Here is a 72,089-nt window from a genome sequence, read left to right on the forward strand (position 1 = left end):
AGGCAGAAAATGTGCGGGCAGTTCTAGACTTATATGGGTCAGCCACAGGGCAAGCTCTAAATTACACAAAGTGCTCCTTGTTTTTTGGAGACTCTTGTCCTCCGGCAATACAGGAACAAGTTCGTGATGCCTTAAATGTAACCAGTTTGGTCTTCGAGGAAAAATATTTGGGACTTCCTACTCCGGAAGGGCGAATGTCGAAAGGGGAATTCCAGAATCTCCACGCATGGCTCACTAAGTGGCTTATTCAGTGGGATGACGGATTCTTGGCTCAGCCTGGCAGAGAGGTCCTAATTAAGTCGGTGGCCCAAGCGCTACCAACTTATATTATGGGAGTTTTCAAACTCCCTTTCTCTGTTTGTGACGATCACACGAGGATGGTGAGGAATTTCTATTGGGGATCCTCGAAGGGGAAAAGAAAGGTGCACTGGAGGGGGTGGAATCATCTTTTGCAACCTAAAGATAGAGGTGGTGCAGGGTTTAGGGACTACCGGTTATTTAATCAAGCCCTGCTTGCCCGACAAGCTTGGAGACTAATTACTAGACCTGATAGTCTATGTGCTTAGGTGTTGAAGGCGAGATACTACCTTGTTGGCAAGCTAGAAGATACCGTTTTCACGGGCAATGCATCCTCCTCATGGCAAGCTATCAGCTATGGCCTAGAACTACTCAAGAAAGGATTAGTCTGGCGGATTGGCAATGGAAAAAGTGTAAGGATGTGGCGTGATAACTGGATTCCCAGACCGTTCTCATATAAACCTATTTCTCAGCAAGGGAGATGTCGTATTCGTTTTGTATCTGATTTGCTGAATCCGAATGGTTCATGGAATGTGAACTTTCTCACACAATATTTTGTTCCATCAGATGTGGATGAGATTTTGAAAATCCGGGCTTCACCAAGATTGGGGGAAGATGTTATAGCATGGGGTCCTGGGAAGTTGGGCGTTTTTTCTGTAAAGAGTGCTTATCAATTAGCCTTTGATGAGCTGAATCGGGATAGTTCAGTAGCTTCGAGCTCATCGCCAACAGGGAGCAGATCTTCCTGGAAGTTCATTTGGAACTGTGTTGCAACGCCTACTATTAAGAACTTCGGTTGGCGAATGGCCACAGATGCTCTCCCAACTTGGAAAAATAAGCACCGATTTGGTATGGAAGTAACTAGCTTTTGCCCAGTGTGCGGTGTTGAAGAGGAGGATAACTATCACCCATTCACCCGATGCCAACTAGGGCGTGATTTATATATATTTATGGCCAGTAAATGGTGTTTGCCGAAAATTGAGTCACTCAGACCTGTCGGGAAAGAGTGGCCGCTGGAATTCCTTGCTCCATTAACCGAGATCAAACGGTGTACGATACTAATGATCTTTTGGAGGGCAGGTTTGTGCGTAATGAACTTGTCCATTTTAAACCAGCACCACCAATGGAATCCTCCATCAGATTTCTTGAGAGTTACCTGCAGTCTTTGGTAACCATCAAGTTGAATACTCATATTGATCCTGTTAAAGGGAAGTCTGTCATTGAGTTTATTCCAGCCCCTACATCTACACGAGCTTCAGCTGCAGAAATGAGATGGACCAAACCAAGACAAGGCTGGGTGAAGCTTAATACTGACGGCTCTTTTGCCGCATCTGAAGCGGCTGGAGCGGGCATGATATTGAGGAACTCTGCCGGCGACATCATATTTTCTGCATGCATGGCTTTATACTCCTGCATAGATGCGTTGGAAGCGGAGCTTTATGCGGTTATGGAGGGCTTGTCTGCATCTATCCAGCGTACAGATTCTCCTATCTTGGTGGAGATGGATTCAGTCGAAGCGATCTCCATGATTACTGGAAGTGAAACGGGCCGTTCAGTTTATGCTTCTCTTGTCAATGAGATCAAATACCTCATGAGTCTTAGACTCACTTGTATTACTCGCATTTTGCGTTCCCAGAACAAGGCTAGTGATCCTTTAGCTACCTTTGGAAGGCTTCAGAGTAGGACCATGACTTGGATTGCTTTGGCTCCTACGGAGGTTTTGAACATTGTTCGAGATGATTGTAATATTCCGATGAATAAGTAATACAAGCATTTTTTCCCGCAAAAAAAATGTTCAATGCGTTGGTCTGGAGAAATCCTTTACAATTGGAGTAACCCGGCGCGAAGGAAAGGGTCCTGGCTGGACAATAGGCTCGGGACCCAGGAACTATGCGGCGGGAGAGGAGGGCAAGCGGCGAGGTGAGAGGGGTGGGGATAGGGTGGCGGCCAAAACATTTCTGCCTCTTTTTTCAAGAGAAAGAAGAAGCAAAGCTTAGAAATGTGTCGCTGTAAAAAGAGGAATTTCTAAGCGTGTGACAGTAATACCGATGGGCCGGGTAGCTACCTCAGGTGTACTACTACAAGCTCAAACCCGCTCTCCTTTTTAATCTGGGGTACGGTACGGCGGATCAACCGCATGCATTGTGTGTGTGCACGAACGTTTACGACGGCACGAAGGAAGGAGCCAAGATGCCAAAAAGAAAAAAAATCATACAGCGCACCTTCCGCACATGGACGACACAAAGAAAGGGACGCCGTGAGCAAGCCGACCCATCCGGTCTCAGGTGTTGGATTGGATTCGAACCCATCCTGTTCCCATCCTATCCTCGGAAAGATTTGTGATGAACGGCGCGTGTGAAGCGGCGGGAGAAGACAGACACGACGGAGGGGAGGGAGGATACCGGACCGGATACGGGCGGGGGTGGCGCGGTCGCGGCATCGGACGACTGTCCCCCGTTCCCATCGCCGCGGCAGCCGGCCGGGCCTCCATTAAACTAATCCCACTAGCTAATCATCATCGTCCGTTGGCTGATGGTCTCGGCGTCGCCCGGCATCTCCACCGCGACGGCGAGTAAACTAATCCGGTGTCACGCCTGTAGATGACGATCTGCAGCGGACTGCAAGTGCAGTTCAGTAACTACTGTTAACTGAACCGCAACTGGTGTGTGTGTTGTGTTTGGGCCGGAGGCCATGTGGTGTGTTGGGTCCAGCCCACTGTGGGTGTGTGTGTGAGCCCGCGAGGACAGCTACTTAATGTACCGTGACGGAATGCGTGGGCAGCGAGTAATGAATATTGAATCTCCTTTCCCCTTCGCCAAGCTCCCTCCTCATCCCTGCTTTCTCCTCTCCGATCAGATCTCATCCCCTTCTCCCCTCCTCCCCCTTGGGTCATGACAATCTGGTAATCAGAGCCTCCGAAATTTTTTTCCGCCACCACCGTCGCTGTCGCTGTGTCCTCGATCGGCGGTAACACCCACCGAGCTAGGTGCGAGCCGCCCCGGCGCGCTCGCTCGAAATCCTACTCGGGGTTCGCTTTGATCTGGATCGCGACCACGGCACCGTCCAAGCCCTCCGTGCAGACCCGTCGCGTGCTGGATGCGATGACGGAAACCACCGACAAGATGCAAGGCCTCCTCGAGACCATCCTGCGCCGCCTCGACGACCACCAGAAGACCGCCGACGAGCGCCACCACGCACAAGTCACCTACAACGACCAAGTCTCCAACGAGCTCAAGCACTTGGCGAAGCAGATCGATCTGACGCAGGCGGATGTGGATGAGGCCCGCAAATCCCCTCCGCCTGTCGATCCCGCCGCGACAAGCCATCTCGGGGCATCTGGGTCCGGAGCGTCGACGATCTCAGGCCCCTTCCACCCCGCACCACCACCTCCGCCTACGATGACCCGTCCACCCCCGCCACCACCACTCTACACGGAGGGCGCAGCGCAGCTGCCGTTCGCCCGGCTCGTCAACCACGGGCCGCCCCTGCTGCTGCAAAACTCTCCCACGGCGTACGAGCGGGGCGCCGAGCAATACACCAAGCCGCCCAAGCATGACTTCCCCCGTTTCGACGGCGACGCGCCGCGCATCTGGCTGGAGCGGTGTCTCTCTTACTTCGAGCTCTACCGGGTGCCGCAGCACAGTTGGGTCGCCATCGCCGGCCTGTATATGGATGGGCTTGCAGCCATGTGGCTTCAGGCGTACAAACAGACGCACCCTGCTCTGTCGTGGCCCGCCTTCAGGACAGCAGTGGAAGCAGAGTTTGGACCTGAAGAATTCGAAGCGCAGATGCATCAGCTTGTGCAATTGCGTCAGACTGGGAGCGTGCAAGAGTATCGCCAGCAGTTCGAGACATCGATGTATCACTTGCTGTCTCTGGATCCGCACTTGAGCCCGCAGTTTTTCATCTCACAGTTCCTGCTGGGCCTCAAGGATGAACTCCGGCTGGGCGTCCGCCTTCAGGCCCCCTCCAGTATCACTCGAGCAGCAGTGTTTGCAAGGATTCAGGAAGAGGAGTTGGAGCGACAACGCACACAACGCCATCGGATCGTGCCAGTGGGTCGCCCACCTCCTCACGCATCTACAGCAGCCATCATTCCAGTCCGGCCAGCACCAGCGCAACCGCGGCCAGCGAACGATGATTTTGCTCGGGAACGACAACTACGAGAATTCCGAAGAGCTAATGGCTTGTGCTTCCGTTGTGGGGATAAGTACTCCCGCGAGCATCAGTGCAAACGCACGGGGCAGATTCTGATGATTGAAGTGGGGGAATTCGGAGAAATTCTGTCCGACGACACGGTGCACGCCCTTCAGTTGTTGGAAAGAAAAGAGGGTGCTGACTGGTTGGACGCTGTCAAGCCCGGCGCGTATGCCACCGACGCGTGTGGGTGTGGCGGTCGCCGAGCTCTCTCCTCTCCACACCACGCAGCGCTGGTCCGGTTGGGAGGCAGGTTCTGGGTGGTCCCGGTCCGCTTCTGCTGTTTAAATTTTAAAGATGAGAAAGTAGCCACCTGCATTTTATATTTAAAAAATATATAATGTGTGTGTGTGTGTGTGTGTGTGTGTTTTACTTTGTTTCAAACCACATCCCTACAAACTTTAGCACCTTCTTCGTCGTCCTGACATTCTATAAACGGTGTTCAAATAATGATGTGTGACATTCTAATAGAGCGGTTACTTCAATATATTCAATCATTGATTAACGTGAACTCTTGATCATACCAACTGAAGATGTATCTCGATGCTACCGACATTTTTATGAAACTATGGACAATCAAAATGAACTCTCTTCAATTCTGTTCAAATATCCATTCCTTTCAACCTTGAAATTTCAACAAAGATAATAATACATTGCTTCCATAGTGTATATTCTTCAACAACGTATATTAGTACATAGTATGGTGAAAACTGAAACCAGATGTTCATGCAAAATGAGTTCCTAGGGCATTCTCTTATATTGCACTTCCTTTGTCTCGCGAATCCCCTCGCCTCCTCCAACGCCTTCCTCCCTCGAGCAGCGAAGCTTGCGGACTCGTCTGCTCCCTCCTGCCAGCAGTGACGCATTCTTTGTTAAAATCGACTGCACGCGAGGAGCTTCATACCCACGATCTCCTTCCTCCCTGTAATATATCTGATCTGATTTGGTTGCTTCGTCAAACTTCCCTGCCCTTCCCCATGACGCCCAAATGGCACCCATTGGGCACTATCGCGAAACATCTCCCTATTGTGAGAGGGGATCCCATGAGCACAGGAAAAATCTCTCCTGCTGGTATGCCACCCTGGGTTTTCCTTCCTCATCAACCAAATGAGCCCTAAAGGCATCTTGAACATCCCCCTCCCTCTGTCCAGCGGTGGCTCATGCACCTCCCTGATGGTGCAATGGTCTCATTTTCATCCTTACATGTTCCGGTGCTGAGGAGAAAAGGGAGCTGACGAGGCGGACGAGAAGCTATAGTGGCGGGCATGTGAGGCGGGGTTGGGAGGGAGGCGTCTATGAGCCGCAGAGTCCATGGGAGAGGCGGGGGTTCCAATTGAATGCTCTTATATTTCTTTACAGATAGAGTAGTTGGCTCCATGACCCCATGATTAATATTGCCGAAGACTCTAAGAACTTTCCATCCTCAACTGAAATATAGCAGCAGCTACGCTTCTACTGTTCCCTTCGGGTAGAGCTCCATCTACATTTCTCTTCACATCTCCCACGGGGGAGGAATCCACGCAACTCTTCGAGTCGGCGGCTGACATGCTCTAGTACATGTCGAACATCGTCCGAAAAAAGCTACAGGTCTTGTTCCACTTGTATAACAACTTTTTTTAGGCAATTTGTAGTATAACAACTAAATGGATTGGTAGTATACCTGACCATGGGATACCCGGCCTGACCAAAAAAAGCCCGACTTGACCCGACCCGGTCTTGCCCACGGGCCAGGCCTGGGCCTAAGTTTTGAGCCTGAAGCACACGTCGGGTCGGGCCTGGGCTTGACTTTTTTGCGTTTTAGGCCCGAGGCTCGGTGGGCCTTTTCACTGACGGGACGAGCTCGGGCCTAAAAACTAGGCCCGACAGCCGGACCTGAGCCTAGGTTTTCCGCCTTGGGCTTTGTTAGGCCCGGCCCGACGGATGGCCAAGTATAATTGGTAGTGAGGCTTTTTAGTTCTAGGGCTCCATGGAAGTATTTCATAATTTAAAATTCATTTTTTTATTCTAAAAAGCAGAAAAATACATACATAAGTACTTATAGATGTATGTAAATTTTTATTATGAAATACATTTGTGTGAGCTCGCAAAAAAAACCCATGGCCAAACAAAATCATGTCCATGGAGTATATCTTAATAGTGAATAGTACATGTGCTAGAAACATTATGATTTTGTTATTTTGGTGTAGCTCACGTAAAAAATGTATTTCACCGTGAAACTTTACACGCAAGTAGTGTACATTCATAGATAGGTATGTGTGTGTGTATTTTTTTCAGAAATTTTTGGAAAATAAAAAAATTTCAGGCTTCATTAGCTAGAAACATTATGATTTTGTTATTTTAGTGTAGCTCACGTCGCCGTGAAACTTTACACGCAAGTAGTATACATTCATAGGTATGTGTGTAATTTTTTCAGAAATTTTCGGAGCATAAAAAAATTCAGGCTTCATTAGCAATTTTCGCTAAATGGGGCACCTTCCAGAAAAGCTCAACAGAATTGCGCGACCGATACGCAGCAGTAGTCCCAGTTGCACTCTGCCGCTAACACTTGAATTATACAAGTATACAATCAATTGCTAGTGTCCACAAACACAATATACAAAGTCACACGCCACCGGCGAAGTCGAGACTATCCAGTGCCAGTAGGGCTTCTTATTTCAGGGGCAGCGACAAGTAGGTTCAGATCTTAGTTCCTCGGGGTGTCCATTTTGATTTCAACACGCCAGCTGCAATACAGAGCAATGAACCCTTCAACATCGCACCTGCGGGCGCACTCAGTTCTTGTGCTGCATCCTGCCGCTCTCCGCCCCTGCATATGGGTCAATGGTGACATTGATCACCGCCGGTTTCCTGGCGCGGAACGACTCCGAGAGGGCAGATCTTAGCTCGTCCGGTGTCTCGACGAGATAACCCTTTCCTCCGAACGCTTCCATCATCTGGTGGTAACCTGCCCCAGGAACGAAGGAGGTTGGCGCGGGGTCATCTTTGTAGGGGCCTGTTAACTCATCTGGGCCTCTTCTGTCCCCACCGTAGACACCGTTGTTGTTGAACACAATGACGACAACGGGCAGCTGGTACCTCACCAAGGTCTGCAAAGTAAAAACAGAAGATTGTAGATAGTTAGGAGATCTGTATTTGGTCCAACGTAGTGGAAAAAAATGTTTGATGTGTCATACAACTATTTTATTTACAAGGAAAAACCATTTTCTTCAAGGTCAGACTAGTTATCAGGCACAAACACACACAACAAACAAAATAAGCAAGGCCCACATGAAGGATACCTAAACAAGGCTGTTAGAAACAACAAAGGCCATCTGAATGAAGCTGGCAAACAAAGAAAAAACATATAACCGATAAGAGTAACAGCCAAAAGTTTGATGATGTATAAGTCACTAGAATGATTCTCCAACTGGTACCATGGAATGAATTGGTAGCACAGGTCCAATTATCTGATGGGCCTGATTGCCACACATGGGGTCAGAAAGGACAATTTACTGTCCATTCAATGTACTATTGTCTCACTCTCACCTGTGGAATTGGGTCGAGTGGTAATTCTCACCAAAGATAATTTGCTCAAAAGAAACCGGCAAGGAAGGAAGTCGTGTTGCTCGGACATGATGAGGCTATCCAGCACCTCCTTTGATTGTCATGTTGCTCGCTTCATGTGGGGGTTAGTGCGCATAGATTTCAATTTAAATCCTTCAACTAGCAACACACATTGTTTGGGCAATGGTTAGATGGTCTAGGATGGAATCTTCACTCTACTACCATGTGTGGACCTGTGGCAGTTTGTTGGGTTATTTTGTTGTGCCACAATGACGTTATATTTTATAAAAAAGCTTTTCGTCATCCAAACCAGGCTATTCTCGTGTGCAAGATTGCTACGATTATGGGCAGTTGGGCACTATCGCGAAACATCTGGAGACCCCTGGAATGGAGTTCTGTTCTACTGATATTTGGTGAATCTAGAGGTGGCTGGGCAATGGTGGCGTTGCTTAGTGCTTTTTAGGCATGTTCGATGCTTTTTTTTCCCGCCACTAAATAGCCTAAGGACTTTTTTCATCCTCACCCAACAGCACATTTGTGTTTACAATGCTGGTGATATCTGTAAGTTGCCAAAACAGGTTTTCTACATTCAAGACATGTATTTACAAATGCACCAGCATGAACAATCCTCAGGCACCTATTTTTTTTTTGTCAAAACTACCAAACCACAGCTTTAAGAATCAATTTCAAGGACCATACTTGTTGGAAAAACAGCATAGACTACGGAAATGATAAAAGTGTAGTTTGTGCAACATTTTGCAAGGGGCATATCAAACTGTGAAATTAATGTGTGAAATATACTATTTAAATGGCAATTCATCTTTGTGTACCAATTGAGCCTTTTTGCCATGAAGTCATAGATAAGAGTGTGTTCGAGAAATCATAGTTACCAATAATACTTGTGAGAGTTGATGTACTTGGATGATGTGTCTAGTATTGTCTGAATTATTGACAATGGTCATTTCTACTGTCCTGGAAAGGCAGCTCAGCGGTTCATATCGTGTCCCCATATAATGGCTATAATTGCTTGGTACCTTCTGGTACTACATGCCAAGACGCTGTGAAGGTGGAGGTACCAAGTCACAAGGGTAGAATAGCAATGTTTCATGGCATTTTCTGATCGCAGAGACTACCGGGTACAACCCTATCCCTCACTGGCTACTTGCAAAAACTTCACACACGTGCAAACCCTCCCCTACTGTTTATGAGTAAGAAAAAGAAGCCCGTCTATGCCTCTAACAACTCTAACGGGCAACCATAATGTCAACCCCCACACGCCTCCTCCATGAGTTCCCCTAGCTGGACAACCTCTCAACCCTGCTTTGCTTCCATCTCCAAGTCCGGCCTAGGTGTAGCAGGCCGCCGGCAGTAACTGCAGCATCGGCTGCGCAAGCGTCACAGGTTCATCGCCATCAGTATCAACCTCAAACACATATCCGACATTACAGGGTACCACCAGCCGGAACTTGTCTCCGCACTGACCTCGAGGTACTCCTTTTCAGATCCAACCGCTTGGGTGCATCCTCCCATCCATGCTCATCCACCCCTGCCACTGCTCCCACTACTCAATTTTACCTATGGCTGTTTGTAAAGTATAGAATGCTGGTGTATAGTGTCTGTGTTTCTGTGTTAATGAGTTAAAGATGTCTTCTGAAGATTAATTTATGTTGCTGTGTGAGATGTGTGGTTGATCCTCTCTTTTGGCATCTGTAACCCAGTAAGAAATTGTACCTACTTTTCATTGTTCAGTTCTGCTTAGGAAGTACCAGTACCTTGTGGTACCTTCTAAGCACGGTAGAAATGCTCATTGACAATAGCATGAAGTGCCCAATCTACTACCCTTGTTTGGCTCAACCAAAAATGTCAATTTCAGCTCACAACAGCATGATATAATAGCAAAAGAAAATAACAACATGAAACAAACAAGGTAGCAATAATACTTTTGCGCAAATTAAACCAAGTAGCGGATGCCATTACACGTACCTCAACCTCCATTGCACTGAAACCAAATCCAGAGTCGCCCTCCACAGCAACTACGAGCCGTTCTGGCTCAGCCACTGCTGCTGCAACACAGTACCCCAACCCAACACCCATCGTTCCCCATGTCCCTGCATCCAGTCTTGTCCTTGGCTCATTCTGCACAAGCACAGCCCTGCCAACATCCATGGTATTGGCCCCTTCCGAGACCACTATTGGAGCAGGGCTCCCCTCGGCAAGGATCGCATCACGAATGATCCGCATGGGTGTCATGAAATTGAACGGCACAACATCCTTCACAAGCTGTGCCTCCATCTTAAGCACATTATCCTTGCTCTTCTTGGTGATTGCATCAACCCACGGGTGCGATCGCGCCAAGCAGAATGGCTGATCCTTGATCTCCCTGTTGAGGAGCTCAACGACTCTCTTTGCATCCCCAACCAGACCGACCTGGGGCTTCCGAAGCTCAATTTCATCTTCAGAAACGTCCACAAGTATGAACTTGACATCCTTGGACCACTTGGGAGGCTCACCGAAGTGAAGCAACCAGTTGAGCCTCGCGCCGACGACGAGCGCCACATCGCACTGCCCAATGGCGAGGGAACGCGCGGCGGTGGAGGAGAGTGGGTGCACATCCGGCACGACCCCCTTCCCCATGGGAGTGGGAAGGAAGGGGATGCCGGTGGTGTCCACCAGCTTCTGGATCGCCTCCTCGGCGCGGGCGTACGCCGCGCCCTTCCCGACCACAACCAGCGGCCGCTCCGCGCGCCGGAGCAGCTCGGCCGCCTCCACGATGCCCTGGTCCAGGGACTTGTGTTTCGGCGGGGACGGATCGGCGGAACCGGCCGCGGCCACGGCCTCCGCTATGAGGGAGGCCGCCTCAGATTCGGCGAGGGTTTGGTGGAGGACGTCGGAGGGGATGTCGAGGTAGCAGCCGCCGGGGCGGCCGGCGACGGTGGCGGCGAGGGCCTGGAAGACGAGGCGGGGGATGTCGGCGATGGCGGCGGCCTTGACGGCGAGCTTGGCGAAGGGCTTGGTGGCGGCGATCTGGTCGAGCTCCTGGAAGTCGCCCCGGCCGGCGTCTCGCTGGTCGCAGGAGCCGGAGACCATGAGGAGCGGCCAGGCGTTGGCGGTGGCGTGGGAGAGGCCGGCGAGGCCGTGGACGCAGCCGGGCCCGGAGACGGTGAGGAGCAGGCCGGGGCGGCCCGTGAGGAAGCCGTAGGCCGCGGCGGCGTACCCCGCGGACTGCTCGTTGCGGAAGGCGAGGAAGCGGCAGCCCGCGGCGGCGGCGCGGGAGGCCAGCGAGGTCACCGGGATGCCCACCACCCCGAACATGTGCCGCGCCCCGGCGGCCGCCAGCGCCCGCCCCGCCAGCGCGCTGCCGTCGACCGTCGCGGCGGAGTCGGACGCCATCTGTGGTGGTGGTGTGGGGATGGGTTCTCTGATCCGGCTCGGGTTGGGTGGGTGGTTCACGGAAGTTTATAAGGGGGTCAGTAGTCACAGGCGGCGGCGTGCCGGCGGGCGCGGCGGAGCAGATGCGCCTCCCCGGAGCCTGCGGTGTATCTGGTTCCGGTGGCTTCCGGCGGCCGCGGCCGGTGGGGAAATCTGCTGGATGTAGAGGAAGAGTGTTCCTTTTGCTCTGCTCCTGTCGTCCACCAAACCTGTTCTGTTCTTTTGCCCATAGTCGGCATAGACTCATCATGTTCAAAAGCACTTTCCCCTCTACTGAAATGATCAGGCCAACATACATAGGCAACTCAATATATTTAGTAATAAAAAAGCTCAAGAGTAGTAGTGATTCCTGGGTGGATGATAATGATAATCTTAAGTCTCTAATTAGGGACTACTTCCACGGCCTCTTCACATTCGATATGGGTGTGGTGGATCAAGGATTGATGAACTCTGTAAAACCCGTGGTGATCGTCGATATGAATAATATGCTTTTGGCTGAGTACACGAGGGAGGATGTTCGCCAAGCTTTATTTCAAATAGGAGATTTGAAGGCTCCTGGCCCGGACGGACTTCATGCTATCTTTTTTAAAAGATTTTGGCACATTGTAGGCGACGAGTTGACTGATGAAGTGCTCAATGCTATAAAATAAAAGAAAGATCCCTTCAGGATGGAATTCAACAAATGTAGTGCTAATTCCCAAGGTCAATAGTCCAGAGGTAATTACGCAATACAGGCCAATCAGTCTTTGCAATGTGGTTTATAAAATAATTTCAAAAATGTTTGCAAACAGACTAAAACGAATCCTTTCTGAAATTATATATCCAACACAAAGTGCTTTCGTCCCAGGCAGACTTATTACTGATAATGTGTTGGTAGCTTATGAGTGTTTTCATGCAATCAAGAAAAAAACACATGGATCAAATGGATTTTGTGCCGTGAAGCTGGACATGAACAAAGCCTACGACCGTGTTGATGGGGCTTTTTGGAAAAAAAATAATGTTGCGGATGGGATTTCATGCACATTTGGTGGAGCTTATCATGGAGTGTGTATCTTCAGTAAGCTATAGGGTCCGGTTCAATAATACAGAAATTGAATAATTCGCTCCCACAAGAGGGCTCAGACAGGGCGACCCATTATCACCTTATTTATTTCTCTTGTGCTCTAAGGGTCTTTCAAGCTTATTAGCTCATGAACAGGAAATTGGAGGTCTGGAAGGGGTCCGTGTTTGTAGAAATGCTCCCCATATCTCACATTTATTGTTTGCAGATGACTCCTTGGTCCTAATGAAGGCGGACTCACATAATGCAAGTACACTCAAAAAGATTCTTGACACATATTGTGCTAGTTCTGGGCAACTAGTTAGTAATGCTAAATCGAGTATATTTTTTAGTCCTAATACTAATGTCAATACCAGGGAGAATGTGTGTACAGAATTAAATATTGAGACAGAAGCTCTATCTGACACATACTTGGGTCTCCCTACAATGGTGGGAGTCGACAGAACTGACTGTTTCCAGCACTTATCGATAGAGTTTGCCATAGGTTGAAGGGGTGGAAGGAGAAAACACTCTCGATGCAAGGTAAAGAGGTACTGGTAAAGTCGGTAGCCCAAGCAATACCTTCTTATGCAATGTCAGTTTTTAAATTGCCTAAAGGAATCTGTAAGTCTATCACTGATGAAATTGCTGGGTTCTGGTGGGGTGACAATGAGGGAAAAAAGAAAATGCATTGGTTTGCGTGGTGGAGGTTGTGTATTCCGAAGAAGGAAGGGGGATTGGGTTTTAGAGACTTGCACAGTTTTAATCTTGCTATGTTAGCAAAACAGTGTTGGCGACTAATCCAAAACCCGAATTCTTTGTGTGCACAAGTTCCGAGGGAAAATATTACCCAGATGGTGACATATTAAAAGCTGGACCAAAAAAAGGCTCTTCTTATACTTGGCAGAGTATTGTCGCGGGTATTCAGACTTTTAAGCGGGGTTGCATTTGGCGTGTTGGAAGTGGAGCTCAAATTGATATCTGGCATGATCCATGGATTCCATCAAGTGTCACAAGGAAAGTAATCACGAATAGGGGGCAACAATGCTTTCAAAGGTTGATGAGTTAATAAATCCGTACACAGGCCAGTGGGATGAGGATCTAATTCATGATGTGTTCTCTCCTCTTGATGTTCATAGAATATTACAAATCCCCTTGAATTATCACTTGACGGAAGACTTTGTGGCTTGGAACTATACACGATCAGGCACGTTTTCCGTGCGATCGGCTTATCATAAGGAGTTTGGACATCAACATGGGGCACAGTGGGTGCGAGCTGATGGGCAAGGTACAGAAAATATAAACTCAGTTTGGAAGGATATGTGGAAGCTGAAAATACCAGGGAAGATAAAACATTTTGCATGGAAAGTTTTGCATGGCGCCCTCCCATGCTTTGGTGTATTAGCAAGCCGACACATCCCATGCTCAGCTCAATGTCCAGTTTGTTTAGTCGGAGCAGAAGACATTCAACACTGCTTATTTAGGTGCCGACGAGCGACGGATGTTTGGGAGCGGCTGGGCTTGCTACAAGTCATACGGAAAGCTGTCGCCGAGGACAGATCAGGATCTATTATGCTGGAAATTTTATCAAAGCTTTAGGGCAATGATGCGGAGGTACCAATGGCGGAGCTTGCTGTTGTAGCAGCATGGTATATATGGTGGCAGCGCCGACAGATAGTAAAGGGAGTCAAAGTCCAAACGCCGGAAAAAACTGCACTAGCCATCAAGGTTTTGGCGACAAATTTCCTCAGGTCAACTATACCCAAAGGACCAATATGTAAGAACGACCACATGTGGAGGAAACCAGGATATGGGATCGTGAAGATAAATGTTGATGCTTCCTTTCAGTATGAAACACTTTCAGGTGCTTGTGGTGTTGTGGCTCGGGACTACCGGGTGATTTTATTGCTGCAGCAAGTTGGTTTGTTCCAAACATCAGTGGAGTTGACTCAACTGAGCTAACTACCATCAGAAACGGGATATACTTGGCAATTCACATTGGATGCAATAACATAGAAATTGAATCAGATTGTTCGTTCGCAGTGGACTCGCTGAACCAAGTTGATGATTATTTAGGCCCGGAGGTAGCTATCATCACAGAGTGTAAACAACTTATGATGGACTTTGCGTCCATATCCTTCAGACATTGCTATAGAGAGGCCAATCAGGTGGCAGATGAATTAGCAAAGAACTCTTTTACTACTAGATCTTCTAGTTCTTGGGATGATGAGATCCCTGATTTTATTTCTCATCTGCTTGTAAATGACATGTCTATTATTTGAGAAATAAAGTCTATTTGCAGTAAAAAAAACTCAATATAGTTCCAGCTAAAATGGTTATCAATCAATATGCTGTGTTAAAAGAAAATCAAATCAATGAATATGCTCGCGCAACAGTTTTATGAGGCTGGCCCTTCTGGCAAGGCAAGGGTGGAGGCTGCTTACTAAAACAGAGAGTCTATGCGCAAGAGTACTAAAGTCTAAATACTACCCCAATGGAAAAGTCATCGACACGGTTTTCTCATCAGATGCCTCTCCTGCATGAGGGGGATTGAGTTTGGACTCGAACTGTTGAAAAATGGTCTGATTTGGCGTATAGAAAATGAAAGAAGCATACAAATAACAAAAGATCAATGGATCACGAGGAAAGAAGAACTAAAAGTTGCTGCTTTCATATGGAGGTCAAGACTCTGATGGGTCAATCAACTGATTGACCCGGTAACAAAGGAGTGGAAGATGGAACTAGTGAAACAAATTTTCCATGAGTTCGATGCGGATGAGATTTGCAAGTTAAGAATTCCAAGAGAGGATGTGGAGGATTGTGTAGCATGGCATTACGAAAAATCTGGGACTTTTACAGTCAAGAGCGCCTATAAACTTGCAGACACGATCCAAAGAAATAAAACAGAGAGGGCGACAAGTTCTTCAAGCGAGCCGGGTGACCGCATCATTCGGGGTGTTATTTGGAAGGCAGATATTCCGGAAAAGGTCAAGATTTTTCGGTTGGAGAGTGGCCACTAATTCCCTGCCCACAAAGCATAACACATTCAGACGAACCATAGTGGATGACAATGTGTGTGAAATCTGTGGGATGGAGAAAAAAGACGAATTCCATGCCATTATCACCTGCACAAGAAGCCGGGCGCTAAGGCATGCAATGAGAAACTATTGGGGATTGCCTAGGGAGTCTGATCTCAGATATACTGGAGTGGATTGACTTCAGATGCTATTGATGTCTCAAACAAAGAATGTCAGAAATAACATTCTGTTGGTCCTTTGGCGGGCGTGGAATCTGAGGAACAACCTGGTGCATGGCGATAAGAAAGACACCGTCTTTGGTTCAGTGCAGTATCTGCTTAGGCTAAAAGAAGATCTCATGGTGGCCGCATGTGACATTACCGATGTGGGGCCGAAGAATAAACAGTCCTTATTCCCAGAAAGAGTTTGCATACCGGTAATCCCAGTGCCCAGTAAGGCTTTGTTCGGTTAATCCTCTCCCCAAGAGGATTGGAGGGGATTGGCAGGGATTGGTTCATATTTTGACTTGGAAAAGGTTTAAATCCCCCTCAAACCCCTTCAATCCACTCGGATTCACCCGCAACCGAACAAGGCCTAAGTGGTCTGCTCCGGACCCGGGCAAAGAGGAAACAGGAGAAACGTGGGGAGGTGTTGTGGCTAGGAACCACAAGGGGCATGCCCTTATCTCGGTCGGGCGTAGACTTGGCTGTTGCAACTCGGCAGAAGCAGAAGGCGCAACAACTATGATGGGTCTCACAGAATTAGCAATTCATTTCGATGGCCAACTGGTTCTTGAAACGGACAACGCCGGATTTGGACGAGGACTGCAATCTAGTCAGATATGCAGATCAGCCTGTCATGCTGTGCAATCTGACATGAAAAAGGATCCTTTCTACCTTCCCTAGCTCGGAAATCAACATCGTCACCAGGGACAAAAACAAGTTGGCCCACAAACTGGCAGCCATAGCAAGGAGAACAGGCGATTTCTCTATGGTCACTAACGTCCCTTTAGATGCTAGAATTGTAATGAGAGACGAGTAGGTTTCATCCTTGGTTTAAGTTTTGCCATGGTCCTAAAAAGAAAAACTTATTTTAGACAAGTTGATTTTCTAAATTATTAGATTAGGACCCACCGGCTTTCTTTTCTTCCCCTTCAACTTTGTTTCTTCTTCGTTCACGAAATAGATTTACCCAAATTATAAATTCAGCCAACTTTTATTTTGTACGTAGTACCATCATAGATGCTCATGTACACTCATCTCTATAAGGTACAAACTCACTCACCGTATCCCATAAGGAGGGGCAAAGCTTAGGCCTCCTTTGGTTTGGAAGAATTTCATAGGAATTTTAGAGGATAGGATTTTTATAGGATTTTTTTTCTTTAGAGACCTTTGGTTCATAGAAATAGATTCCTATTTCTACATAGGATTGGTTCCTATCCTTCACATTTCATAGGAAAATAAAAATGAGCCTAGACTCAATGGAAAAATTCCTTTGATGTCAACCAAATGACATCTCGTTTCCTATTCCTACTCATAGAATTTGAGATACATGACGTTTTATTTCCTACAAAATTCCTATTCCTATGATAATCCTATCCTATGAACTAAAAGAGGCCTTAATTGGGGTTGAACTGGGTTGTGGCTCGTCCAGGTTTTTGCATTTTCTTTTACCAATGCTTCGCAGCCCAGTCCACCACATGCAGGCTGGAGGCTGCAGACCCTCATCCCCTTTACACGACGTGAGAGTTATGTCTCGCATTAGGCGAGACGCTAACTGCTCTTGCTTAAGGATTTTTCATATCCTGTAGCAGCTCGGCCGGCCCATTTTTTTTCGATTGCTGCCACGCCAAGTTCGCTCGTGAGCGGTCGATCGGTTCGCTAGTTCGACTCTGCTTCATTTGTTTGTTTTCCTTCATTTTTTTGTTTCTTCTCTGGTTTTCTTATTTTTTCAGTTTTCTCAGTTTTTTCTTTTTCATTTTCTTTTGTATCTTTCCCTTCTTCTTCTTCGATTTATTGTTTCTTCATTCTTTTTGCATAAGTTTCTTCTGTTTAACATTTAATTTGGTTTATTTTTATTTATTTTTTGATTTATTCTACATTTTTTGAATATATTAACAACATTTTTATAAATACATATTTAATTTTTTAAATACATTGTCAACTTTTGTATACGGATTTTTTACAATTTCTAAATGCTTGACCAACATTTCTAAAATTCAAGACAAGCATTTTTTGAATACATCATCAATATTTTTTATACATTTTCTTAAAATGCTTGATTAACAGTGTTCGTATATAAGGATTAACAATTTTTTAATACATGATCGACATTTTTTGTATACACATTTTTAATATTTTTCAAATGCTAGATTGACATACAAGAGTAGCATTTTTTCTATACATTTCCTTAAATGCTTAATTAACAAAATTTTCATATAAAAAGATTAACAAAATTTTCATACATAGTGAACAAGAAATTCTATACACATTTAACATTTTCCAAATGATTGATTAACATTTTTCAAAAACTTTTTCATTTTTTTCAAATGCTTGATTAACATTTTTATACACATGATTATTATTTTTCATCATTTTTACATCGTTAAAAAAATTCTATACACATTTATCATTTTCCAAATACCTGATTAACTTTATCAAATACTTGTTCAACATTTTTTCAAATGCTTGATTAACATTTTTATATAGATCATAAAAAATTCATCATTTTTTAATAGATGGTCCACATTTTTCATTTCCCAAATGCTTGATATTTTTTTTTCAAATACTTGTTCAACATCTTTCTAAATGCTTCATTAACATTTTTATATACATGATAAAAACACTTCATCATTTTTTTAATACATGATCAACAATTTTTCTATACACGTCCAACATTTTTCTGAATGCTTGATTATCATTTTTCAAATAATTGTTCAATATTTTTAAAGGTTTTTAGAGTGTTTTTTATAACACATATATTTAGAATATTTTAAAGCATAAAGAAAAGTGCAAAAATAAAGTAAAAGACGGAAACATGAAACATAAAAAACAGAAGAAAGAGGTTGTGGCCTCCCGCGCGCGTGGGACTGCCCATCTTGCTCCCCCCTTCAGCAAGTCGAAAACCAGACTCGCCGAATGCGTGATATAGGGGCACCCTTTACACGACCGGTTCAATCCTGAAGGATCCGTCCGAAATCACTAATTAAGGAGTATTCGTTGCAAAGAACACGCCACTTTCCCATGTCGCGACAAGTGGCGCATATGCAGCGCGCCACTTGTCGCAACCGGGGAGTTTTCCCTTTTTTCGTAGATTCGTTTATTTAAAACGCTTTATCTTTTAAACCGTGCGTCCAAATCTCGAACCGTTTTCACCATTGGATTCCTTGCGTCGAGATCTTTAAAACTAGATCCCATGTTGATAGGTTTCGACGAACTTTTTTTCATGAAAAAAACCGGACGAAAAAAATCAGGCGAAAAAACCGAACCGGGAGTATGGTTTTTTCCCTTTCCGAAAGAGGCACACCCGTGCCTCTCGCGAAATCACACCCGTACCTCTCGTGAAAGCAAAACCGTGACTCTCGTGGAAGGAAAAAGAAATAAAAAATGCGTCTTTTTTTCCGTTTCCGAGAGGCACGGCCGTGACTCTCGTGAAAGCACAACCGTGCCTGTCGCGGAAACAAAACCGTGACTCTCACCAAAAAAAACAAAAAACGCGTCTTTTTTTCCTTTTCCAAGAGGCACGGCCGTGACTCTCACGAAAGCACAACCGTGCCTCTCGCGGAAGCAAAATCGTGACTCTCGCGAAATAAAAAAAACAGAAAATGTGTTTTATTTTTAACTTTCTGAGAGGCACAGCCGTGACTCTCGCGAAAGCACAACTGTGCCTCTCGCGGAAGCAAAACCATGACTCGCACAAAAGAAAAAAAAATAGAAAACACGTTTTTTTCCCGTTTCCGAAAGGCACGGCCGTGACTCTCGCTAAAGCACAAGCGTGCCTCTCGCGGAAAAAAACCGTGACTTTCGCAAAAGAAAAAAAACACGTTTTTTACGCCTTAAAATTTTTTTTCCAATTTTTTTTGATCAAAAAGCCAAGGAAGACCGGGGGAAAACCAAAACATCACAAAAACCAAAAAAAACCCGTCTAAAAAGCCGAAAACGCGTGCGGAAAAATAAAAAAACAAAGTCTAGAGAAAGCGTCCAGAGCATGACACGTGGCAAATGACCGAGAGCGCGCCAAGTGGCGTTGATCGTTGCGAGGCTTCCGAAGGAGCGCTTGTTAACTAGTTGCTCCCGGATCCGTCCTTGCACGAGCAGGCCGCTAGGTTTAGCATTGGTAGTTTCCCTAATAAAAGGTTTAGCATGGGTAGTTGGTAGGGCAGTTGCACATGACAGGGAGCAGCCAATGCACGTCGACATCTCGCACGCACCCTCCTCCTCGTCCCATGTTGACTCGCCGTAAGTGCCTGCTTGTCCTACGGGCACCGACCATGAGGTCCGGCCATCCATCAGAGCTGACGACGCGCGAGTGGAGACACAGACAACGAGCTCTACTCTCTGCTACGCAGACACGTACGCACATGCTTTTTTTTTCCTTTCCCCCAAAATATACCAATTTTCCTATAGGTTGCCGGCGTAGCATTTTAAATTGTCTAAAATCAATCATTTAACGAACAAAAACTACTATGCACTGACTATACCACCCAAAATTACAGTATAGTTGAAATTTTGACAATGTGTATCAGTTTTGGCAACATCTATACTAGTTTCTGAATTTAGCTCGTGATAGGGTGAAGGAAATACAGGTTTCAGAGTAGCATACAAACAAAAGCGTAGTTCATGCAATTGATCCTGGGGATTTACAATTTCGCAAACACCTAGATGATTTCAAAGTGTAATTTGCTACCAGTGTCTTTCCAATGTAGTTAATTTGTTCCATGGATTCTTCATGCTAAACTAGTTGGTTGTGGAATTTAACCTTGTTTGACAAAAGACAGGCCACCGCCATGGGCTCGAGTTCTTCTTCTTCTTCTGCGCCGATAGGCTCAAGTTGTCGCGTACATCCGATCCCGACCAGCCGGCGAATTATTCCAACCTTGGGAGGGAGGGATAGAGATGGCCTGCTCCTTTCAAGCCGCCTTTAATTTTCTTTTCTGGCAGCTATCTCCCTCGCCGTCTCCGCATACACTCTGTACTTCGTTTTCCTCGATAAATTGACTTGGGTTAATTATGTTGGCACATACATACGTCGTTTTAGTAGGCTGATGTTGATGTGCACTCCTATTTCTTCTTTGCGTTGAAGTTGCCATGTGTCCTATTGAACTTTCTCGTGCGAGCCGTTTTCAATGCGATAGTTGCTCGCTGCGCCTCCAAGTGACAGTGACTGGGTAACATTTTTGTGTGTGTCAGCCTCCAAGAGGCCAGCGAGGTGGCGACTAAATTCAGTACTCTAAAAGATTTCTCAGTTTATTCTGTGAAGGACCATCAAGTCTTTTGTTGGAGTTTCGTATGCTAACATTGTGTGCTTGTGGAATCATGCACCTTTTGATCTCAACAGAAAAAGTGCATGCACTTTTGGGTGTGTGATGGGGTAACCAGAGGGATGTATATTATCCGACTAGGATTTTCAAAGGGCCACGATTTGACGGAGAAACATGACATCTTGCTTGTGCCTTCTAAGTCATGAACGAAGACCAAAATAAACACCACAGTACAATCTATTACTCCTCTGTATCTAAACATAAGACCTATATTTAGATACAGAGGGAGTGGGCACCCAAAGATTTATAGCCTAATTTTGATGTCAACATTTGCCAAAATCAAAATTACCAAAAGTTGGCAACTTTTTGGTGAGATTGGCAAAAACAATTGGTAACCAATCAATCATTAGTCAACATTTGGTATTTGCCAACATTGGCATCAAACCAATTATGTTGTTATACTACTTCTGTTCCAAAATATATGACGTTTTGGTACAACCATGGTATCATATATTTTAAAACGGAGGTAGTACAAATAATGAAGAATTTTGCTACCCCGCAAAGAAAAAAATGATGAACTTTGCTTCTCTCTGTTACAACCATGGTATTGAAAAACCCTTTGAGAAAGGGTCAAAAAGCATACACCAAAAAGAGTCACCATGTCCTCGGCTTGGGCAAAAGCTTCCTAAATTGTTCGTCTGAAGAAAATAGTAGCACGAACCACCTACCTAGAGAATTGAACCAGAAGAAGAGGATTGTCATTTCATCCATCCATGCATCACAATTCACAAGGAGCGGTTGATGAGGCCACGCACGACGACCAAGCCCAGGGCGAGCAGGTGATCCACCTCCGGCGCCACCGTAAGCGTCAGCACGTCCTCCCCCAGCACCACCCCGGCCGACGTCTGCTTCCGCGCCACCTCCGCCATGACCGAGCCATCCACGCCGCGGACTCTGTACTCGGGCTTGCGCGCGCCGGAGCACCCGTCGATCCTGTAGCACGTCCTCGCGCCGCCGTGCATCGCCACGGCGGCCCCGCCCTTCTCGGCCCGCCGCACGCTGAACCACGGCGTCGCTTCCTCGTCCTGGTGGCCGTTGTGGGCGCACCGGCGGACCTCCCACCTCTTGAACATGCCGAAGCCCTTGCGCCTGATCGTGATGAGGGCGTTGCCGGCGCGGTCCATGAGGAGGACCTCGCGGCCGCCCCTGCAGCCGTAGTTGTCGACGCGGAAGGTGACTGCGCCGTCGGGGCCGTACACCGCGCAGCCGTTGCCGTTGAACACCAGCGACTTCATCCACACCGTGTACGCCTGCTGGCCCTGCCGCTGATCATCGGAGGACGACGGCGAGGTGGCCGCAGGGAGGGCTGGATCTTGGCCATTGAAGAGAGAACGAAGAAGAAGAAGATTGCTCTGCTCGGCTCGGCTCTGCTCTGCTGCTGCTGTTTGGCCTATTTATTCAGGATGTGCTCTGAAGTAGACTGCTTCGTTCGTTATTCCGTGTCTGGTAGTTAATGGCAGTGTTGTGAGCGGCACCAAAGTTGTTTATGCTCCATCTACTCATGTTTAGTGATTCACCCAGGAGTTGAAACATGGATATATAATTAAACCACAATGCAATGCAATGCTGAACATGTGTGTGTGTGTGTGAGATCAAGTTTAAAAATGGATGATCGAAACGTACTATTTGGATGATCGAAACGTACTATATGTCAGAAAATAGATTGTTGTGTTTGGCGAGCAGAAAGAAAGCAGGCATGTAGCCATGTACATTTTTTTTTTGAGCATATGTAGCCATGTACATTTGATCAAGGAAGGATAAGTACTTGCACCTAATCAATTAATTAAGCGGTCGGGCCAGTTCGGTTTTCTCTCGTTTTCCATCAAGTGTTCATGACCGTGGGGCGACAGTCTTGAGTCGCTGTGTCCCTCCCTTGTCTCATGTCAGGCCCTCAACTTTGTTTTGTTTACAACAACATCACTCTATGTATGCACACTGCAGAACTGCATAAGATTTTGTTAATTTTTTTCACGGAAAGCATAACTGCATAAGAATAAGAAGCTGTGATTTTGATTTTACTCATGCTCTTGCTGGATTAGTGAAATCGGGCTCGAGCTCTGACCGCAAATGGATATGCAAGCCTCCGACTCCGAGCATACAACTGAGAGATCAGCTACTCCCTTCGATTCATACCACTTGTTTTAGATTTGTCTATATACGGATGTAGTATCACTATTCAATTAGTTTCGAACTCACAAGGACAATGCTGCTGTGTTAAACAAAGCAAGGCCTACCATAAAACTGAGAGGGGTTGAGAGGGAAGTTTGTGCAGACCAGCAACTACAACTCTGGGACTGCTAATAACGGGTATTGGACATATTTTCCAGAAAGAAAGCTCCGGGAGCTTAGAGCATCTCCAGTTGCGTCCCAGGAAGGCCTCCCCAGGCTATTTTCTCGCGCCGGCGCCGAAAAACGGTCCAGTCGCGTCTCCAGGAGCCCGATTTTCGCCGGCCTGGGCCGAAAACAGCGCCGGCGGACTCAGTCCGAACCCGGCGTGCTGGGGGCGCCCGGGGGCGCCGGGGCGAGCTGTTTTGGCGCGAAAAAGCCGCGGGGCAGCCGCGTCAGCGACACGGCGCCTCGTCTTCCCCCAACGGCCTCGGTTTCCGCGGGGAATCAATGGCAAGGCTGCCACCGGTCAGCCTTACCATTGATTCCTCACGGGCGGCGCATCACGTGACGGCGAGCCGACGCCTCCCCTCCCTCGCACGCGTTCACACGGGCGCAGCGCGGCTATATAGCCGGTGGCCTCACTCGCCTGTGCCCATACCAGCCCCGCCCCTCGCCGCCGCCCAGCCCCTCCCTCTACCTCTCCCGAGCGCCGCCGCCCAGCCCCTCCCTCTCCCTCTCTACCTCTCCCGAGCCCCATGACGCCGCCGACAACCACACGGCTTGGACGGCGTACTTCGAGCGCCGCCAGCGGCAGCGGTTGGCATCCACCAACAACGCGTCGGTGGTCGGCGACCAGAAGAACAGCGAGGGGCGCCACCTGTGGTGGGGCGTCCCCGGCCGCACACTCGAGGGCGTGCTGATGCACCTCGAGGGCGGCAACAACCTGCCGTTGGCGTACCCGGCGAGGACGGCCGCCCCGCCGCACCACCGACGCGTCGGGCCATGGGCGCCAAGGAGGTTCGGGTCCTCCTCCTCTTCTTCCTCCTCGCGCTCTTTCTCTCAGTCCTCTGGTGCTTCGGCCCTGCTCGGCGTCATGGCCGAGCCCGCGGCAGAGATGCCGCTCGGCCGGCGCACTCGCAGCGCCGGCATCGTCATCAACGAGGGCGGCCGGCGCGCCTCCTCGTCGGCTCCTCCTCCGCGCTTCGTCAAGCCAAAGACAGAGCCGGGCTCGCGCCGGTGAAGACGGAGCCGGGGCTCGCGCCGGCGAAGAAGGAGCCGGCCGCGCCGGTGAAGACAGAGCTCGACGACGACGACGCGGCCCTGGAATGGGCGCGCAGGGACTCCATAGCGACGGAGAAGGAGCGCCTGGAGAAGGCGAAGGAGCACCAGTGCGCCGCCCTGCGCCGCTTCGCGGAGCGCCGACGCGGCCGCGACGAAGGCGGGGTCGTCGTCATCTGCGACAACGACGACGACGACGCACCACTGCCACCAGCCCGCGTTGGCGACGCCGGTCAGGGGTCCACCAGGGATGGCCGCGTCAAGCAGGAGAAGTCCGACGACGGCGGCGACGATGGCGGCGACGACGGCGACTACTCGGCGTTCAGTCAGTTTCTCTTTTAGTTTAGTTATTATCTATTTTGCTATGTAATGAAAACCGGCGAACATGTCTAATATATGCCCAAGTTTGCCGAAATTTATCGTGTTTCGCCGAGCTTCGCCGAAATTTATTGTGTTTTGCTATACAAATTTTATTTTCAAACGTGCCTGGGGGCGTCCTTGGGGCCGGCGGCTGGGGACCAACTCGCCCCCAGACCCAATTTTTACGCCGGCTCACCCCCAGGCGGCGATTTTAGGCGCGCTCTGGGGGGCCAACGGCTGGAGATGCTCTTAGTAGATACAGAGGTGTGTGATGTACATGTCGCATCTTGGAAATTAAAGCCAGATAAAAGGGAGAACACATTTTAGTCAAGGACCTTCATCTAAACTGTACTCTTGACCCTTAGTACAAATAATATTTTGATTCTCCCTGCAAAATAGATAAATAATGGCGGTTTCAAATTTTGAATAGCGGGCCGGAGTTGTTAGTTTTGCACATGTCATACATGTTTGAATTTGGATATGGAAATTTAATACTCCCTCTGTTCACTTTTATAAGACCTTAAAGACATTTCAGACAAGGTGCAAATTAGCTCATTTTCAATTGTCTGAAGCGACTTATAAAAGTGAACGGAGGGAGTAGTTGAACTCATATATGGATATGTTGAAGAACTGGTATATACACTTTTTGGAAAAGAATTTTTTATTGTCAGTAAGATATGTGGTGCTTGAGAGCCAAGGGAAGTCAGCGGATGTCCAACTGCCTTCCTTTTCTTTCTTCCCTTTTTCTAAGTCAGTACTGAATTTCCTCGCTCAAGTCCTTTTCACCACAAAAGTTTCCATACAGACCAAGTTGGGCCTGGAGCCACATGTTGCTACTCATTTCCGTCCTCTCTGCGCATATGTTAATATATGTGGATGCTAGTGCCAATCAGGGAAAATTTTCCATGGGACCAGCGAGATTATAAAGCATTGGACTTTCATGTAATGTTGCTGTTTACACGAGTACATACATTTTAATGTGCGAGGCAACAAGCTTATTGGTCAATAAAGTATTTTAAGTTCTCCATGCAACAATCATGTCATTTTCAAGCATAGACATTTACTGGTGTATTGCACTAAGGCTCGTAATTGTTTTAAAAGTTAGTGATAGTGCTAACATAGGCGGAGCTAGGTATAGTACAACCATCTAATTTGGTACACTAGACAACTAACATGGTGAAGTCCCTGTGTCCTGCATTCCAATTTATCATGTAATTTTTGGAGGAAACAATTAATCATGCAATTTTTACAAACTAATCTTTTATATAAGAGTATATAATGACCGCCTTTTGGTTACAACTGCGCACAACGGGGTTACATTTTCAGACAGAGGGTGTACAGTGTTATATTTGACAACATCTGTAATAACTTGTGAACATGCTCATGATAGGATGAAGGAAAGAAAAGTTGTCTCTAAAAGTAGCATACATAAATAAGTGCAGGTTAATGCAATCGAGCATAGGGATTTGCAGTTTGCTAAATACCTAGATGATTTAAGAGTGGAATGTGCTACCATTGTCTTTCTAATGTAGTTAATTTGTTCAACAGATTCTTCAAGGGAAACTAGTTGGTTGTGATATTTAGTCTACCTTGACAAAATATAAGTTTGTTGGAAATTTAATCATCTATTGGCACATTGCATGCTCTTGATGAACCTATAAATATATTCTAAATACAAGCAAAGAGGGTATCCAGCGACGGAGACTCCACATTATGATGGGGGGTGGGGGGGGGAGGGGGTTCCATCATAAACAATGTAGTAATGTCTATGCTTGCTTAGCAAAAAAGGGCGGCATGGAAGATGATGAGATTCATGAGAACTCCCATATAGTTTCTCAACCCAACAGGCCGATGGATCTTCCAATGTCCTTTCCATTGAGTCCAACATGTTAAATTGTGTCTGTTTAGTTGTCTATTGATGTTAGCATACTTGTAAGTTTGTATGATGGAAAATTATGCATGTCAGATCTTCCAATGTCCTGTCCATTGAGTCCAACATGTTAAATTGTGTTCGTTTAGTTGTCTATTGATGTTACCATACTTGTAAGTTTGTATGATGGAAAATTATGCATGTCAAACTATGAACTAAAACTGTAAGGCTAAGAGATCCTATCTCCATTGGGAATTTTAAAAAGAAGTTATAATTTGCTTGTTACATGTGATCGGGCCATTTATTTTCAGTCCCAGGCCAATTGTAGTATTTTCTTCCTACCAGCTATTGCTACATTTGACCTTTGAGTACTTTACTTCTTGTTTGTATTTTTTGAATTTAGTTTTGTTCTCCGGTTGCCAGCACTCGACGAATTAGGCGAACTGGAGGTGGAGGTAGTGGCTTATGGCATCAACGACCAAGAGTCCAAGTGCACCAGCAATTTACTTCAGAGACCGCTAGCTTCACAAATGTGTTTAAGCCATTTGCAAGGGATCAGGATATGGTGATTTGAGGAGAGTTGTGTCTTTTATGTGAATATATAATGGCTTTCTTATATACATAATTAAGTGGTTTATCCTAAGCTTTTTGTGTCTGTCTGACCGTCTGTGTTACCTGGGAGCGCGGAGGACGAATAGATGTGTAGTAGAACCATATTTTATCTTTGAGCTATGTTGATCTTGGGGAACGTAGCATGCAATTTCAAAAAAATTCCTACGATCACGCAAGATCTATCTAGGAGATGCATAGCAACGAGAGGGGGAGAGTGTGCCCACATACCCTCGTAGACCGAAAGCGGAAAAGTTAGTTTAACGTGGTTGATGTAGTCGAACATCTTCTCGATTCAACCGATCAAGTACCGAACGTACGACACCTCCGAGTTCTGCACACGTTCAGCTCGATGACGTCCCTCGAACTCTTGATCCAGCAAAGTGTTGAGGGAGAGTTACGTCAGCACGACGGTGTGGTAACGGTGATGGTGAAGTGATCCGCGCGCAGGGCTTCGCCTAAGCACTACGACAATATGACCGGAGGAGTAAACGGTAGAAGGGGGCACCGCACACAGCTAAGAACAATTCATGTGTCTTAGAGGTGCCACCGCCCCCGTATATAAAGGAGGGAGAGGGGAGGAGGCCAGCCTAGGGGTGTGCTAACTGGGAGGAGTCCCACTTGGACTCCTAGTCCAATTCGCCCCCCTTCCTTTTATTAGAGAGGGAAAGGGGGAAGGAAAGGGAGAAGGAGAAGGAAAGGGGGGATGCGCCCCCTCCCCTAGTCCAATTCGGACTCCTCCCTTGGGGGGGGGGCACCATTGTGGGCTGCCTTGCCTCCCTCATATGGTCCATAGGGCCCATATCTTCCCCGGGGGGTTCCGGTAACCCCCCTGGTACTCCGATACGTACCCGATACATTCTGAAACACTTCCAGTGTCCGAATACTATCATTAAATATATCAATCTTTACCTCTAGACCATTTCGAGACTCCTCGTCATGTCCGTGATCTCATCCAGGACTCCGAACAATCTTCGGTCACCAAAACACATAACTCATAATACAAATCGTCATCGAACATTAACGTGCTGACCCTACGGGTTCGAGAACTATGTAGACATGACCGAGACATATATCCGGTCAATAACCAATAGCAGAACTTGGATGCTCATATTGGTTCCTACATATTCTACAAAGATCTTTATCGGTCAAAGCGCAATGACAACATACGCCATTCCCTTTGTCATCGGTATGTTACTTGCCCGAGATTTGATCGTCATTATCTTCATACCTAGTTCAATCTCTTTAGCGGCAAGTATCTTTACTCGTTCCATAATACATCATCCCGCAACTAACTCATTAGTTACATTGCTTGCAAGGCTTAGCATGATGTGTATTACCGAGAGGGCCGAGAGATACCTCTCCGATACTTGGAGTGACAAATCCTAATCTCGATCTATGCCAACCCAACAAACACCTTCGGAGATACCTGTAGAACATCTTTATAACCACCCAGTTACTTTGTGACGTTTGATAGCACACGAAGTATTCATCCAGTATTCGGGAGTTGCATAATCTCATAGTCAAAGGAATATGTATAAATCATGAAGAAAGCAATAACAATAAAACTTAACGATCATTATGCTAAGCTATCAGATGGGTCTTGTCCATCACATCATTCTCCTAATGATGTGATCCCGTTCATCAAATGACAACACATGTCTATGGTTAGGAAACTTAACAATCTTTGATTAACGAGCTAGTCTAGTAGAGACATACTAGGGACACTATGTTTTGTCTATGTATTCACACATGTATCAAGTTTCCGGTTTAATAAAATTCTAGGATGAATAATAAACATTTATCATGATACAAGGAAATATAAATAACAACTTTATTATTGTCTCTAGGGCATATTTCCTTCAGCTAAGACCTGAAGTGAATGAACCCTTACTGCTGCTGCTGATGTTGATACGTCTGTAGCTGCTCACACGTGTAAGAATAATTATTTTTCATGGCGTAACCTAAGATACCCATGGTGAATCATTTTCCTGTTTGAGATTCAATAGGTGAAATGTGAAAGAACGTGCGGTGAGCATAGCAAGCATTTTTGGTAGAGAGAAACCTAACAAATTCTAGATGCAACTGTCAGGTATGTTGTGGAAAATGTGAGCTGCTACACAATGAAGATGATGCAGAATCGAACAAACAGACGGGCCTGATTGATGGTGAACTAGACGTGGAGCTGCATTTCTGGTCAACTGACAGACGAGTGTGCTATCACGAATTGCGTGGACATGGCGTGAGTGAGATCATGTGGCGAGGCATTGCCATGGACAGGTGGGCTCAATTTTATCCTTTTCTCCGATTATCAGGTGTGTAAATTATTGCAACCTTTTGGGAGGGAGGGAGAGAGACGGGCTGCTGCTCGCCTGCTCTTTTTCAAGCCGACAGCTATCTTCGTCGCCGTCTCTGCGTAGTGGTCTTCCGCTCATTGTACACACTTTGTACTCCGGTTTCCTTGAAAAAATGACTGAGTTTAGTAAGGCTGGCAGTGGCACGAACATGGTTTTGGTAGGCTGATGTTGATGTGCGCTCTTTTTTTCTCTTTTGCGTTGAAGTTTTTTTTTTAATAAAAAGACTGTAAGGGAACCCCCTACGGTATATTGGTGCAACAACCCCAAATTGCAAGTACCATGCCTTGAACCTGGGTGGGTGGGAAGGCATCAACCCCTTCCCACCACTAGGCTATGCCTTAATCTGCTTTTTGCGTTGAAGTTGTGGTGTGCCCTATTGAACTTTCTTTTTGTGAAAGGCATTTTCAGTGCGATAGCTGCTTGTTGCGTCTGCCAGTGAACAGTGACTGGCTAACGTTTTTGTGTGTGTTAGCCTCTTCTCCAAGAGGCCGACGACTAATTTATTCTGTATTCTAGAAACATTTTTTATGCCTCTCCATTTATTCCGTGTGGGATCATAAAGTCTTACATTGGAGTTTCATATGCTAACATTTGTGTTTCATTGTACAACTAAACTAAGAACTCCCACAAACTGAGGATAACACACGGATAACCTGGAAATCGAACACATCCAAAGATGTGTTGAAACTATGGTCGTGAAATAACCTTTGAGAAAGGGAAAAAAGTAGTCGAGCATACACCAAAAAGAGCAATCATGTCCTCATTCTGGGCAAAAACTTCTGAATTGTTCGTCAGAAAAAATGGTCACATGAACCACCTACAGCGTTCCTACTCTCAGAGACCTGAACCTGAACTAGAAGAAGAGGGTCACAAGGAGCGGTTGATGAGGCCACGCACCACGACCATACCCAGGGCGAGCAGGTGATCCATTTCCGGCGCCACCGTCAGCGTCAGCACGTCCTCGCCCAGCACCACCCCCGCCGCCGTCTGCTTCGGGGCCACCTCCGCCACGGCCGCGCCATCGACGCCGCGGACTTTGTACTCCGTCTTGCGGGCAGGGCACCCGTCCATCCTGTAGCAGGTCCTCGCGCCGCCGTGCATCGCAACGGCGGCCTCGCCCTTCTTGGCCCGCCGCACGGTGAACCACGGTGTCGCCTCCTCCCCCTGCTCATACCGGCAGACCTCCCACCTCCTGAACATGCCGAAGCCCTTGCGTCTGATCCTGATGAGGGCGTTGCCGCCGCGGTCCATGAAGAAGACCTCGCGGCCGCCCCTGCAGCCGTAGTTGTCGACGCGGAAGGCAACGCTGCCATCGGGGCCGTACACCGCGCAGCCGTTGCCGTTGAAGACCAACGACTTCATCCACACCGTGTACGCCTGCTTGCCCCGCTGGCCCTGCCAGTGATCATCGGAGGACGGCCGCAGGGAGGGGCTGGATCTTGGCCATTGAAGAGAGAACGAAGAAGAAGAAGATTGCTCTGCTCGGCTCGGCTCTGCTCTGCTGCTGCTGTTTGGCCTATTTATTCAGGATGTGCTCTGAAGTAGACTACTCATCTACTAGTACTGTAGTACGAGTGAGCATGCGATTAGCAACACCATTAGTGATTCATCCAATAGTTGAAACATGGATATAATTAAACCACAATGTAATGCAATGCTGAACATGTGTGTGTGTGTGAGATCAAGTTTAAAAATGGATGACCGAAAGGTACTATTTGGACCCATATATGTCAGAAAATAGATTGTTCTGTTTGCCGAGTACTCCCTCCGTTCCTAAATATTTGTTTTTCTAGACATTTCACATGACTACTACATACGGATGTATGTAAACATATTTTAGAGTGTAGATTCACTCATTTTGCTTCGTATGTAGTCACTTGTTGAAATGCCTAGAAAGACAAGTATTTAGGAACGGAGGGAGTAGAAAGAAAGCATGCATGTAGCCATGTACGTTTGCTCATGGAAGGATAGGTACTTCCACCTAATTAATCAATTATTATGCAGTCGGGCCAGTTCACTTTTCTCTCGTTTTCCTTGTCTCATGTCAGGCCAGCGATCGACCCTCAACTTTGTTTACAGCACCACTTTAAATCCACACATGGCACAACTGCATAAGAATAAGAAGCTGTGGTTTTGGTTATATCCGTACATTTTTTTTTGCGAGTGACTAAAAAAAAGCTGCTTGCACAAACGGCTGCTTGGATCAATGACAGAAAATGAACAATTCCGAGTATATATAAAACTGAGAGATGAGCTACCACAAGGGCAATGCTGGCTGCAGTTTTAAACAAAGCAAGGCCTACCATAAAACTGGGAGGTTGGGAAGGAGGCTTAGAGCATCTCTAGCAGACTCCGCATAGATGATCAAACTCGTAGAATAGAGCAGTTTTAACATGGCCTGATTAACTCTTACCTTCTTACCTCACATGTAAAAAGAGGAGGTAAGAGGGACCATGCTAAAATTTGCCCGTAGAATAACTATTTTTTACAGTTTCAATCAAAAAACAGGCCCGAACAGATCCCTTAAAATCGTCTGACCCTTAGGACTTATGGAGATCAGCAACAACGACTCTGCCAATAATGATGCGTAATAACTATATATATCGTGCGACAGGAGATCGACTCCTGAAGAGTTAGTAGCGATCCCCATATCGTTATTCTTAGCATGCAAAAACCGTGCGTACACATAGATGCTACCTACTGTATTTTGCAAAACTGACCGAGCCTCCAGGTGTGGACGATGGAGAAGTCATTTCTTTCTTTCTTTGTGCGTTTATGTGGCGTGCTACGTGTTGTCTACGTGTGGAGCAGCTGAACTAGCTGGCTGGCAGAGAGCAAGGCTCCGTGTAGCCTCAGTTTAAGATCTGGGATTGCACATACAGTATTATCCACAAAGAAAGGATTGCACATATTGTTAGTTTTGCATATGTCATGCATGTTTGAATTTGGATATCAAAATTTAATGGTTCAACTCATATGTGGATACTTTGAAGAATTGGTCTGTTTTCATATAAACATTTTTTGGAAAAGATTTTTTCTTGACACTAGGATACGTGGTGCTCGAGAGTCAAAGGGTGTCAGCGGATGTCCAAGTGCCTTCCTTTCCTTTTTTTGAGTTAAAATTAGACTTTATTTATTTGGAATAATCAGTACATCGTTTCTGAGGATCATTACAATTTCATTGATAGGCTCCTCAAACCATTCCAAAGTCACAGAAAATCTAGCTAATCTAGCAAGTTCATGAGCTACTTTGTTTGTCTCTCTATTACAATGTTCGAATCTAGTCACAACAAAATCACATGCATAGTGAAAACAGTCATCAAAGATTGCCGCCGCCGCACCCGCTGATTGTGCTCCGTCCTACATGGTCTCAATCACCTCCATATTGTCTGAGTTGATGATTATGCGGTTACATCCCGCTCTTTGTGCCAAAGTTAAGCCAAATTTCAGGACTAAAGCTTCTGCCATCAGAACATAGGTACAATATTTGATCTTTTCATTTCCTCCCGCAATAAACCTACCTTTGTCGTCTCTCAAGACTGCTCCCATCGTCCCCGTCAGCATGTCATGATCAAAAGACGCGTCAACATTTAGTTTCACGAAGCCCCTAGGAGGGCAGTACCAACCCCCCTTTCTTATGGACGCTCTTGGAGATGAAGCATTCACAAAATTTGATGTAAGGGCCATGATCCCCATTGATATCTGAGTTACATTCTGAGTTAATTTCTTATGCACCAATTTTTGTCTTTCCCACCATAGATACCAAGCTAATATAGCTATCATTTCTCGTACATTTTGGAAACCCATAATACTCAAATCTTGATCTGGGAGAAGTAAAAGATATTCCAATATCGCCTCTCCAGCACGATAAACCTTGCAGGCTTTGTTAATATTCTCGTCCATCCCAAGCCTCTTCCAAACCTCACTTGCTTTACTACATAGGAACAACATGTGTTTCGTATCTTCTAGACCCTGAGGGAAAGTAGGGCATATGGGCGAGACCTTCATGTGTCTATTAGCAAGTGTTACTCGACATGGGTGGGTGCCATGTAAAGTACGCCATATAAATTTTTTGACTTTTGCCGGACAAGCTAACTTCCATATCTTACACCATACAGGGGTAGTGGTAGTTCGTCCCATCCTGATAGAATATGTTAGTTTACTTCCATACTGATAATTTCACTCCACATAATAAGCAGACCATACCGGAAACAACCCATTTTTTGTATTACTCCAGGCAATGAAATCTGCCATATCATGTTGCGAAGTGGGATTGAAAGAATCCGTTGTGCGTCAATGGGCCACATAGTTTGTCTAATCAGGGCCTCATCCCATTTACTGGAGACAGGGTCAATCAAATCAACCACTTTTGATAACAATTGTCGCCCCTCAGGGGTCACAACTTTCCTGGTGGAAGTGCCTTCCTTTTCTTTTTTCCCTTTTCAGTGCTGAATTTCCCCGCTCAACTGTGACCCCCCAAGCTCCTATTCACCACGAAAGTGTTTTCATATAGATCAAGTTGGGCCTGGAGCCACATGTTGGCACTCAGTTCCGTCCTCTTTGCACATGTGTTAATATATGTGGATGCTAGTACTAGTCAAAGGAAATTTTCCATGGGACCATTCAGATTGCAAAGTATTGGACTTTCATGTAACGTTGTTGTTTACACGAGTACACAATTTTTAATGTGCAAGGAAGCAGGCCTCAATGAAGTATTTAAGTTCTTCATGCAACAGTCATGCCATTTTTTTCTCTGAGGGAAAACAGTCAGTGTCATTTTCAACCAGACAGGCCAGTTCCGTTGTCTCTTGTTTTCCATGAAGTGTTCAGGACCGTGGGGCGACAAACTTAAGTTTTTGTGTCCCCCCTTGTCTCATGTCAGGCCCTCAACCTTGTTTTGTTTACAGAAACATCACTTTATATACGCACACTGCAGAACTGCATAATGATAAGAAGCTGTGATATTGAGTTTACTCATGCTCTTGCTGGATTATTAGGAAACCTGCCTCCAACTCCGACAGAAAATGGATATGCTGAGACTCCGAGTATATAAAACTGAGAGATCAGCTACCACAAATTAATTAGCTTCGAACTCACAAGGACAATGCTGCTGTGTTAAACAAAGCTAGGCCTACCATAAAACTGGAAGGTTGGGACTTGGGAGGGAAGTTTGTGCAGACCAGCAGCTAGGAGTACAACCCTGCTAATAATGCAGCGTAAACTATATCGTCGCAACGGGAGATCGACTTCTGAGGAATCAGTAGCGATCTCCATATTATTCTTCCGAGCGCGTAAAATCCGTGTGTACACATGATACCTACCATATATTGTAAAACTGATCGAGCCTCGAGGTGTGGACGATGGATAACTCAGTGCTTTCTTTCTTTGCGCGTTCATGGTATGATACGAGTTGTCTAAGTGTGGAGCAGCTGAACTAGCTAGCCAGTACAACAGACAGAGAGGAAGCCTCAGTTTAAGAACGGGTATTGCACATACCTGCTAGAAAGAAAGGCTCCGGGAGCTTAGTAGATACACACACGTGTGTGAGTACACGTCACATCGTGGAAACTAAAGCAAGATAAAAGGGAGAACACATTTTAGGGGCGGCCCATTTTAGTCAAGGACCTTCATCTAAACCATACTCTTGACGCCTAGTACAAATAATATTTTGATCCTCCCTACAAAATAGATAAAGAATGGCGGATTCAAATTTTGAATAGCGGGGCCGGAGTTGTTAGTTTTGCACATGTCATACATGTTTGAGTTTGAATATGGAAATTTGACAGTTGAACTCATATATGGATATTTTGAAAATTTGGTTTGTCATTGTGTATAAACTTTTTGGAAAAGTTTTTTTTAGTCAGTAAGATATGTGGTGCTCGAGAGCCAAAGGGAGTCAGCGGAGTGGATGTCCAAGTGCCTTCCTTTTCCTGCTTCCCTTTTTCTAAGTTAGTACTGAATTTCCTCACTCAAGTCCTTTTCGCCACAAAAGTTTCCATACAGACCAAGTTAGTCCTGGAGCCACATGTTCCCACTCATTTCCGTCCTCTTTGCCCATGTGTTAGTATACGTGGATGCTTGTGCCAGTCAGAGAAAATTTTCCTTGGGACCAGCGAGATTGTAAAGCATTGGACTTTCATGTAACGTTGCTGTTTACACAAGTAGACACATTTTAATGTGCGAGGCGGCAAGCTTATTGGTCAATACAGTATTTTAAGTTCTCCATTCAACAGTCATGTCATTTTCAAGCATAGACATTTACCGGTGTATTGCACTAAGGCTTGTAATTGTTTTAATAGTTAGTGATAGTGCTAACATAGGCGGAGCTAGGTACAATACAACCATCCAATTTGTTACACTAGACACCTAACATGGTGAAGTCCCTGTGTCCTGCATTCCAATTTATCATGTAATTTTTGGAGGAAACAATTAATCATGCAATTTTTACAAACTAATCTTTTATATAAGAGTATATAATGACCGCCTTTTGGTTACAACTGCGCACAACGGGGTTACATTTTCAGACAGAGGGAGTACAAATATTATACTTGACAACATATGTACTTCTGAACATGCTTATGATAGGATGACGGAAAGAAAAATTATCTCTAAAACTAGCATACATAAATAAGTGTAGTTCATGCAATCGAGCATAAGGATTTGCAATTTGTTCAATACCTAGATGATTTTAGAGTGGAATGTGCTACCATTGTCTTTCCAATGTAGTTAATTTGTTCCACGGATTCTTCAAGTGAAACTAGTTGGTTGTGAAATTTAGCCTTTCTTGACAAAATACAAGTTGCTTGGAAATTTAATCAGCTATTAGCACATTTCACGCTCTTGATGACCCTCTAAATATATTCTAAATACAAGCAAAGAGGGTATCCAGCAGTGCAGACTCCACTTAGAAGCAAAGAGGGTATTCATAAACAATGTAGTAATGTCTATGCTTTAGAGCCTGAAGTGAACATTTCAGGTTGTACCAGCTTAGAAGAAAAGCCCGGCACGGAAGATTATGAGATTCATGAGAACTCCCATATAGTTTCTCAACCCAGCAAGACTAATGTTTCTTCCACTTATGAGCTTCCAATGTCCTTTCCATTGAGTCCAACATGTTAAATTGTGCCCGTTTAGTTGTCTACTGATGTTACCATACTTGTAAGTTTGTATGATGGAAAATTGTGCATGTCAAACTATGAAAAGAAACTGTAAGGCTAAGAGATCCTTTCTCCATTGGGAATTTTAAAAAGAAGTTATAATTTGCTCGTTAGTTGTGATCGGGCCATTTATTTTCAGTCCCAGGCCAATTGTAGTATTTTCTTCCTAGCAGCTATTGCTACATTTGAGCTTTGAGTACTTTGTTAGATGATGGTGTAATTTTTGCAGCATTCTTGTTTATATTTTGTGCAGTTAATTTTGTTCTCCGGTTGCCAGCACTCGACGAATAAGGCGAACTGGAGGTGGAGGTAGTGGTTTATGGCATCAGCGACTTGGAGTCCAAGTGAATTAGCAGTTTATTTCAGAGACCGCTAGCTTGACAATTGTGTTCAGTCGGCTCGCGAGGGATCAGGAGATGGTGATATGAGGAGACTTTTGTCTTTTATGTGAATATATCCTAAGCTTTTCGGTAGCTGTCTGACCGCCCGTGTTTCCTGGTAGTGACGAAGCACGAAAGGATGTGTGCGAGAACCATATTGTAAACTTTGAGCCATGCTGAGACCTGAAATGAATGAATCATGCTCCTCCGGCTGCTGATGTTGATACGTCTGCAGCTGTTCATATAGTGTAACAATAAAAAAAAATCATGGTGCAAGATAAGATATCCATGGTGAATCATTTTATTAAATAGATGAAATGTGAAAGAAGGAGAGGTGGGTATAGCAAGCCTTTTTGATAGAGGGAAACCTAACAAATTCTGGATGCAACTGTTCAGGTCTGTTGTGGAAAATGTGAGCAGCTACAAAATGAAGATGATGCAGAGTCACTCAGGTCTATTTTTGTTTGTTAAAAAAGAATATCAGCAAAAATCTTGATGAAATGGACGGGCCGTATCGATGGTTTGAGAAGGTCAGAGTTTGAGATGGTCAACTGGCAGACGAGTGTGCTGTCGCCAATTGAGTGGAAATGGCGTGAGCGATATCATGTGGCCAGGCACCGCCATGGGCAACTGGGCTCATTTTTCTCTTTTTCTCCGGTTATAGGCTCAAGTTCATATTGGCCACCACTTGTCACGTATTGTACATCTGAGCCGGTGAATTATTCCAACCTTTTGAGAGGGAGGGAGATAGACGGTCTGACGCTCGCCTGCTTTTTTCAAGCGTGCAGCTATCTCTGTCGCCGTCTCTGCGTACTGGTTTTTCGCTCGTTGTACACACTTTGTACTCCGGTTTCCTCGATAAATTGGCTGAGTTTAATAAGGCTGGCAGTGGCACGGACGTCGTTTTGGTAGGCTGATGTTGATGTGCGCTCTTTTCTTCTTCTTTGTGTTGAAGTTATGGTGTGCCCTATTGAACTTTCTTTTCGTGCGAGACATTTTCAGTGCGACAGCTGCTTTCTGCGTGTGCCACTGCCAGTGAGTGACTGGCTAATGTTTGTGTGTGTGTCAGCCTCTTCTCCAAGAGGCCGGCATTTTTGGTGCCTCTCAATTTATTCTGTCTGAGACCATAAAGTCTTATATTGGAGTTTCGTAGGCTAACATTTGTGTTTCATTGTACAACTAAACTAAGTACTCCCACAAACTAAGGATAACACATAGACAACTAAACTAAGTACTCCCACAAACTAAACTAAGTACTCCCAAAGATTTATACAATCACTGTATAACCTTGTTTCATCGTGTTGAAACTATGGTAGTGAAAAACCCTTTGAGAAAGGGAAAAAAAGTCATACGCCAAAAAGAGTCACCATGCCAATCTGGCATCATGGGAAAAAACTTGCTGAACTGTTCGTCAGAAAAAAATGGTCTACGTTGCTACTAACTAGAGAGACCTGAACCTGAACTAGAAGAAGAGGGTCACAAGGAGCGGTTGATGAGGCCACGCACCACGACCATACCCAGGGCGAGCAGGTGATCCATTTCCGGCGCCACCGTCAGCGTCAGCACGTCCTCGCCCAGCACCACCCCCGCCGCCGTCTGCTTCGGGGCCACCTCCGCCACGGCCGCGCCATCGACGCCGCGGACTTTGTACTCCGTCTTGCGGGCAGGGCACCCGTCCATCCTGTAGCAGGTTCTCGCGCCGCCGTGCATCGCAACGGCGGCCTCGCCCTTCTTGGCCCGCCGCACGGTGAACCACGGTGTCGCCTCCTCCCCCTGCTCATACCGGCAGACCTCCCACCTCCTGAACATGCCGAAGCCCTTGCGTCTGATCCTGATGAGGGCGTTGCCGCCGCGGTCCATGAAGAAGACCTCGCGGCCGCCCCTGCAGCCGTAGTTGTCGACGCGGAAGGCAACGCTGCCATCGGGGCCGTACACCGCGCAGCCGTTGCCATTGAAGACCAGCGACTTCATCCACACCGTGTACGCCTGCTGGCCCCGGCGGTGATCACCGGAGGACGGCGGTGAGGGGGCCGCGGGGAGGGGCTGGATCTTGGCCATCGCGAGAGATCGAAGAAGAAGAAGATTGCTCTGCTAGGCTGTTGATGCTGCGATGATTTGGACGGTGGGAGCAGTGGTTGGCTTCACCTATTTATAGAGGGATGCCTGAACTACTTTGTTTGTTATCCCGTGGCCGGATTAGTTAAAGGCAGTGTGTGCATCACGCTCACGCGCTTAGGATAGAATAGTGCTGTACTGGATTACTAGTTGTTTATGCTCCGTCTTGTACTGTATACAGTCAGCATGCGATCAGCATCACGTTTAGTGATTCATCCAACAGTTGAAACCGCAATGTAATGTAATATCGCGATTAAAATTGGATGATCAAAACGTACTATTTACAGATTGTTGTGTTTGGCAAGCAGAAAGAAAGCAGGCACATAAGATAGGTACCTGCACCTAATATAATTAAGCAGTCATTTAGTTTCCCCTCGTTTTGCATGGATAATGGGGCAATATTCTTCAGTTGTCATCCCCATTTTCTAATCATCCGTCCGCGTACGTAGTATGGATGCTAATACTAGTAGTATGCGCTCATTGATTATATATATGGTTTAGATGTGAGTCAACGATGAGTTCTTTGGTATACATAGCTAACCAACGAGGAGGGATCAGATGCTGTACGATCTCGGGCCTTCCCATCGTTTGTCTTTTGTAAAGTGGGGATGCTACAAGTACATTCTACACTCTATACACGATGGCACATATATATCACACACGTGTACCTTACCTCTCTTTCATTTTGCATGTGTTTTTGGTGTGGTGAGAATCATTTCAAACGTGACCAGTGCTATATTCGATACGCTACAGTTGTGACCTCTCAAAGCTAGGAAAGTACGTCGAATAAACGGTGTGTGATCCCTGACTTGACTTGCCGCGTGTCATATGTTCTTGTTCAGCAAGTTGCATGCTCGACAGTCGACACCTCACTCTGTTCGTTTTCCAACCTGGATTCAAGAGAGGAAAAGCTAAATCAACTTTTCATTTTCACATGTGAGCTTACTGTATTTCTAGGGTAGCTTTAGGATTCTCCTTTTTTGAGAATATATGTAGCTTTTACACTTGATTTTAGCATACAGAGTTGCTGTTCAAAGACTCTTGCAGCACAGCACGTACGCAAGGTGCGACTTCACACATTTTGCTTTTGAAAAGAGGCACAGGAAATTTAAAAAGATTTCGTTTCTTATCTAACAATTTCCCTTAAAAAGCAGTCAAGGAGCACTCTTATTTGACCAGTGGCTGAGGATTCGTACTTTCCTTGGAATTTTCGTTATCTTGTTAATTGGCTGGGTTGAGATTATGTTTCATCCTGAATTGTTAGCATCAAATTTGCATGAATTTTTTTTCGGGGGTTGTTCTACATAAAAGACACATGGGACTCATCAGTCATAATGGTCATAGCTAACGGTGTTGACTTTTATGCTAACAGTCAACACTTACAAATGGGCCCTCCCTGTCATAAACCTGTTTAAAACTTAAGGATTCAGCGATTAGTGTTTTTTTGAAACAGTGAACCACAAAAGTGGTAGGGTTTAGGAACTTTCCAAAAACGGTAGCTCGAATTGAAGTAGTTTTATGCTATTCACTCACAAATTTGTGGAATCGGCAATTAATTCCTAGTCACGTGTTTAGTTCCTACTTGAGCTAAATACCAAGAATTTTTTTTTACCTATTCCATGCATTATCACATTTAATTTATGAATATATGTGTAGAGAAAACACCTCTGGTCTGGTGTGATAGATACATGCAGGTTGGCACTGAATGCTCTGTCTCTGCAACGTACTCCATTGTCCCAACGCATGAAGCTGAAACATGGATCAAAATCCACAACGCAACGCGTAACATGTGTGATTTATTGGACAATTCTCGACGTGGACCATGGAAACATGCTGCGGATTATTCTATCTTGTATCTTGTGAACATCTAATAATCTGTGAAAGCAAGGGCCCGAAACTACGTACGCGGGCGGACGGATGATTACTCTTTGTCGCACCTAAATAAGCTGCAAGATAAAAAAAGCTAGCTAGGTTTAGCTGAAGATCGATCTAATCCTCGTTCTTGTGTTTGTTCCCTTTCGTTTTCTCTGATGTCACTCCACGCAGCTACAACGGCGAGCCAATTAGTTGTTTTACAATGACAGTCATATATCCACACATGGCAATTGACAGAGTAACAGAAAAATAAGCTCCGTTTGTAGTTTTCCATCGCCTAACAAGATTAGTGCCCATGACTTCATTCCCTTTTTGATAAAAGACGAGTTTATTTCCTGCACTGCATGCTAACATCACATTGTGGGGGATGACCTAATTAGAATAGATAAGAATGCCATGCATGCTTGGTGCTGAGTATATTTTATTGGCTCGAGTGATTAACTTAGCTCCCAACTCACAATACCAACAAAACAAGGTGATCGGAGATGTAGTGTTAAACAAATCAAAGGCATGCCACAAAGCAACCCTGCTAATAATGGAGCATAAACTTCACTCACGCTGATAAGGCATTGGTCATTAAATCCTTGCTTGGAAGCTTTTTTCTCTTCAAATGGCAGACAAAAGCACAGGCGACATCACTTCTGACAGATACCAACAGGACACAGTAATCACGGTTAAAATTTACATGGCTTCCCTCGCAAAACGGAAAAAACATGGCTGAAATGCTTCTACTTCCTCTGTCCCATAATATAAGAGCGTTTTTAACACTAACTAGTGTCAAAAACACTCTTATATTACGAGACGGAGGGAGTATCTTTTTATTTTCTTTGTTCCCTTGAGCTAACTGATCAACTTGTGTTGTTTTGTAGGATACTAGAACCCTTGGTGTTTGAAGATTACCCACAGGTGATGAAGATGAATGTTGGTTCTTGCCTTCCATCCTTCACAAAATCCCAATCTGAATTTGTTAGAGGTGCTACTGATTTCATTGGAATAAATCACTACTCCATCTGTCCGAAAAAGTTTATCTCAAGCTTGTCCCTCAAATGGATGTGTCCAGTACTAACTTGGTGCTAGATACATTCATTTGAGAGACAAGCTTTTTCGGACGGAGGGAGTACTATTCTGTCTATGTGAACAGCCGCCCCTTAAAGAAAGGTGTTTGTGACTATGCAGCAAACATGTCAGTCTACAAGAGAAGTAAGAAAAATTTATATCTGCATCAGCATATTGCTGCATCATTCATGTTTTTTTAGAGCTAAAATTGAGGATTTGATTCATATACTGACATAAATACCGACCAAATAGTTTGTCTAAGCTTGAAACGTATACTGATAGGATATTTGCTTCTGTGATGCAGGTTCTAGATCAGTTCCAGAGACAAGTGAGGTAAAAAATCCCAATACTGTCTATCAAAGGTGCTACTGGTTTGTGCTGTTTTCGACATACAATGATCAAGCTATCTAAATTGCTACTCCCTCTGTTTACTTTTATAAGACCTTGAAGACATTTCAGACAATGTACAAAACATCCTTTTTTGAGTTGTCCGAAATGACTTACAAAAGTGAACAGAGGGAGTACATTTTACGAGCTGTAGCCCTTGTTTCAAAAAAAAAAAAATTACGAGCTGTAGCTGTGACAAAAAGATGCAACCTTTTGTTTTGAGTGCAGTATGTCCCAACAGCTTATCCAGACTTTTTTTTTATCATCCAGTCGACCGAGAAGAATTGCATTTATGATGCAGTACCTGACAGAATCCTATGGGGCCCTTCCCATTTTTGTCCAAGAGAATGGCAAGTCGATCAAGTTTCCGATCACAACAATCTCTTTGGTTCAGTTTTCATCTAATTTTTTCTTATTCAATAGAATCTGATAAAGTTATGGCCATTTGTTATGCACTATCAGTACATCAGTGTTGCTTCTTTTCTATACTCTGTCTGATGGGATCTCTCTTACTCCATGTCCATCGTCTCTACAGGTAAAGCATCTACCAGAGACACTTTGGATGCCACCCACAGAGTCAAATACTTGAAGAGCTACATAGGGAATACACTCACGGCAATAAGGTCATTCATTCAAACAAACTCACTAGGATTTCTAGTTAATTGCGCTCTGGCATTCTGTTCATAGCACTTCGTAATTGTTGCTATGATTATATTAAAGATCTGATAGGGTTTTCGTGGTAGATACAGTTGCTGCAATCCCATTGTGTGCCCTTAAGCTCCCCTCTATTACCTCCATTTGTCTTGAGGGGCTTTTCACACTTATTGTACGGTAATAATTGTTCTCTCTGCATATTGTTGCTTGCTTGGTTCAGACGCTAGGCCTGTTCTTTCTGCCACTGCTTTCAGTTGGCTTTACGGACTCCTTGACCTTGAGGTCCCAGAAAACATGCAGCCATGTTGAAGGATATGAGATATGACTGGCGGACCATTTCAGGCGACGGCATGCTCCAGTTATTCCTACAAGCTAGTCACTTGCAAGGGCATAAAGGGGGTGGAGTGAAGATCCATGGAGCGATATGTGCGCCGCCGCCGAGTCCATAGAACACGTTATCCTGCAGTGTCGGCTGGCACAACAGCAGGTGTGAAGGTATCTGAATCTACATCAACAGGCCGCAAGTGCCACATCCATTTCTCTGCTTTGTACAGAGTCCAGACCATAAAAGGAACAACACTAGCTCCTCCATTTGTCTTTGAGATAACCGGCCTGTTGCCTTGGCTGCCTGTGCTGTCGAGGTGCCGCAACGACTGTTGGGAATTGTGCCGCAACATCTAGCTACGTGCAGTACAGGGCACGACCGTACCAAACTAGACAGAGCCCACACGCTGGAACAAGGGTCCATCATGCACCGGCGTCAATGGTCCTACGGGGCTGTAAGAAACCCCTGCAGGCATCTGCCGCTGCCGCGTGTTGAACGGAGCCGCCCGGTGCCGCGGACGACGGCGCCGGATGGGCCGCGCAGCCGCCGTCTCCGAGGAGGACGCTGGCGGCGTGATCACCCCGTACACGCGGCGGATGTACGTTGCCAGGCCGTGCCGGCAGCACGGGCACGTCGTCGCCCTGCAGAACCACTGTAGGATGCAGCTTTCGTGGAAGGAGTGCAAGCAGCCGGGCAATCTCTTGACGGATCCACGGTTGTTGGCCACCAGCTCCTCCATGCAGATCGGGCACTGCTCCACGGCCGCGTCGTCGCCGCCGTCGTCAGGAGCTTGCGCCTGTGCCATCTGGGGGCCCTGGTACGACGGTGTCGTCGGCGACGATGTCTTCGGCGTTCCTCTCGTCTTCCTTGTTCCCGTAGCCGCCGTCGCTTGTGACGATGGGCTTGTGAAGAAAACTGTCATCTTTTGATTTTTCTTCACAACTAAAACTGCCGTCAAATGGTGTTCGCCTGCGACCCGCTCCCAGCGAAAGTTAGCCGGGTAACAATACCGTATACTTTTTTGCAGGGATTTTTCACTACTATATATGCCAAAACTTTAGCTACTAGTTTGGTCTCTGGCTCAAATCGGTTTGGTTATCAATGCAAATTGCATGTCTCCTACGCGCGTGAGTCCGAGTCCAGCTAGAAATCGGTTTGGTTGTCAATGCCCATTGCTTGTTCCGTACGTGTCTCGAGTCCGAGTCCAGCCTGAATCCCAAGCCTATTTGCGTGTGAGTTTATCTACTACCATTACTAGAAGAACATTCGTGCATTGTAACGGGGCCACATTAACTTTAAAAGTTCAATATTAATATTCTCATATATATCAAGTGACATTGACGATCTTTTTTACCATCAATTCCTCACACACACTCTCTGCCTCCCTCTTCCTCACTCTCTCCCCCTCTCCCTCTCTCTCTCTCTCTCTAACACACACACATATCCATTTTATTGGGTACGGGACCATAATCCATCTATTTCACACACACGCTAGTACATAACAATATGAATTATGTGTATTATATTTGCCACCACAACTGAGGGAATTAATTTCATGTAAATCGGCCAGCCACAGCTCCAAGAATACGCGGAGGAGGTGGCCCGGGTCGGCGTCGGCGCCGTCCGGCACGTGCCACGGGCCCGCTTCCAAGCGCGTCTACGCGTCGACCACCCACGCTGTGTCCTTCAAGTGCCACTTCCACCGCACCAACTCCCAGGGTCACGGTCATGGCCAGGGCCAGGGAAGCCGCCCTTCTTTGCCCCCTTCACCGGCCGCGGCCAACGCGGTGCCGCGGCACCCGGCCTCGCCGTCCTCGTCCTCCAGCACCGTCGCGACCCAGTGACGCAGCCCAAGCATCGGCCTCGAGAATCAAGAACGCTCGACAACGTAGAGGGAAGGAAAGGTCATATACATGTCATAAGAAAGGGAGTTTATTTACTGCTCCCTCGATGTATTGTTTCATTTGTTTGGAGATTGATTACCATCCGTGAGTTAAGGTAAGGTTTACGTGATTGAGCGATTTTTTGAAAATCAATTATTTGTTTTCTAATTAATGTAATTGAGTGATTTAAGGTAAGGTTAATTAATTTAGATTTGATCTTTAGAGATTATTCGTGATTGATTCTACATTACTAAATAACTTGCGCCAGTATGGAAAGTTCTGATCTGTTTAGATTTCTTTCGTTGTGTGAGAGGGTGACGCGAAAACAAACCGATGAAGTGAGGGGAGGGGACAAAAAAATCTACAAAAAAAACCAACGAAGGTGGGAGGAGGTACCAAAAAAACCATGGAAGGTGGGAGGAGACTACCGACTGCTTCATTAGGAGTAGAAATTATTAGAGATTAGAGATTATTTGTTTCCTGAAAATCTATTATTTGTTTCCTAAAGCAAATTGCATTAATGAGAGAGATTTCGTAGATTTGGCTAAGGTAGGAAAGAATCTATTATTTGTTTGCTAAAGCAAATTGCATTAATGGGAGAGATCCGTTGATTTGGCTAAGGTAGGAAAGAATCTATTATTTGTTTGCTAAAGCAAATTGCATTAATAGAAGAGATCCGTTGATTTGGCTAAGGTAGGAAAGAATCTATTATTTGTTTCCTAAAGAAAATTGCATTAATGAGAGAGATTTGTTGATTTGGCTAAGGTAGGCGGTTTTTGCGGTTCGTGGCGGCTTAGTGTGAGGTGGGACGAGGTACCAAAAAAACCATGGGAGGTGGGACGAAAAAAAACCTGGGAGGTGGGAGTTGTCCCTGGTTAACCTACGAAATTTCGTAGATTTTTTTAGGACGAAAAAAAACCGTGGGAGATGGGACTAAAAAAAACCTGGAAGCGAGACTACCAACTGCTCCCTTAGGAGTAGAGATAAAAGGAAGAGAGGGGCAGATCCAAACAATCCGACCCATTCATCATCAAGATCTAATGGTCCCTAATCCTTCCGTGTTTAACGCTACAAGCCACGCAATAAGCCTCCATCGATCGCTAACTCATCTGTCGTTCGAAAAAAAAAACCGCTGACAACAACGCACGACCCCTCGCCCCCTCCATCCCCTCCTCCCAACTGACGCCCTACTCCCAATAGACGCCACAGCCCGGGCGGGCTGCCGCACGCCGATCCTCCCGCGCCGTTCGCCGCCCCGCCGATCCACTCATCCTCCACCGCTGCTCAGCTTGGCCTCCGACCCGCGTCGTCCTCTATCCCTTTGTTTCATCCACTTCCTCCTCCCTCCTCTCACCTCCTCGCCGCCGCCGCATGATGCCGCTGGGGCCCCTCTCTCCTCCCTCAAGCAGCGGCGGCGGCGCGAGACGATGCGGGCTCGACCTTTGTCATCGGTGGCGGGGTTCCTTTCCTCCGTCGAGCAGCAGGATCGTTCTGCAGCCGCAGCACACGGACTCCAACACAGCCTCTTGCATATCCCAATTTCTCAGCTTCTTGATTCGAGTGAGCTATTTTGAAATATGCAGGTCACATATGCGATGAGTTTCATCTCTAGTGAATCTTGTGAGGGGGCGCTGCAGGCTGTAGCGGGGAGGAGAGTTGGGAGGTGGGAGGGCGGGAGGGGAGGCGATTGCCAGCGGCAAAGTATCTGAATCCCTCCCTTTCTGTTCTTCTCTTCTTTTTATCCAGTCTATCCAGTTGTGTACAGATGTTTTTTAGTTAAATGATTCAACCTTCGTTGCAGAGTATATTGTACCATGAAATCTGAATCCACACATTAAAGTTTTTGCTGTACTTAAATACTAATACACAAGTATTTGCTCCTATTAATTATATTTTTCATTAACTAATGCTCTCAGTAACCAAACCTTGTATGGTAGTTTGTTTTGACATCTGATGCAACAACTTTGGCACAGATAACTAGCTCATGTTATTACTAGGATAATAAAGTTGTGGAGCATTTCATTATGAATTGCAGGTTTTTGAAAACAAACATATCTACTTCGTCAAAATATGGATTTTCTTGAATTGTTGTGAGATCTTTCCGTGTTGTAAATACCAATCTTATGCTAAAAGTTTTTTTAGGGGGGGGGGGGGGGTATGTCGACTTCACATATGGTGGTGCATAATAGCCAGGAAGCTACTGTTTAGTTAGTCAGATTGGACCATTTTTATTTCTTAAGCATAATCAGTGAGCAATATTCTATTATTGCTTCCAGAAATACATCTATGAGAGAAAGATTAGACTCCTATTATGTTCAAGAGCTAGCAGGTGCTGCCGTCGCTGGGGACGTGGACGCAGGCAGGAGCGGCTGCCGATTCATGTCCTTCGGTCGATCTTTTGTGCATCAGTGGTCGCACTCATCTATAAGAAAATCTGCCTTTGTCCTTAGTTCTTGGGCATTCGTTCTCTCTACAGCCCTTCACAAATTCATCTCCAGTTTAGGTGCACAACTCCATAACGCACAGGTACAGGTATTCCTTGTAAGATGCTTTCACCTATTCTCTAATGTACATGCAATCTGACATCCATTGCCAATTTGGCTTTAGGGAAATTCAGTGGCACAATAAGCAATCTTAAATTGTAATTGGTATTGTTCTGAGCATGACCCGAAATGACGTGTATCAATCGCATATTTTTCTGAAGCTACTAAATTTAACTTATACTGAATATATGTTGTTCTTTTCTTCTTAAAATATGGTTCTCCTTCAAACTCAATTTTGTTCCATCTAATTAATGTGCTTCTGAAAGAGGATATCAACCGAGCAACTGGGAGGAGGAGAGGGCAGCCAGAGATAAGTTAAGAACAACACACATGCTTCAGATTAACTCCTATTCCTGAACCAATATGTTTTTTTACTATTCACCAATATGCTTTTGATGATTGCATTATATAAAACAAGTAGGAGAGTGTATTTATTTTCATTTAGACTTTTACATACCTCCTAGCCAAGCACGCCTACCAGCACTGGGTTCGAGAAGTCATTGTGCAAGACACACTAAAATTTTGTTATTTGCTAGAGGATTGGGTAACATAAATATTTTATGTCCCAACTTCAACGTCATTAATAACATGTCAATCTAAACAACAGAGATTTTTACATCTATACTTCATGTATCCTTCTGGAGGCATTTTATAAAATAAGTTTCCATGTCAATTTTTATCCTTATAAAGGCATTTTAGAAAACAAGTTTCCATGCATCCATTAGAAGGTGCCTGCTTACAGGAGAAGAACGATAGCAGCATTAGCATATCTGTACTACTTTTTATAAAAATAAGACACCCCGAACAAATGTGTCAATATATGCCATCTAATTGTATGATTTTGGCATGCAAATAAATTTTCCATACGTCTGACTATAATGTGATTGACGTGCAAATATGCAGAAGGATGATCTCACTTTTGGGACTGAGTTTTGTAATGATATCTTATCTTGACCAAATATCTTACTATTTACACAATGGTGAAAAATGTATAGTCTTGTCACCACTTTTACTGGATTGATATATCATACTGTATCTAGAATGTTTCAATACAAATGTACTTGCAGCAACTACTAACTAGAATTTTTTTCTTCACCTACAAAAATGTATGGAATCTTCCTCTATATTTTCATGTTGGTACCTGATTTACATGTCCATACTGTTGGGATGTTCGAGCTAACACTAGAAGGCCTTACGGTGCATCAGGGGCAACTAATAAAGTTTTCAGGTTACCTGCAAAAAAAAGGTTTTCAGGTTTGCCCCTACAATTATTATATCCAGACAAGGTATTTGCTCTCAGGACCACCAAAGTACCTTCTAGGTAATTTGCATTGAGCAGTCCAACGAGTAGCAGCATAATCAGCGCCTCGGTGCCCACAAGTATCCTAAATTTGCATTGAAGTGAGATAAGGTTTATTCATGTTTTTATATTTTGCTTCTCTTGACTGGTTTGCTTGGTTGATTTTCTCCTTCAAGGTGTTAGTTTGATGAAAAGAATCTGGAGAAGGGAAGGACAGAGAGAGGAAGCATAATATTATGAGTAAGGGAGATGTTGACAGGTACTTCCCATCTGCCATTTATTTCATCTTGTGTTCCGATATGAAACGGTGGCGTAGTTGCGATGATAATCATGTTTTTGTCATTAATGAGAAGGTGTGAATAGTGGTACAAATTTCATCTTGTTATACAGATACATTAAGCTGTTGCCATTGCCCATCATCTCCTAAACTCTATTCTGGCAAGCATGGTTTCGTTTTATCCCATATATATATCAGTATATAAGTATGTTACCTTCTGTATAATGTTGGTGATTTGTCCATGGAAATATTTAATTAAACAATGTTTATCTTCTGCATCTTTTTTATATCTTTTTACCACGACAGGGATGGAGCTCTCGGCGGTGTGGAGCTCAATGTCTTTCAGGTTGTTCTATGCAGTGTTATTAGTGTTTTAATATATACTTATTTGCATAAGAAGTTTGCATAGGTTAGTGATTCCTCTCGGCAAAGGAAATATCCTCCCTTCAATACAACAAATAAACTATATGTTCATGCGCTAAATGAAAATCGTTAGTTCATTATTACTACATTATTATCAGCTATTGATTTTGTAATATTTATTAATTAGTAGTGCCTCACTAGGATGAACATGTATTTTCTTCTCCGCAAAAGAATGATTTTTCAATGGTTTTTGCGGGCTGTTTATTTTTCAGAAATTGTGACCTGCTGAATCCTTTTTCCCTTACTGCACACATGCGCTTCATTTTAATTTTATGTGCACTTCCCAACTTGTTAGTGCCATCGTACCATGTTTGTTAGCATGCTTTACTTATTATTTGGGCACCTTGGGGTAACATCTTGCCAATGTTTGTTCAGAATCATGAATACATGTTCAAAAGCACTCGAAATCATATTACCTTTCATTATGTTGGAAGGAAAAAAATCTTTAAAACTGGATATATGTTTCTTTACCCTGGAAAAGCACCAGTTCAGCAGTTGATTTTTCCAAATACATGTCCTCAGTATAGTAGTTTTGCAGGATATAGGCAACGATCGGTACTTGATAGAAGACATGACAAGGCTCCCTGACTTACATGCTTGCCCCTGACTGTGATGTCAAACGAACATTGCTTTGGCGCCAACTCATTCCACATTCTGAAAGTGTGCACTGGTGTAAGAACGTTGACACTTAAAACTATCCTTAATTTGTTTATATCCTTTTAAAGCACTTATAATGCTTGAGTTATCAGGTTAGTCACATAAAACAATACACACTAGCACTTTCAGGCATACCTAGACTTGATTGCCAGTTGCTCTACTCTAGGTGTTCGTTTAATACTAATACCTTGTCTTCAAACTTTAACCGTGGAATTTATATGGCTCATGTAAGTGCTAATACTTTCATCTTCAAGTTTAGCAAAGTGACATACTATTTATTTTCTAATGTATGTGAGGATATATGGTGCTTTATTGCCTGGCAGGCTCAATCTTGATGACACAATTAGAGTAAGTACTTGGAGAAAATTTTATTAGTTACGATATATTTTTTAAGAGGTTTCATTCACAGTGAAGTCCAAAGGTAGAGCTGAACATTATCATGACTAAGAATTTGTGTGACTTCTATAATAGTGTTTGTCGTACCTGCATCTCTTTCACAGAATAGACATATTTTCTGTAGTACCTTAGCTTCAAACTATTTCCCGGTGTTCTTTTGTAAATTGTGCTGATGCATGTCGAAGTACTCAGGCAGTTTGATAATTTATTATTTCATCTCTTTTTTGTCATGAAATGTATCGGTTAATCTTACAAAGTTGATATTCTACTCACTTCAGGCACAGACTCCATGCCCATCGAGTTGCATTTGTGATCAGCCAACACACTGGAAAACTGAGAAACTTGTGCTCGATCGCCTCCAAGAAGTAGAAATTAGTGAACTATCATGATTTTGTGCAACAGTTATTCAGTTGGGCAACAGCCTTAAAAAAGTTGACAATATCTTTTCATCACTTGATCGCGAAATCTAGGCCAACGGGTTGTGCCAGATGTTACGAAGCTTGTTCACATTGGAACTAGGTATCGAATTTTATGTGCACCGCTGCTTGGTGGGGAAAGTTTTGTATGTTGCTGGAGATTAAAACACTGATTTATCAATTCTCTTCGCAAGCTTCTGGTTTGTGTGGTCTTGTTGTTCGCATGCTCAGGAGTCAGGAGTGGTGACGAATTCATGTTGTGAGAATATGTCGATGCTGTTGAGACTGTCTTTCTAGAATGTGTGTTTATCTCTGTAATCTGTATGAAACTATGGATTCTAATTAATTTGCTAAAATAGTAGCTGCTTACCCTGATTTCTAGTTGAACTAGTAAGCGGCACGTGCAACGCACGTCTTAACAAATATAAATATTAATACCCACTGTATTATTGGAGATTATACATTTTCATTATAATTTTAAATATTTTGTTAATTTCATTAACAATCGGGCACACAATATTGAGACAGTACTGTCTAAAATACATCACACACACTTAAATATTAGAAATATCTTACGACAAAAATCATTTGTTTGAAACAAATGCTCCAACAAATATTTTCACCCACTACAAGAAATATGTCAACTTGTGACCCTCACTATTGGTCTCTGAAAGGTCATAGTTTTTCATTTGCGACCTTTTTGTGACCAAAACCAGAAGGTCAAAAGCTGGCGGTCGTAAACTGAAATTATTGACCTTTTGTAAAAGGTCGTTGGTTCCACGACCAAATTTTTGGTCACAAGCAACCTCTCCAGACCACGTATGCATCCAGCGTGGTAAGCTGATGTGGCACAAGAATTAGCCCGGTCCGATTCGGTGTTTTACATGGGCCGAGCCCAACAATTCAGCCTATTTGTGTTTTTTTCCCGTCTGTCAATTTTTGGTTGGGTTCATGGGCCAAGCCCAACATTGCGGCCTTTTTATTGTTGGGTTGTGGCCTTTTTGTCTAAACGAATTTAGTTTTTCTTTTTTCCCAAAAGAAGGGTCCACTAATTAGACCGGTCCTGGTTGCTAGGTTCTATTAAAGTGGGACCCTTTTGGTAGCATCATATTATTCAGATTACAATTTGACAGAAATAAATAACCATGTTTAAATAAGAATAGACAAAAAACACAAGTAACATTTCAAATAACAACAACGAGAATCAATCAGTTATATCAGTCATACAGATATACTGGGCTCCTTCTGTCATGACACAGTTACAACACAGATACAAATACAATCGGTCACACAGATATAGGGACAATCACAATGAGAATTGACAATCAGCACAAACTGGGCTCCTGCTCCAGTCAGATGAAACTGTATGCATGACTAACTACGCGACCATAGTTGACTAGGCTACCTTCGCTACACTAGGACAACAATAGAACTATCATCATGCCTTCAACCATCGCCCTGTTACATGAATCAGAAGAGAAGAATCAAAACACTGGAGCCAATATATTATGAACAGAACATTCAAAAAAAGGACAAGTTCTTTAGAAAGATAACACAAATTCAGCTAATACAATGATTTTTGTTCCCCAGATAGTTAAGACGATATACTCATTCCTACAAGGTGACGCAAGAAAATAGAGCACTGTACTCATAGCATGCATAGTATCATTATTATGTTCATAGGGTTTATAGTGCCTGGACTTATTAGAGTGGTACCGTATGTTGTAGCCCATTTGAGATGTCTAGAAAGACTTATATTTAGGAACGGAGAGAGTAGAATGTAGCATGCGATAAAACCAAAGGATTAGCCAACAATAAAAGAAGGCACTTAATTAGTTCATTACATTTAGTTAAAACTGCTTCTATGAAGCGCAGGACTAAACCATTTAGTTAACACAACAAGAAGTGCCAAGGAGCATAGTATAGTACTGCACTAAAAGCACCAAGAATCTTCTAGACCAACAACAGAAACAACCAAGAAGCACTCATTTTTCAATTCATAGGGCTAAAAATATATTTATCAGAATGGCACTGAAATCAACCTCTTTATCTATCATCACAAGGTCAGTATGCTTGATAGGCCCATTATGAGTTTCCCTACGGTAATGCCACAGATGAGACAAAGGACGCACACATTGCTGTAGACATTGGCAAGACAGGAACCAACAAAATGGTGCTTGCCATCTGCAAGGAGAAAGCAGAATACCAAAAAGGTTAGGAAAACAATATAGAATGATAAAACAAAGAAGAGATGCACCCACTCATTAGAGAAGTAGCATGCCCAAAAAATGTGAAGCACAAATGGCCACCAAGAAAGCATATTGTTGTATACATTGACATGATAGGAACCAACAAAATGCAACAGACTAAAACCAAACTTTATACAGCAGGGAATGATTTACAATAACCAAAAGATTTTGCACAACAAGCAGTAAATAGGTAGTAGATATTAACACCCATGACATAGGACCAGCATAAAAAAAAGAGCATCGGTGTAGAACAAGCATATAATCAGTGTAGTCAGCAAAAGATAGGGGAAGAGAAATTGAAAAACCCAGAAAGAGCATTCATATATGAGGCACTAAGCTGTATGAACCAAAAGACTATTGACATCAGCTAGCAAAGAAATGGCAGTTGACACCACACATATCAGCCGACCACATGAAACAGCTAGAACAGACTGGTCAGCCATAGCGAACATGGTAAATAGAATAATGCACATATTGTAGAAGACACCACCAGCATGGATTCTAAGAAATGGATTGGAAGAGCTCAGGAAACACAATGTTCTTGGTCTGAGAATCAGTAGTACCATCTTCATTTTCAATCAGGATTTTCAAAGCCTTTTTTGAGGTCACACGCGACACTGCTACATAAAGCTGGCCATGCGTGAACACAGGTGCATTAAAGTATAGATCAACACTGCATAACACGTGTCCTACAATATTTTGACTCCTACCTATTTTCTTATTTTACAAAAGCTTGGCATGCGTGTATAGATCAACTTTATGTTGTGAATACATAAAGCTGGCCATGCGTGAACAGATGTGCATTTAAGAATGAAGAATACATTGACACATAGCACGAACCATGGACAAAAGTTGTTATGTAACCTGTCTACTCAGTAGGTGCCAATTTAGATGCACTGAATCGACACCAACTTGGGCAAGCTGGTGGTATGTGCAGAAACAACGAAACATTGCAAAAGCTCCTCTTTTCCCAAATTGTGTGGTGAGGAACCAGCCTATGCCCCCAATTCGTCCTGCAGAGGCAACTAGCGGCAATGACTTAAGCATGACCCCAGTTCCCCACAGCTGATTACCCTTGACTCATCCGAAATCTCCTAACAAGGTAGAAATTGGCAGGTCTATTTGGAGGAAAAAAGGATCTACTAAAATCTAGCTTACTAAATATTGGTTAGATCACAGGACTGTGCGCGCACACCGCAGATCCAACAGATCACAGCGCGAGACAACAGGACCCAAGTCTAACTAAACTGTGCAAACAAGAGGGAGACGGGTTCGGAGGAGCCGCGTTCGCACCTAGCCGGAGCCGACGATGATGTTGTTGATGGGGATGAAGATGAGCTTGACGAAGAAGCCGACGAACCCCATGACGACGAACCCGATCGCCGTCCGCGCCGCCACCTTGATGATCGACCAGGGAAGGGTGTCGTCGACCAGGGAAGGGCGTCCAGATTCTATCTTCTGCAAATCACAGGAAAAATAACAAACTTAGGGTGGTCTCAGAAAGCTAAACTGAGAAAGATTAAACAAAGCAAATGATATGGGCATGCATGATTGATTAGTCTGGAAGTGTGTTCTCTACATTTGCTTAGGGTGGCCATGTGATGGAGCATGCAGACAGCCACACTGGGCTACTGCATGTTGCATGTTGGGGTTGTATACTGACATGACATACTGTAGTGTAGGAGATTGACTGGGCTTTTTTATTGTTATGCTTCTGCACCTCTTGTCTCACTAACTAGATGATGTGAAGGACACATGGAATGGGATTACATTGCTAGATACCATGCACGATGTGCAGCTAGATAGATGAAATGGCATGAAACAAAATGAACCTAATATTTGCATTATACCAAGTAGTCGGACGTGTGGTGCATCTCTGCATCCGCTCATCGCGTCCTTCGACGAGCCGGTGCAGCTGGGGAGGGCTGCCACCACCGATGACCCCGAGGATCTGGATTAATCCCCTGAAGAAGCAAAAAACAACCAGCGAGATATTAATCAATCCCCCGAAACACCGTCAACACTCAGCAGGCAACACAAGTCAGTACATCAAAGAGCAACACGCCAGTTCGACCCAACATCTTTTTGCCTCTCCAATTTGCTAACAAGACTAGAGAATATTATACATCTCTAAACTAGGGCTCAGTTCTTTTGGGCGGCTTAAAAAATAAGCCGCCTCTCCTCAGCTTAAAAATAAGCCGCTACCAATTTTTTTTTAGGCTTCTATATTAGTTATCCTATAACTAGTCCAGAAGCCTCAATGAATGAGGGAGGCATCTTATGAAAAAAATCTGGGAAGGAGATGGCTTATTTTTTAAGCCGCTAAAAGAACTGGCCCTAGATGATGACAGATAATTCACGAAGTTTACCAATCGAACTAACAATTGCAGGATACTACAAACTTTAGTTAGTAACGGTACAATCGAGAAATATCATGAGATTTATCCGGCGAGGTAGCATCTAAACTAACTATAACAACATGGTGATCAACATGCAAATATGAACAGACTAGAGACCAATACAATGAGTTCATGCTATAGGCTCGAAATCAAACCAACACATATGCAGGCTAGTGCTACTTGAGAAAGACAGATCCACAAGGACTACTTCTTTCTACAGGTACCTACTTAGGCTGTCTGGGTAAGGGCAGGGACGAACCACATTGGTGCCCTCGGAGGCGTGCTCGACAGACTCGAAGAGGAAGCTGGGCGCCTAGCGGTCGTCCTCCCGGACGAGCCAGCACCGGCGTGAGGTGGTTGGAGAAGATGCAGCGCTGGAGGGGCAGCAGCGTGTTCCCCGCCGCAACCGCAGCCGCCGACCTGAAGGCATCCTCCTCCTCCCGCACCGATGCCCGCGCGTGCGACAGACGACCAACATTCAGTCATTCAGTCAATCGCGCAAAGCCACAACTAATCAGCACTGCAAGGTTCCAAAGCAGGGAGACCACAAAGAAGGGGGACTCACCGACGGCGTCGAGCTTCTGGAAGGCAGTGGCGGCGTGGCACGCGAAGACGGGGCACGCGCGAGGCAACAACGGCGATGAGGCAAGCGCGCTCGCGCGGCAGCCGACGGCGAGGCGCCCCTGCGGAAGCAGAGGCGGCGCGAGAATCCTTCTCGTCACGCGCGTCGACGGCTGCACGGGGCGCAGCGAGAGGAGCACGGTGCACGGCAGTGGGACGCGGGAGCTTCGAGAGGTGGGAGGGAGAGGGGAGGGGGAGCTCGATCTGAGGGAGGGAGACGACGGTGGGAGGGATCGAGGGGAGCGCCGTCGATGGCGGCGGCGAGGAGATGGGGAGGAGGGGTGCGATGGGATCTGGGTAGGGTTTGGGTAGGTGGATGCGGGTGGGGTTTTCTTTTACATTTTTTTCCTGTACATAAATGGATGGATGGATGGGTGCCATGTCATCGATCCGTGTGACAACGAATTCCATCAATGGGAATAGAGCACATATAATTGTGTTTTTTCTTTTGTTTTTATTCTACTTTATTCTACTTTTATGCCTAAGAAAGGTTTCATTTTCTTTAGACGAAAACTCAATTTTCCATTTTTCGAGTGCCCAAAATGGGTTTAATTGTGAAGGGCCTACCAAATATTTGTTGCAAAATTGGACCAAATCATTTTTCTAAAATATTAGGCCATATTTAACGCACAATTTACCAAATGGTTGGGTGTCAAAAAACTTTTATCCACCTCTCGTGAAAAAGACAGATTTTCGCCGATTCAGCAAGAAGCGGGTCAAATTTGAACTGTAGCTACCTCGTAGTTTGCTCTTTATTTTTTTCAAAAATCATTTCTAGGTACATAAGTATCTATTTAATCAGAGAAACATCAAAAGGTCTCCAAGATTCAACAACTAGTTAGGAACGGTCAAGCCCGCCGTTTTGACCGCATTTTGAAACGGGCATAAAAAATTCAAAAAATTGGAAAACCTTCGCATTGTGTCATCATATGTGACCAAGTTTCCAGGACAAATAACAAACTTGTAATACAATAATTATTTTAAAAAAGTGTTCTCAGAAACGAGCTATCACGTGTGGAGATCAATGGCTTTCAAGCCAAATGATCAATCTTATGGCCACATGCATGGCATAGTTTGTTCAAACGATCTCATATTATGCACAAGGATGCATATTGGAATGGCAAACAATGTTGCCTAAGGAAGTTTTCATTTTCTTTGGACGAAAAAACCATTTTCCATTTTTCGAGTGCCCAAAAAGAGGTTTTTTTTGTGAAGGACCTCCCAAATAATTGTTGTAAAATTGGACCAAATCATTCTTCTAAAATACTAGGCCATATTTAATGCACAATTGACCAAATGGTTGGGTGTAAAAAGTTTTGATCCACCTCTGGTGAAAAAGACAAATTTTCGTCGATTCAGCTCGAAGCGGGTCGAATTAGAACTGCGGATGCCTCATAGTTTGCTCTTTATTTTTCCAAAAATCATTTCTAGGTACATAAGTATCTATTTAGTCAGAGAAACATCAAAAGTTTTCCAAGATTCAACCACTAGCTAGGAACGGTCATTCCCGCCGTTTTGACCGCATTTTGGAACACGCATAAAAAATTCAAAAAAAATCAAAAAAATGGAAAACCTTCGCATTGTGTCATTATATGTGGTCAAGTTCCCAGGAAAAATAACAAACTTGTAATACGACAATTATTTTTAAAAAGTGTTCTCAGAAATGAGCTATCATCTCTAAAGATTTATGGCTTTCAAGCCAAATGATCAATCTTATGGCCACATTAATGGTATAGTTTGTTTAAATGATCTCATATTATGCACAAGGGTGTATATTGGAATGGCAAACAATGTTTCCTAAGGGAGTTTTCATTTTCTTTGGACGAAAAATCAATTTTCCATTTTTCGAGTGCCCAAAATGAGTTTTTTTTGTGAAGGACCTACCATATATTTGTTGCAAAATTGGACCAAATCAATTTTATAAAATACTAGGCCATGTTTAATGCACAATTGACAAAATGGTTGGGTGCCAAAAGTTTTTATCCACCTCTGGTGAAAAAGACAAATTTCTCCTGATTTAGTAGGAAGCGGGACAAATTTGAACTGCAGCTGCCTCATAGTTTGCTCTTTATTTTTTAAAAAACTAATTTCTAGGTAGAAAAGTATCTATTTAATCAGAAATACATGGTCTGGTAGCGATACGTTGAGGTTTGGGTGGTGGCCCAGGGCCCCAACTCCAAAGCGCGTAGACTCGCATGCCCGCCGCGTGGTCACCGCGTGACCGTGGTGTTGCCACGCGTTCTGGGCGGCCTAGGCATGTCTAGTGGGTTGGGCACTCCCCTTTTAGGTGTCAGGAAGAAGAAGGCAATAGAAGAATCTCACGAGGAGACTGAACCGAGCTCAAACATGAATTAGCACCCAAGTGTTTGATTAGTGGTACGGGAAATGCACATGGTCAATGGGCTTGAGTTTTGGCCGAGGATGATCATCTACTAAGGAAACTATCTTGGAAAATTTGCAGCTCAAATGGAGGAGCCTAGGTGTCACTTGCTTTGCAACGTACCACACTGGACAGAAATATGAATGTTGAAGCCACACTCACATGTATTGTTAGATGAGGCTCAAATTTTGTGGAGAGCTATGATTTGGGAATATAGAAGATGTGGCAAAAATTCAGCTCACTAGGATATGCCTAGCCAGTACTTCCTTCACAACAGTTCGAGCTGAACAAAAACTTTGGAAATTTGCCGAGGAAGATTTACCAGTCAAATGGAGTTGAATATTGTCATGAGACAATGATTTGGATAGTAAAGAATGCCTAATTTTTTGGGAATTTTGGGAATGACAGAAATATAGGTTGCTTCACAACCTAGGGCAAAAATTGACACATGGACATGACACATAGGCAAAACTGATGAGGTGGCGCCTTGTCATAGCAATAAGTATCAATGCATCCACGTTCACAACCTCATGACCATTTATATTGGTCGTAATCGGGTAGAAATAAGGTCATTGGCGCCTCATGTTTGATTTGTGACCATTTGGTGTAAGCAATTTCAGGGTTTGAGCCCTTCCAAGCGAAATGGCCGTGAATTTACGACCAATTCAGCTGGGGTCTCTAAAAGAAGGAAATAAGTTGACATATTTCTTGTAGTGACCCATTGTTTAGATCATACATAGTGTTGTGGAAACCCTACCGGTGCAAGGTTCAAATCATGAAAGAGCTATACCTTTACACATTCCAGCAAATGATATCAAAAGAATGAACTTAACAGTCCCATATACCATTACAATAACAGAAATTCAGCAGAAATCACCATTCAACTAATAAACAGCAATGCGCCCCACCTAACAAATGCTCTCAGCATCATTAGAAATCAGGGTAAGCTGCTACTATTTTAGCAAATTAATTAGAATCCATAGTTTCATACAGATTACAGAGATAAACACACATTCTAGAAAGACAGTCTCAACAGCATCGACATATTCTCACAACATGAATTCGTCGCCACTCCTGACTCCTGAGCATGCGAACAACAAGACCACACAAACCAGAAGCTTGCGAAGAGAATTGATAAATCAGTGTTTTAATCTCCAGCAACATACAAAACTTTCCCCACCAAGCAGCGGTGCACATAAAATTCGATACCTAGTTCCAATGTGGACAAGCTTCGTAACATCTGGCACAACCCCTTGGCCTAGATTTCGTGATCAAGTGATGAAAAGATATTGTCAACTTTTTTAAGGCTGTTGCCCAACTGAATAACCGTTGCACAAAATCATGATATTCACTAATTTCTACTTCTTGGAGGCGATCGAGCACAAGTTTCTCAGTTTTCCAGTGTGTTGGCTGATCACAAATGCAACTCGATGGGCATGGAGTCTGTGCCTGAAGTGAGTAGAATATCAACTTTGTAAGATTAACCAATACATTTCATGGCAAAAAAGAGATGAAATAATAAATTATCAAACTGCCTGAGTACTTCGACATGCATCAACACAATTTACAAAAGAACACCGGGAAATAGTTTGAAGTTAGGATACTACAAAAAATATGTTTGTTCTGTGAAAGAGATGCAGGTACGACAAACACTATTATAGAAGTCACACAAATTCTTAGTCATGATAATGTTCAGCTCTACCTTTGGACTTCACTGTCAATGAAACCTCTTAAAAAAGATATCGTAATTAACTAATAAAATTTTCTCCAAGTACTTACTCTAATTGTGTCATCAAGATTGAGCCTGCCAGGCAATAAAGCACCATATATCCTCACATACATTAGAAAATAAATAGTACGTCACTTTGCTAAACTTGAAGATGAAAGTATTAGCACTTACATGAGCCATATAAATTCCACGGTTAAAGTTTGAAGACAAGGTATAAGTATTAAACGAACACCTAGAGTTGAGCAACTGGCAATCAAGTCTAGGTATGCCTGAAAGTGCTAGTGTGTATTGTTTTATGTGACTAACCTGATAACTCAAGCATTATAAGTGCTTTAAAAAGATATAAACAAATTAAGGATAGTTTTAAGTGTCAACGTTCTTACACGAGTGCACACTTCCAGAATGTGGAATGAGTTGGCGCCAAAGCAATGTTCGTTTGACATCACAGTCAGGGGCAAGCATGTAAGTCAGGGAGCCTTGTCATGTCTTCTATCAAGTACCGATCGTTGCCTATATCCTGCAAAACTACTATACTGAGGACATGTATTTGGAAAAATCAACTGCTGAACTGGTGCTTTTCCAGGGTAAAGAAACATATATCCAGTTTTAAAGATTTTTTCCTTCCAACATAATGAAAGGTAATATGATTTCGAGTGCTTTTGAACATGTATTCACGATTCTGAACAAACATTGGCAAGATGTTACCCCAAGGTGCCCAAATAATAAGTAAAGCATGCTAACAAACATGGTACGATGGCACTAACAAGTTGGGAAGTGCACACAAAATTAAAATGAAGTGCATGTGTGCAGTAAGGGAAAAAGGATTCAGCAGGTCACAATTTCTGAAAAATAAACAGCCCAGAAAAACCATTGAAAAATCATTCTTTTGCGGAGAAGAAAATACATGTTCATCCTAGTGAGGCACTACTAATTAATAAGTACTACAAAATCAATGTCGAGGCAATTGAAACAACGTGGAGCGAGAAATAATGTGCTCAGCAAACCCTATAAAAATGGCCGAGCTGGACGCTTGACTAACAGCTCCTTAATCTACTACGTCTTTTGTAAGATCATATTTGGCCCACCTCTTTAGAAAAATGTATCAGACGAAGAGGTTTTAAATACCTCGTAAGCAACCCTATCAGACTCTAAATTGGCATGTTGGTGTTAGAACTTTTTTTGCAGCCTGCTATTTCGACCTTTTCTTTGTACTACCTTTAAAATCTCTGAGCGAACAAATCCCATTATGTAAGGCCATAAAGGGATATAAAAAACTAAAATTTTGACTGGTCAAAGAATAAACTGAATTACATCACTATATTGAGACAAAAAACACCACAGGAATGAACATATTCGAAACACAATAATTCGACTAGCTGAAAACTGCCTTAGTGCTAATATTACATAGATTCTTAGATTGTCTTACATTCAGCAACGGCATTGCATGCCGTAGCTATAATAATAAAATTACATGACAAAGGTAAACAAACTCTTCTGGATCCTGACAAGTTATAAGCTCGAAAGCACCTAACATGAAAAAGACATGCATTCGACTATGCGCGGGGGAATGACTTGGGCCATGACATGGTGACTGGGATGACAGAACACAAGGAGCGCGGGTTTATTGAGTCAAGTGCTCTTGTTGACTGGTATATCCATGGACTAAAACCAAATGTAATTATTGCATAAGATCCGTTATCTCCTGCAGCTCTAACCCTCATGGCATAAAAATCTTCACCCCCCACGTAGTATGGCCCACCAGCGATGATCTTAACCCAAAATGATGGGGGTATATCGCGACCAATGATCTGCTCAAGATCATGCTTTCCATGAAGGATCCATCGCTTCTCTTGGACGGCCATGTCGCATGACCAATGCTGCAACATGGCGCCAACAAGACCAAGAATGCATTTTTTTTAGAAAAGGAGGATGACCCCCGGCCACTTTATTGATTATTCTTAGGACCTTACAAAGTATTACAACAATGAGTCTGAATTCACCATCTTGGCAACACATGCCGCTATTTCTATCCAAAATGATGAAGGGGTGCTAGCTGAGCCACTACCCAAACCACTCACCTAAGCCTAACATCAAAAGCCGGAAACCGAAACATATTCGGAAGCCCCAGCCGAGCCACATACCGGGTCTAGGGCACAATCCGGTCAGACGCACTCGTGTGTCGTCACCGCCATCTTCCATAGGTCCGTCTTCAGATCATATTGAGGCTTCTACCTTGACTGGCCACTCTGCCATCGACGTCACCATGACGCCAGACAACAACCTCCTCCTGCGCGAGTCCATCTCCGCGCATCGGGCGGCGAGCCTCCACAGCGCCATGCCGCCGATCTTCGCCGCCATCAATGAGTGAGATGAAGTACCGCTCCACCACGGCATGTACAAGGTGAGGAAGGGCGAGGTCCCCATCGGAGACACGGCTGGAAGAGAAGCACCACAGCCCCGAGACACTGCCCGAAGCTGCGACGCAGTAGTCAGGCGGGCCGCCACCAGGAACCAGACAAGCTCGCCATGCACACCCAGCATCCCCATGCCCAAGTCGGCGCCTTCAAGAAGGTGACGACGCTGTGGCGCCGCCACCGCTTAGCCACCGGGGCTAGGGTTTTCACCCGGGCGCAGGGGAAGGGGGGAGGCAGGGGAGGTTTAGCCTCGGCACCGCCACCAAGGAGGGAATGGCGTCCGGGACGCCATCGACGCCGTGACCGCCACCGGCAGCCAAGGGTTTCCCCCGGCCAAGCGCCCTGCCTCCACCACCGAACCAGCCACAACATCAGCAGGCGCGTGTACGCTGGAGATCCAGGCCGGCTGGAGGTCATGCATCACGAGCAGACCAGGATCGCCTCCGATCTGACGAGGGGAACCCGGGGCCTCCCCGCGCCATGACCTGCGCCCACCGGGACCTCGCTGCCCGCGCAGCCGAGGGGATCCGGCCTACCTCACCGACGAGCACTCCCCGCCGCCGGAGGAGCGCCGTCCGCACCAACGAGGCCGCCGCCTCAGATCCGGACCCTCACCACCGAAAGGGAGCGGTCTCGCCCCGCCGCCACCATCCCGGGATCCGGCGCCGGCTTCACCGGCCATTCCTCCGGTGGCGGCGAGGTGGGGAGGGAGGTGGGAAGGGTGTAAGGCGCCGGATCTGGGTTCCCCCGTCGCCGCCAGGGAGGGCGACGCTGGGGACGCGGGTGTGTGTGCACAGGTGGAGTAGTGGAAGCAGGGAGAACGTGTAGTCCATGTCGTTGGCAACGCTGAACGGCTCCGGGAGCTCAACGGTGCCAAAGTGACCAGACGACAACTCACACGAGAAGATCATTCCCACCGCATACATCATATACACTACTCCATCTACCACTAACGCGTGTGGAAATTCATGGGGAATACATGCATTGCTGGAGTTGATAGGATGCGATACCTGCACCCACCAGTGGTCACCAACAAGGGTGCTGACCCGGATGAAGTACGCACGAGGCTGGGCGTCGGGGGCAGCATGAACCAGGGTGTATCCGTCGAAGAAGGCCTTGGAGCCGTCGATGACGACGAAGCAGGCGCACACCGACGCAGGGGCAGCATCGAATATGTCGTCAGGAGGAAGATGATGGCGTGTTGTCCATATCGGAGCCACTGTCGAGCGCTTGCTGTATCCTCTAGGACGCCCGTTTTCTCTCACGACAACTTCACCGTCGCCGCAGAAAAGCACGGTGTCGTTGGTGAACTGGTCGGAAAATGCAGCCGCCGCATCCGATGCCAAGGGAGCGAGAGATGACTCGATGTTCACCATGGGGGTGAACTGGACGTACCTCAAGTACTGGGCGACGACCCCCAGCAATGGCGGCGAGCGCCGTGACATGAAGCCCAAGAGCATCTGCTCGCTCGTTGCGGCGCGAAGCCAGCGTTTCGAAACAACGCTAGCACGTAGGATGCTTTTCAGGCTATCTACCCTACCAAGGACACTCTCTAGCATGTAACTTAGGCGGAAGACTTCCTCCATGGAGCTTTCGTGCGCTTCGGTGGAGGCAGCCATGGGGGTGGAAATGACTATTGCTCGGGCTGGAAGAAGACTAGTTTGTGGAGAGAATTGGCTCTCCATCCAAAAGATATGCTATGGACACTTCACAGCAGCGCTCCGAATGCATGCCGTGGAAACTGGTGCACACTACGTTCGATGTGAGGAAAGTTGAGAGCTGACCATACCATAGACTATCAAGGAGTGGTCACCCGTCCCTCTACTGTATATACAAAACGTAGGCTAGGCTGCGCCATGCTGAAACGCAGCCCCGTCAGAATGATGTATATACATCTGTGACCTGAACATACATGCCACCACGCTACCTTTATGTCATGACCTGCCACACCATGTTTTCAAGGATTGCGAATCACTATATATCCCTCCAGTTATATCTCTCCAGGTAGGCCACGGGTGTGGATTTAGGACAGCGGCCTGCATGAAAAAAGCCGAACCATCGGTTGCGTGCTTAACATGCATACTAGCTGCTGTGTTTCCTTGTCACCGGCTTCTGTCCATGCAAATCCTCGCCGGGACATGGGAGTGCTTCCGCATGTGTCCGGGTGGAAGATGACAAGAAAATGACAGACTAGCTTCTCTGACCTCCTGAAAATCATGCCTCTGCACGTCCCTCTGTTCCATTCTACCACCAAAAAGCCTATGTCAACCATGCCTTCACGTCCGTGGGGTTCATCTACATAGGGCACAAAGATTGATGTACACAACTCAGAAGTAGCCTTCCTAAGTCACGGACAAGTCAGAGAGAGTAACGGGACACTTTGACCAAAACCGAACAAATATATGAGAGCAGGCGCGCGAAAAAAAAATGAGTGTACGCCTTCATTGTGCTAGTTCATGATTCGAAACTAGGATGGATGCTGGTGTCTTCCATAATTATTTGGAATTCAACCAATAACCAATAACACTTGTAACATAAGCTGTGTGGCTATAACTGCAATGTCTCCAAACTGATCACATATTATTAAGCTTGCCAATCGTTGTGTGTCTATTAATGAAAAGAAGCCAACCTACTTCCAATTACGTGAATATATACCCATAGTTTGTTATTCTTCTGGTCATGCACCAACGATTTTTTTTCTTCGTGCAGACTCTTCATTTTAAAAACGTTACACTACATATTCATTGGATTTTCTTTAGCAGTTATAACCCAAGATGTACACCACCCACAAATTAGCATGACAACCTGTTTTTTAACAGCATATTGGGACAGCCAGTTGGGCATCAGCTTCCAATTATACCGGTCCAGGAAGGAGAAAAGAGGAAACCCCCATATAACCACGAGCTTGCTATTCACGGCCCGTCGTGTTGCAATCTACTGGCACATTCGGGCAGTGACGCGAACAGCCCACACACATATAGTTAAAACAAGGAGGCGGACGAACAAGGAAAAAAAAAATCGCACCTTTAATGAGACTAGAACCCAACGGAGGCAAAGAGCTTTCGGTGGGCTAAGAACCTTACGCACAAGGCCCGATGGCTGCAGCGTGCAGGCCGTGCCAGCCTACAAGCTGGGCCTATGGCCTATGCACATGTGCATGTGGTCCATGTACTGCTAAAAGAGGAAATAAAGTTTAGCCATCAAAAATGAGGAAAATACAAAGGGGGAAAGGGGGTGGAACACACACACACACACACACACACACACACACATATATATATATATATATATATATATATATATATATATATATATATATATATATATATATATATGGGATAAAACGAAACCTTGCTTGCCAGAATAGAGTTTAGGAGATGATGGGCAATGGCAACAGCTTAATGTATCTGTATAACAAGATGAAATTTGTACCACTATTCACACCTTCTCATTAATGACAAAAACATGAATATCATCGCAACTACGCCACCGTTTCATATCGGAACACAAGATGAAATAAATGGAAGATGGGAAGTACCTGTCAACATCTCCCTTACTCATAATATTATGCTTCCTCTCTCTGTCCTTCCCTTCTCCAGATTCTTTTCATCAAACTAACACCTTGAAGGAGAAAATCAACCAAGCAAACCAGTCAAGAGAAGCAAAATATAAAAACATGAATAAACCTTATCTCACTTCAATGCAAATCTAGGATACTTGTGGGCACCGAGGCGCTGATTATGCTGCTACTCGTTGGACTGCTCAATGCAAATTACCTAGAAGGTTCAACTTTGGTGGTCCTGAGAGCAAATACCTTGTCTGGATATAATAATTGTAGGGACAAACCTGAAAACCTTTTTTTTTGCGGGTAACCTGAAAACTTTATAAGTTGCCCCTGATGCACTGTAAGGCCTTCTAGTGTTAGCTCGAACATCCCAACAGTATGGACATGTAAATCAGGTACCAACATGAAAATATAGAGGAAGATTCCATACATTTTTGTAGGTGAAGAAAAAAATTCTAGTTAGTAGTTGTTGCAAGTACATTTGTATTGAAACATTCTAGATACAGTATGATATATCAATCCAGTAAAAGTGGTGACAAGTCTATACATTTTTCACCATTGTGTAAATAGTAAGATATTTGGTCAAGATAACATATCATTACAAAACTCAGTCCCAAAAGTGAGATCATCCTTCTGCATATTTGCACGATAATCACATTATAGTCAGACGTATGGAAAATTTATTTGCATGCCAAAATCATACAATTAGATGGCATATATTGACACATTTGTTCAGGGTGTCTTATTTTTATAAAAAGTAGCACAGATATGCTAATGCCGCTATCGTTCTTCTCTTGTAAGCAGGCACCTTCTAATGGATGTCATGGAAACTTGTTTTCCAAAATGCCTTCAGAAGGATAAAAGATTGACATGGAAACTTATTTTATAAAATGCCTCCAGAAGGATACATGAAGTACAGATGTAAAAATCTCTGTTGTTTAAATTGACATGTTATTAATGACGTTCAAGTTGGGACATAAAATATTTATGTTACCCAATCCTCTAGCAAATAAGAAAATTTTAGTGTGTCTTGCACAATGACTTCTTGAACCCAGTGCTGGTAGGCGTGCTTGGCTAGAAGGTATGTAAAAGTATAAATGAAAATAAATACACTCTCCTACTTGTTTTATATAATGCAATCATCAAAAGCATATTGGTGAATAGCAAAAAAACATATTGGTTCACGAATAGGAGTTAATCTGAAGCATGTGTGTTGTTCTTAACTTATCTCTAGCTGCCCTCTCCTCCTCCCAGTTGCTCGGTTGATATCCTCTTTCAGAAGCACATTAATTAGAAGGAACAAAATTGAGTTTGAAGGAGAACCGTATTTTAAGAAGAAAAGAACAACAGATATTCAGTATAAGTTAAATTTAGTAGCTTCAGAAAAATATGCGATTGATACACGTCATTTTGGGTCGTGCTCGGAACATACCAATTACAATTTAAGATTGCTTATTGTGCCACTGAATTTCCCTAAAGCCAAATTGGCAATGGATGTCAGATTGCATGTACATTAGAGAATAGGTGAAAGCATCTTACAAGGAATACCTGTACCTGTGCGTTATGGAGTTGTGCACCTCAACTGGAGATTAATTTGTGAAGGGTTGTAGAGAGAACGAATGCCCAAGAACCAAGGACAAAGGAAGATTTTCTTATAGATGAGTGCAACCACTGATGCACAAAAGATCGACCGAAGGACATGAATCGGCAGCCGCTCCTGCCTGCGTCCACGTCCCCAGCGACGGCAGCACCTGCTAGCTCTTGAACATAATAGGAATCTAATCTTTCTCTCATAGATGTATTTCTGGAAGCAATAATAGAATATTGCTCACTGGTTATGCTTAAGAAATAAAAATGGTCCAATCTGACTAACTAAACAGTAGCTTCCTGGCTATTATGCACCACCTATATGTGAAGTCGACATACCCCCCCCCCTCCCTAAAAATACTTTTAGCATACGATTGGTATTTAACACACGGATAGATCTCACAACAATTCAAGAAAATCCATATTTTGACGAAGTAGATATGTTTGTTTTCAAAACCTGCAATTCATAATGAAATGCTCCACAACTTTATTATCCTAGTAATAACATGAGCTAGTTATCTGTGCCAAAGTTGTTTCATCAGATGTCAAAACAAACTACCATAACAGGTTTGGTTACTGAGAGCATTAGTTAATGAAAAATATAATTAACATGAGCAAATACTTGTGTATTAGTATTTAAGTACAGCAAAAACTTTAATGTGTGGATTCAGATTTCATGGTACAATATACTCTGCAACGAAGGTTGAATCATTTAACTAAAAAACATCTGTACACAACTAGATAGACTGGATAAAAAGAAGAGAAGAACAGAAAGGGAGGGATTCAGATACTTTGCCGCTGGCAATCGCCTCCTCTCCCGCCCTCCCACCTCCCAACTCTCCCCCCCCCCCCCCCCCGCTACAGCCTGCAGCGCCCCCTCACAAGATTCGCTAGAGATGAAACTCATCGCATATGTGACCTGCATATTTCAAAATAGCTCACTCGAATCAAGAAGCTGAGAAACTCGAATCAAGAAGCTGAGAAATTGGGATATGCAAGAGGCTGTGTTGGAGTCCGTGTGCTGCGGCTGCAGAACGATCCTGCTGCTCGACGGAGGAAAGGAACCCCGCCACCGATGACAAAGGCCGAGCCCGCTTCGTCTCGCGCCGCCGCCGCTGCTTGGGGGAGGAGAGAGGGGCCCCAGCGGCATCGTGCGGCGGCGGCGAGGAGGTGAGAGGAGGGAGGAGGAAGTGGATGAAACAAAGGGATAGAGGACGACGCGGGTCGGAGGCCAAGCTGAGCAGCGGTGGAGGATGAGTGGATCGGCGGGGCGGCGAACGACGCGGGAGGATCGGCGTGCGGCAGCCCGCCCGGGCTGTGGCGTCTATTGGGAGTAGGGCGTCAGTTGGGAGAAGGAGGGGATGGAGGGGGCGAGGGGTCGTGCGTTGTTGACAGCGGTTTCTTTTTTCGAACGACGGATGGGTTAGCGATCGATGGAGGCTTATTGCGTGGCTTGTAGCGTTAAACACGGAAGGATTAGAGGCCATTAGATCTTGATGATGAATGGGTCGGATTGTTTGAATCTGCCCCTCTCTTTCTTTTATAATGGTAGTAGATAAACTCACACGTAAATAGGCTTGGGATTCAGGCTGGACTCGGACTCGAGACACGTACGGAACAAGCAATGGGCATTGACAACCAAACCGATTTCTAGCTGGACTCGGACTCACGCGCGTAGGAGACAAGCAATTTGCATTGATAACCAAACCGATTTGAGCCAGAGACCAAACTAGTAGCTAAAGTTTTGGCATATATAGTAGTGAAAAATCCCTGCAAAAAAATATACGGTATTGTTACCCGGCTAACTTTCGCTGGGAGCGGGTCGCAGGCGAACACCATTTGACGGCAGTTTTAGTTGTGAAGAAAAATCAAAAGATGACAGTTTTTAAACAAAAAATGCCTTCACCTGAAACATCCGCGTGTGCCACACTCGCTGGCAAATGTTCGCCAGTTATGAGCGTCCAAAAAAAATAGCGATGTTTTTGCAAAAAAATATAGCAATGAAAAGAATAATGCACTATAGCATTGCTAATAGCACGTAATAGCATTTTGAACAATGTCTTGCTAAATAAATCGGTGTACAATAACTTGCTAATAGCGTATTTTAAGTGTGGAACTATTATGATGTAGCGCGCTACTTTTCACTAATATTTAGTCCCCCACATTGAGAGCGTGCAGTTTTCGCTCCTGAGCGGTTCCAGAAGCGATATAATTAGAAGGTGACAATTCTGCCCCCTTTCTCCATTGACGAGGCTGCGGTCCCTGCCTCCTCCGTCCACTGATCCAGCGGTGATGGATGGGGGTGGGTACACCGGCAATTCCGCTCCGGCTCTTTGTAAGGGTTGACCGAGTTTGTCTCAGGGGCGTTATTTATGTGGGGAGGACGGCGCCACATCTTTGGAATTAATTGCCTCTGCTCTCCTTCTACATCTACAATGCTCCAACCGGCGGCGGCGAGGAGCATGTGGCCATATCTTCTTGGTTGTCTTCAAATCTGGCGAGGGTATGTGTTGTTGACTTTGGTTCTTTTTGTTAGCGACAACGGCTGCGTCTTGGCTGGATCGAGACAAGGTCTCGCCGGTTCCAGTGGTTGAGCGATGTTGGATCTCCCTTTCTCCATCATGCTAGTCCAGATGGGCTGAAGTTGAAGACTTCCAGTCGACGGATTGTCCGACCGCAGATTACAAGGTCACGGTGGCTTCCTGTGGGAGCGGTGGCACGTCGGCTGCTCATGGCGGTGTGTGGGGTGGTTCAGCTCCCCAGGGACCCATTTGGAATTCTTCTTTTGTGTCAGGTGCTCTGTATCATTTGTCTGATTTATTATGATACAATATTATGATATGATACTCAACTCTCTCTTTCTTCATTTAATTCTATGTTACCTTATCAAAATTTTCTAGTTAGCTGCATGATACTAGCTATGATACTTCCATTACAGGCAGCTTTAGGGAGAGAACTCCTCCCCACAACATCTTCTCTCTCGTTGTCGCAATTTCTTTCTTTCTCCTCGACCTTACATGTTTTCCCTCTTTACTCTCTTCGCCCCAATCAACAGAAATGGGAGTCAAGAGGACATCTAGGACCCCCACTATGCTTTTCATGATAAAATGGGAATAATTCTTATTTGCTTCACAATTGGGTTTTGTATGAAAGAGAATATATGACACAATATCACACAAACAAAAGAATATAGGCCACAAACTTTGCCTTGGGAAAAAAATCCAGCTTCACTAAACCAACCTTAAATTGACCCTTTCCCTTGTCAGTGCACCTATGCATAACTCGATCTCCGTATCTCACTTTATAAACATTGAAAAATTAGGAACTATTGCGAGGGTGTAAGTATGATACACATTACTACGTACTATAGAATTTTAGATTCAAATTAAAAATAGATAGGTAGAAACAAAAAAGACAAATCACGTTGTGAATAGTAGCTACCGCAACATGGGCCTTGAATTCAGCCCATTTTCTATATCATCGGTGAATTTCTGTTTTTTTTCTAATGCTATGTTTACAATTTGGATCTCAAATTTTATAGGACGACGGATTCTTGTTGCTAGTACAACTTACTTTTTTGTTCAGAATTTTTTGACATCCATAAATTGGGTTTTATTAACTAGGTGCATGGCTAGCACTCGATGGGTGGGTGCACTA

General features: G+C 44.7%; 3 protein-coding genes, 1 long non-coding RNA gene and 1 pseudogene across 4 annotated transcripts; all 5 read right to left on the reverse strand.

The window, feature by feature from the left end:
• Positions 1–6,922: 6,922 nt before the first annotated feature.
• LOC123063247 (2-hydroxyacyl-CoA lyase) lies at positions 6,923–11,696 on the reverse strand. The gene is made up of 2 exons (XM_044486991.1): positions 10,021–11,696; positions 6,923–7,580 (listed from the first exon to the last, which is right to left on the reverse strand). Exons 1-2 carry the CDS (start codon positions 11,425–11,427, stop codon positions 7,266–7,268), a joined length of 1,722 nt encoding a protein of 573 aa, XP_044342926.1. The 5' UTR covers positions 11,428–11,696; the 3' UTR covers positions 6,923–7,265.
• Positions 11,697–21,561: 9,865 nt separating this feature from the next.
• On the reverse strand, positions 21,562–22,411 carry LOC123059117 (protein LURP-one-related 11-like). The gene has a single exon (XM_044481755.1). The coding sequence runs from the start codon at positions 22,294–22,296 to the stop codon at positions 21,787–21,789; it is 510 nt and encodes a 169-aa protein (XP_044337690.1). The 5' UTR covers positions 22,297–22,411; the 3' UTR covers positions 21,562–21,786.
• A 7,893-nt stretch (positions 22,412–30,304) lies between these two features.
• LOC123063249 (protein LURP-one-related 11-like) lies at positions 30,305–31,091 on the reverse strand (annotated as a pseudogene).
• A 6,604-nt stretch (positions 31,092–37,695) lies between these two features.
• LOC123063250 (protein LURP-one-related 11-like) lies at positions 37,696–39,315 on the reverse strand. The gene has a single exon (XM_044486992.1). It carries the CDS (start codon positions 39,237–39,239, stop codon positions 38,658–38,660), a length of 582 nt encoding a protein of 193 aa, XP_044342927.1. The 5' UTR covers positions 39,240–39,315; the 3' UTR covers positions 37,696–38,657.
• A 13,327-nt stretch (positions 39,316–52,642) lies between these two features.
• LOC123063251 (uncharacterized) lies at positions 52,643–57,039 on the reverse strand. The gene is made up of 5 exons (XR_006430217.1): positions 56,396–57,039; positions 55,588–55,701; positions 55,031–55,195; positions 53,531–53,672; positions 52,643–52,946 (listed from the first exon to the last, which is right to left on the reverse strand). It is a non-coding gene; the product is annotated as an uncharacterized lncRNA (long non-coding RNA).
• Positions 57,040–72,089: the final 15,050 nt, after the last annotated feature.

This window comes from Triticum aestivum, chromosome 3A (genome assembly GCF_018294505.1).
Source record: "Triticum aestivum cultivar Chinese Spring chromosome 3A, IWGSC CS RefSeq v2.1, whole genome shotgun sequence".
In the NCBI taxonomy this organism is placed as follows: Eukaryota; Viridiplantae; Streptophyta; class Magnoliopsida; order Poales; family Poaceae; genus Triticum; species Triticum aestivum.

Excerpts from the sequence above, each read along its gene's own strand:
- LOC123063247 (XM_044486991.1), bottom strand. The coding sequence starts at position 11,427 with ATGGCGTCCGACTCCGCCGCGACGGTCGACGGCAGCGCGCTGGCGGGG. Across the intron at positions 7,581-10,020 it reads TCAGTGCAATGGAGGTTGAG|ACCTTGGTGAGGTACCAGCT; the intron begins GTACGTGTAATG and ends TTTACTTTGCAG.
- LOC123059117 (XM_044481755.1), bottom strand. The coding sequence starts at position 22,296 with ATGAAGTCGCTGGTGTTCAACGGCAACGGCTGCGCGGTGTACGGCCCC.
- LOC123063250 (XM_044486992.1), bottom strand. The coding sequence starts at position 39,239 with ATGGCCAAGATCCAGCCCCTCCCCGCGGCCCCCTCACCGCCGTCCTCC.